At 51.5% G+C, this 68,654-nt stretch overlaps 3 protein-coding genes across 5 annotated transcripts; 2 read left to right on the top strand and 1 right to left on the bottom strand.

The window, feature by feature from the left end:
• Positions 1-18,025: 18,025 nt before the first annotated feature.
• On the top strand, positions 18,026-24,862 carry RND1 (Rho family GTPase 1). The gene is made up of 5 exons (XM_046010750.1): positions 18,026-18,244; positions 19,058-19,145; positions 21,772-21,881; positions 22,747-22,881; positions 23,761-24,862. The coding sequence occupies exons 1-5, from the start codon at positions 18,125-18,127 to the stop codon at positions 24,004-24,006; spliced, it is 699 nt and encodes a 232-aa protein (XP_045866706.1). The 5' UTR covers positions 18,026-18,124; the 3' UTR covers positions 24,007-24,862.
• Positions 24,863-28,022: 3,160 nt separating this feature from the next.
• Positions 28,023-42,620, top strand: DDX23 (DEAD-box helicase 23). Of its 2 annotated transcripts, none has more exons than XM_046013453.1 (17): positions 28,023-28,111; positions 31,744-31,952; positions 33,314-33,424; positions 34,356-34,449; positions 34,561-34,626; positions 35,168-35,306; positions 35,577-35,710; positions 35,838-35,950; positions 36,187-36,330; positions 36,426-36,651; positions 36,954-37,099; positions 38,466-38,643; positions 39,291-39,533; positions 39,958-40,109; positions 40,324-40,432; positions 41,181-41,355; positions 41,715-42,620. In XM_046013453.1, the coding sequence occupies exons 2-17, from the start codon at positions 31,744-31,746 to the stop codon at positions 41,936-41,938; spliced, it is 2,463 nt and encodes an 820-aa protein (XP_045869409.1). In that variant the 5' UTR covers positions 28,023-28,111; the 3' UTR covers positions 41,939-42,620. The 2 variants fall into 2 exon arrangements, with proteins under 2 accessions (XP_045869409.1, XP_045869410.1); XM_046013454.1 differs by lacking the exon at positions 28,023-28,111 and adding an exon at positions 30,651-30,669.
• A 785-nt stretch (positions 42,621-43,405) lies between these two features.
• On the bottom strand, positions 43,406-55,750 carry CACNB3 (calcium voltage-gated channel auxiliary subunit beta 3). Of its 2 annotated transcripts, none has more exons than XM_046012963.1 (13): positions 55,608-55,750; positions 48,423-48,545; positions 48,087-48,209; positions 47,525-47,640; positions 47,295-47,359; positions 47,061-47,080; positions 46,775-46,855; positions 46,512-46,570; positions 46,255-46,364; positions 45,804-45,955; positions 45,504-45,599; positions 45,227-45,376; positions 43,406-44,772 (listed from the first exon to the last, which is right to left on the bottom strand). In XM_046012963.1, the coding sequence occupies exons 1-13, from the start codon at positions 55,647-55,649 to the stop codon at positions 44,458-44,460; spliced, it is 1,452 nt and encodes a 483-aa protein (XP_045868919.1). In that variant the 5' UTR covers positions 55,650-55,750; the 3' UTR covers positions 43,406-44,457. The 2 variants fall into 2 exon arrangements, with proteins under 2 accessions (XP_045868919.1, XP_045868918.1); XM_046012962.1 differs by lacking the exon at positions 55,608-55,750 and adding an exon at positions 52,240-52,910.
• Between the last annotated feature and the right edge of the window lie 12,904 nt (positions 55,751-68,654).

Raw genomic sequence — 68,654 nt, 5'->3', positions numbered from 1 at the left:
CCTAGGATCGAGTCCCACGCCGGGCTCCCTGTTCAGTGAGGAGCCTGCCTCTCCCGCTGCCTTCCACGCCCCCTGCTGTGCACTCTCTCTGACAAATAAATAAATAAAGTCTTTAACGAAAATAAGAAAAATAAATGGCAAGCACTAGTGTTTATACTATAAATGATTAGAAGACTTTGCTTATTGGACTTTGCATCTGTGATCATGAATCTAATTTCCTTTTCTCATAATGTCTTTGTCAGTTTTGATATCAAGGTTATGCTTGCCTTATAAAATGAGTTGGAGAGAGTAGCCTTTTCCTCTATTATTTGGAAGAACTTGTGTTCGATTGGCATTTTCCCCTTAAATATTTGGTGGAGCTCACTGGTGCCACTTCAGGGCCTGGTATTTGATTTGTGGGAATTTTTATTTTTATTTTTTAAAAGATTTTATTTATTTATTTTTTTAAGATTTTATTTATTTATTTGACAGACAGAGATCACAAGTAGGCAGAGAGGCAGGCAGAGACAGAGGGGGAAGCAGGCTTCCTGCTGAGCAGAGAGCCCAATGCAGGGCTCAATCTCAGGACCCTGAGACCATGACCTGAACGGAAGGCAGAGGCTTAACCCACTGAACCACCCAGGTGCCCCTTGTGGAAATTTTTAAAATAAGAGCTTTATTGAGATGTAAGCCACATACTATACAGTTCACCCACTTAAAATATGCGATTCAGCGGTTTTTAGTACATTCATGAAGTGGCGCAGTCATCACCACAATCAATTCGGGAACATTCTCACCACTCCCAAAAGAACCCCAAACCATTGGCAGTCAGTCCCCTTTTGTGGGACTGTTTTATTTTATTTAAGGATTTTATTTATTTATTTGAGAGAGAGAATAAGAGGGAGCATGAGAGGAGAGAAGGTCAGAGTAAGAAGCAGACTCTCGGTGGAGCCGGCAGCCCAATGCAGGACTCGATCCCTGACTCCCGGATCATGACCTGAGCCGAAGGCCATGGCTTAACCAACTGAGCCACCCAGGTATCTTGTGGGACTGTTTTAAATTACAGATTCAGTTAAGAGATTTCTGCTTCCTTCAGGGTCAAACCCAATGCCTACATTCCAGGATTAGCTCTTCCCTGAGACTCCTGCTCGAAGGCTCAGTGTCAGCAATGACAGCCATGAGGTCCTTGTCTGTGGCCCTGCACTGGGCAGAGAGACACAGACAGGAGATGAGTGCATAAGGCAATGATCTCAGGCTTTCAAGAACCCTGAGTTACAGCCTCAGGTTAGAGCTGAGCTTTTAGACAAGCTTAAACTCTGAATCTGCATCTTTGTCGGCCAAGTGGGGAGAATAAGCTCTTCTCTTTTTCAGGATGGAGGTGGGACATGAGTGAGTGTGTGTGAAAGCGCTTCGGAAAATTGTAAAGTGCTAAGGTGTTATTAGCCAAGGGTTGCCGGTTGAGCTGGAGAGACACACATGATAGCTAGACACGGACAACAATAACCATATTTCTGAGTACTCACTGTGTGCTAATAACTGTTTGCAATGTTGTATATGCATCCCCTCATTGGATTCTTGCAATAACCCGGGGAAGTACTTACCAGAAGTACTTACCAGCACTTACCAGAAGTAAGTGCTGCTAGTATTTTTATTTTACATTTACAGATGAGAAGTGTGATGCTTAGGGGGTCAAGTAAGTCACCAGAGTTCACCCCTCTACAAGGACCAGCGGCCCACGGGGAGGGGTTGGTCAGTTTGGACTGACCAGTGGCCCAGGAGGGGACTGCACTTATGGCCTGTCCACGATGATGCCTCTCCTCACAGGGCACAAAGTATGCTAATATCCCTGATCAAGCAACCCCTCCCCCGCCCCAGGTCTCTCCTCCTCTCCCCGGTTTCGGTGAACGTTATCTCTTTGGCCTTCCTTTGCACTGTCCACCCCCCACCCCAATCCAGATTCTTCTCATAGCTTCACAAATAAGCTCCGGGATGGACGCAGAGGCTCCTGTTTCCATGGTGATGCGGGGAGGGAGGCTGGTGCACCCCCACGCCAAGTGTAGGCAGGCGATGCAGAGAATTGGCTCCGGATCCAAAGGTGTCGGCAGTAGCCAGGCTCCGGGAAAGAAGATGGATCTCGCAGAAAGCCGAGTGACTAGAGGAACTGGAGCTCCCTCGACTTCTAGAAGACCCTTCACCCCCCACCGCGCCCCCGGCCCTCCCCAAACTCCCAATTTGGGAGAAGTTGGGACCCTTGGGAAGGGAAGCGGTGAGAGCTCCAAAGCAGAAACCGCTGGCCCTGCCTCGATGGAAAATAAAGCCTCCCCTTGCCGGGAAAGACTGCCCGGTGGGGGGTCGCCCCCTACCCGGGGCCCCCCAAACCACCCACCACACACCCACAACCCCACCCTCTGTACCGCGGGCAATGTTTTGCCTGATTCTGGGCTTTCAGGCTCTGACCTCATTCTTTGCGCGGCGCTGAAGGGGAGAAAGGCAGCCGGCAGGGGGCAGAGTCTCCCTCGTTCAGAGCTCCTGCAGGACTCCTTCCTCGCCTCCGCCACCCCTGCCCCTCCGCTCTCGCCACGATTATTTTCAGCCAGCTGCAAAGGCGCAGTAGGTTATGTCGGGACTGGAGATGGGTTCCGGCCACTGGAGCGTTGGTCTGAAGCCGTGGGCCTCATGGTGGGAGAGATGTTTGAGGCCACGGAATTAGGGGCTGGACTGGCAAAGGTTTCTTCTGAGGTTGGACTGGATCCGTTGAACATATTTGAAACACCCCAACCCCGAGGTGGAGGCATAGTCATCCATTCAGTAACTGTTCATTGAGTATCAACAACTCTATTCATGGATGGATGAACGCAATCAAAGACAAGTGTTTACTGCTGTCTACTCTGTGGTTCTCAGCCTTGTTTTGGTGGGGGCTGGAGAAGGGTGTTCAATGTTCTTTGAGATTATGATAAGAAATACAGACTGTCTCCCAGGAAGGACACACTACGAATCCATAAACATTTTCATATGATTTGAGGAGCCTTGTGAACCCTTGGAAGCTCATCCATGGGCCCCAGGGCACAAGCTCCTGTCTGTTATGGGCCCTGTGTTGGGCTCTGAGGATCCAATAGCAGATGAGATAAATATGATTTCTGTCCGGCCTGAGTTTGGCAGGCTAGTGGGAGACATAGCTAAGTAAAGGGATGCTTAAAGTACAGCAGGGAAATCCAGGTGCTAGGAGACCCACTGGCCTAGACCAGGAGACTTACAGAAGCCTTCCTGGAGGAAGCGGCAGGTGGGCTGAGACCTGTAGAAGGAGTAGGAGTTGGCCAGGCAAAGACCTGAGGAAGAAGACTGGGCAGGGAAAAGAGCACATGGAAAGGCCCCAGGGAGGTTGAACAGTTATCCTGAGACGCTGAGAGCAGGCTTGTGTGGCTGGCCCAGAGATGCCAGATGGGGGACCGGAGAGAAATGAGATCGGAAGGGGATGTCTGGGTGGCTTAGTGGGTTAAGAGTCTGCTTTCAGCTCAGGTCATGATCCCAGGGTCCTGGAACTGAGTCCTGCATGGGCTGCTTGCTCAGGGGGGAGCCTGCTTCTCCCTATTCCTCTGCCTGCCCCTTCTCTGCTTGTGCTCTCTCTTTGTCTCACCAATATGTAAAATCTTAGAAAAGAAAGAAAGAATGAGAAAGAAATGAGGCTGGAGGGATAAGCGCCAGTTTAGGGGTACAACAGAGAAGAGGAGACAGTTGCCGCCCTCAAGGACATGCATAAGAGAGCCAGCAGTGACACACATGCATAAGAAAGCCAGCAGTGACAACAGTGAACACAGGGTCATAGGGGAGCAGTGGGAGCAGCTTTAAGTTCAATCTTGGGGATCAGGCCCAGGCCCAGGAAATGGGGCTCAGTGATATACTCCGTGTACCCAGAACACCCTCAGCTTCTGAAAACAGCTGGATGGAGAAAAGGCAGGGGGGAGTCCCAAGTGCACCGTGATTTGACTGCAGCCTACCATTCCGAACACCTTTTATTCTTCGGGTGACCAGGGCTGGGCGGGAGTGAACTCAGCTCTGCCTCCTTTTGAAAGTATCAGACCTGTGGCCAGAGGCAGCCATAGCTAGAAAAGCAGAGAAGGAGAGAGAGAAGTAGGCTCGGCCCCTGGCTGGAGGTCTGAGAGTGGGGCAGGGTGACTGGGAGAGCATGGAATGAGACGGAGAAGCAGATGTTGCCATGATTTATTGCCAATGATTTATTTGATTTAACAAACACTCATATTGTGCTTACTACATGCCAGGCACTGTCCTAAACACTTACTAAATGTTAACTCATGACCTAGGAGATAGGCATGATCATCATCCCCATTTCACACATGGAGAAACTGAGGCACAGAGCAGTTAAGTAACTTGGAAAGATCAAATAAATGGCAAAGAGCCACCGTCTGAACCCAGCCTGGCTGGGTCCAGAGTCTGGGCTCTTCACAACTAAACTATGCTACCTCTTAAGAGGAAAGGCAATTGCAAGGGTTAAAAATTGAACCCTGGCCTCCCACATAAGACCCATGAGAATTCTACCATTGCAGCTCCTAGGACACTGAGAAAGTACAAGGAGCACCCTCTATGTGGGAGGGCCCAGGGCAGTGGGAGGCACTATGGGAACTGGTGGGGCTTTGCAACTGGGGAGAGGGGCTGGAGACCAAGGCCTGGGGATCCAGAACTGGAGAGGGAGGGGCAAGTAGTTAGAAGGTCAAGGGGCTGGGCAAAATGGAAACTCCTACTGTGGCCTAGGAGGTCTAGTCTCTTTCTCTCTTGTCAACTTCATCTCTTCCCATTCTCTCCTCACTCACAAGCTTCTCATCACACTGTTCTTTCCTGCCCCAGGGCCTTCGTACTTGCTCTTGAATCTGCCCTGAACACTTTGCTGGTAAGCATACAAAAACACTGCCCCCTCTTTTCCCAGGCTGACCCCACTCATCCTTTAGATCTCAGCCTCACTGTGGGTTCTTCAGAGAGGCCCTCTGGGAGTCAACCTCTGAATTAGATTTCTTTTGTTATTGCTCATAGTAGTATCAGATTATTTTTCTTTATCACCCATGTCATCAGTTGAAATTATAGATCCAATTGTTTGTTTAATGCCTGACTCTCCCATTAGACTATGAGCTCGTTGAAGGCAAGGATCCCATCTTCTTCACTGGAAACCTTGCTCCTGACATCGCATCGGGCACACAGGAATACTCTGTAACATTTTGCTTAATGAGTTCATGAATTTAGAGGGATCTCAGAGGCCTACTTGTCTGATGCTTCTACCTTCTCCTTGAATACTACCAGCGACAGAAAACTCACTATGTCACCAAGAGACTCATTCTACTTTTGAAGAGATTCAATAGTTAGACAGTCTTCCTTGTCAAAGAAAAATTGGACTCTCTGTTACTTCTTGGTCCTAGTTTGGCCCTTTGCAGCTGGATACAATCAAGATAGTCTTTGTATTACAGAGCTGCAGGCAGCCATCATGTTCACTCCTTCCGCCCTCGATCCTTCTCTGTGTCACCTAAACAGTTCTTTCAGTTTTGGTGGGCCTGGTTTCTTAGCCCTTCTCTACCCTGTTCCCCTTTCTTTTTTTTTTTTTAAAGATTTTATTTATTTATGTGACAGAGAGAAGATCACAAGTAGGCAGAGAGGCAGGCAGAGAGAGAGAGGAGGAAGCAGGCTCCCTGCGGAGCAGAGAGCCCGATGCGGGGCTCGATTCCAGGATCCCGAGATCATGACCTGAGCCGAAGGCAGCGGCTTAATCCACTGAGCCACCCAGGCGCCCCCCTGTTCCCCTTTCTCAAGAAACAACCCCTTTGGTCAGCACACAGGATGTAGCCTGATTTATGAATTATTATCATCCTCCCCAGCCACCCCCACCTGGAATACAAGGCCAGCAGGATAAGGGGGAACAGGGAGGAGAAAGTGAGAAAAGAGAGCAGTTTCTTCCTCTCCAGTGTAACTGGGGATGTATTTCCCCAGGAAACAATGTTATTAGGGATGGTTGGGGCCCCGGGCTAGTCCTGAACTAGATGTATCATTGTCAGCTTCGTTCTGGGTCAAACGGTCTTTCTGGACCCATTTAATACTTTTTCCCTGGGAAAAATGTGTTTGGGTTCCAAACAGCCAAGTTATATATAAACCCTTTAGATAACCAGCTTACGGATTGGGAACTGCTTCTATAGAAGTATTTAGGTAACACCGAGTGGGAGAGTGAAGGGATGAGAACAGAGTGGGCTTGCTCAGAGAAGTTTCCAAGAGGTTTTTGGAGCAAAGATGGTGAAAGTGGTAAGGCACACAGGCGTTAGTCAGACGAACCTCAGACAAACCTCGGTTTAAATCTCAGCTCTGCACTTAATGGTTGTTGAGACCTGCTGGCTTGATCTAACTTCCCCTCAGGCTCCTTTCTCTGAGGAAGACGGTAGTTTTTACCTGACAGAGTTGGAGGGGGCATGAAAGAGAGATTGCTTGTTGCTTTCAGCACAGTGCCTGGCACAGGAACACTGATGGGGGATGTGCATCGTCATGTTTTCAGAATGGGGGTCTTCCCCCTCTGTGAGGTGGCAGGCTAAAGTCCCTGAAGCCAGCCCGCTCCACTCCCGTCTGTGGAAGGGAGTCCAAGCTGATAACGGTGAAGACAGTCCTCTGCTATCCTAAAGAGACATTCCAAAGGATGGCTTCGAAGAGGGGACTCCAGAGGGGAGTTAGGGGGACAAGGGCATAGGGGGTCCGAGTGTCACCAAAGCCCCAAGCTTTGGCAACACACTGCTTCTGCAGGGTGTGTGTCTCTGTGGGCCCCGCACAGCTCTGCTGACTCGATGCGTCAGAATGACACCGTGTGCGAACCTTCTACCGGTCTCAGTGGGACTCAAGATTCCCCTCCCTCTGTCAGGCTCCATTACTCAGCTTTTCACAGTTCCAGGCCTTATCACTTAGCTGTCTGCCCTCTGGCCTCTTCCCTTTGTTGACCAACTTGGCTGGCTTTCTCCTCTGGGAACAAAGGAGGTGTTCAGTTCTGGGCAGTGCCTGGCTCCCACTACCCCACCCCCACTCCCTTCCCTTTCCAGGAGCATCGCCCCTCCCTGTCTCAGGCAGACCCCTGGCTTCTGAGAGGCCCCTTCCCACAGTTCCAGGGAGAGGAGAGACTGAGCTCGTTGCTGGCACCCCCGTTTTCTCACCCTCTGGCCCCCAATCTTGTCCCCAGCAAGGCCCCTAAAGCTTCACTTGTCTGGGCGGGAGGCAGCTCCTCTCCCCATTGTCTGGCCAGGATTTGGAAGCTCTGGTTTCCATAGCAACCCCTGGGCATTTAATTAAGGGAGGAGGCCTTCATCTCTTCTAGTCCAGGCAGTTCCAAATCTCTACCCGAAAAGGATACCCTGAGGGGGTGAGGAGAAGCATTGTCCTCCAGCACAGCACAATTCTGGCTTCTCCGCAGAGCCCATTATAGCTTTCCCAGCCCGCCCCCTCCCACCTGCCACCCCTGTCCCCACCCCAACCAGAGCGGGCTGGGGAGACCTTGTGAACCAGCGAGGGCAAACCCCAGGTCCCAGGATAATGGGCGTTCTGAAGGGTGGTGGGCACCCTGCCCCGTGTACACTGTTGCTTTGTTTCCTGGTTGGGGCTGGGGTGGCTGATACTTCGACATTGACCCTACTATCCAATTGCTTTACCGTGGAATGAGTTCAGGGGCTCTTTGAAGGGAAGTGAATCTAAAATGTTGTATTGAAGTTCATTACAAGCCTTTTTTGGCTTCTATCAGATCCACGAAAGGGATCTGTGAGCTCCAAATGGTCCCTAACTCTGCCATTTGCCAGCGAGACCTTAGGCAAATTACTTAACCTCTCTGGGCCTCCTGGTCCTCATCTGTAAAAGGGGTTAGTATCTCAAGCTTGGTGGCATCCGCTGAGCACTGAGTAAGGGGCTATTGTTAAGAGAGTTTTTTACTGTGAGAGACGGTGAAATGGTAGACCCCCACAGCATTTCCGCTCCATACTGATAGCCCTCAAGGTGCCAGGTCCTTAACCTGGGAGGCATGAACCTCCCCCCCCACCCAACCACGGGGGGCCGAGTTCCCTCTCTGCCCCACCCCGGGCTGCTGGAAAGTGCTCTCAGGACTCTTATCGGAAGCTGGCAGCTCTCCTGAACTCGTCACGGGGTGGAATTTCCATGCTCTGGTCACTGAGATCCCAGTTCCTGAAATTCCTGCCTCTGGTTTCTCAGCCGTGGCTGTGACCACTTTTCCCCATTTCTGGTTAGTTTAGTTTGTGTGTGTGTGTGTTTCCTTTTCACTGTATTTTTAGACTTAGGAAAAAATAAACACAGTTCACACACTAGCACCTTCCTGATGGTTGGGTTCCTCGCAGGCCTGAGGGTGGGGGCCCTTGTTTCCCCTGACCGGTCTTCAACTCTGCCTCCCTCTGCCACCTCCTTACCTTCAGTTGAAAATTCCCAGACTTACCCCACCCATCTTTCATCACTCTGCCTCTCCCACCCCTTCAGCACTGATCAAAGCAGATTGTAACGCAATTCTGAACTGTACGTGCCTCTGGGTCTTTTATTCTGGTTATATTTTTATCTTGCTTCCCTCCTGGAAACTTCCCCCACTGTTGCATTTTTTTCTCCCTTCGGAAGAGGCAACTCTATCCAGGCAGCTCTTGGCTTGTCCCACTGATTCAAAGAAGGAGCTGGGGCATCAGAGGAGCTGGGGACCGGCACCCCTCTTCCCCCCCGGATGATTTTGAGGCTTCATCCTCAGGAAAACCGTGTTTACCTAGGACAGCTGCAGAGAGATCTCAGCGCAGTAATTCGAGGAGAGCCCCCAGCGCAGTGCCCTGCAGTGGCAGAGGCCTCCATGGTGAAGCTCTTACTCCCCCAACAGAGGGCCCCCCCAGGACGCAGGGCTGTTTCGCAGCCCTATTTCCCTCAATTCAGTTCACCCGGCAGCTAGAGTCACGGGGATGGACTCCAGGCCACGGCCAGTGTCAGAAGGCACGGGTGACACAGGGAAGGTGCCAAGGCGAGATGTGGGAAGGGCTGAGAACTCGCCCGGGGAGACAGAGAAAGATACTCACTCAGTCTGCACAAAACCGGAAGAGGGAAGGACAGGCTTCCTAAGAACAGCCTTTGGGGCTCTCTGGCAACTCTCCTGACTCCTTCGGGGAAGAGGAAGTGGAAGGGTTGGAGAGACTGAGGCTGGCCCACAAAGAATGTCCTAGCTGTGGATGAAACCGCTGGCTCAGGAAATCCAAAGTCCTCGCTGGGGAAGCTGAGGCTCCCAGAGGTCAAGGCTTAAGGAAGGTCATGAGTTAGACTGGGCTGTGCCCTGGATGCGGGACCTCAACCCACCCAGCACCGAAGCCAGGCTCCCGTAAGCTCCTGCCCCAGAGGCTGGCGGGGCTCTGCAGGCAGGTGGAAGGCGGGCTGCATGGAGACTCCCAGTTCACTTAAGACTTGCACCCCGTAGGGAGGCCTGGAAAGAACATGAGGTAAGGCCAGTAATGCCTTGCAATACGAAAGGAAGCTCGGGGAGAGGTCGGGTAACCTACCCGAGGTCCCATGACTAGTGACTCTGATGACTAGTGACTGTGAGGGTCTGGACTTGGATCCGGGCAGGCCAGGGTCTCCAGCCCGCACTCCTGCCTGTGCTGCCTCTGGAGGTGTGGGAGTCAGGCTGGGAATGTGGCCTGGCTGACTCCCGAGCCAGCATGCTGACGATGCCCTTCTCCCCTCGGAGCACTGAGAACTGAGTGAGACGGTGCAGGTAGAGCACAGGACACAGAGAGAAGCCAACAGGGCTGGTTTCATTGTGTCTGGCTGCCTCCAGTTCTGCCTTCTCATCATTTGCTCGGCACCTGGGCTTCTACCCTTGGCTTTCGCCAGCCTGGAAGTAAGTCCCTGTCTTCAGCGGGACATAGGATTGCGGGTAGACAGGTGACTGCCTGACCATCAGACCCTGCAGTCTTCCTCTCTCCCTGCTGGACCCTGCTGTCTGGAGTGCATTCTCTGGTGTGTCCTTGAAGAGTGACTGTAGGTACAACCAGAAGGGCTCTCAGAGAGCAAGTCCAAGTTCGAATTCTGTAGATGACAATACTAGGGTCCAAAGGGAGAAAGAGTCTTGATTCAGTCATTCCTTCAGGTCTGCAAATACTTCCTGAGCACTGGCTGTGGTCCCGGCACTGTTCAAGTCCCCAGGGAAAGGCAGGAACCACACGGAAAAGGCTCAGCGCACTCCCTGCCCCCCCAACCTTATCAGAACAGAGGAGAAAGGCAAGCAATTAAAAAAAAAGAAAATCAGTCGACAAAGGACATAAACCAGAAAATACTGTAGTGAAAAATGCCAGAGAACATGAAAGCGAATGATTGCATGGCAACTTTAGCCTAAGTGACCTCTCTGGGTAGGTGACGCTCAACATGAGATCTAGGGATGAAAAGGTACCAACTGGGACCTTCAAGAAGGGCATTCCTGGCACAGGGAGAGCAGTAAAAGGCCTGAACGTAATTTCCAAAGTAAATGCTTTGGCACATTTTAATTTCAACATAAATGTAGACGTATACGTGTGTCTGTGCACTATGTGTATATATACATAAACGGGTATGTATATAAGCGTGAGTGTGTATATGTTTTGGGTTGTGATTAACTTGTTATTACTGGCTGTGACTTGTTGACAGAAAGTTGGAAAGCCATTGTTGGAGGAATCAAACCAAATTCAGTATGGCTGAATACTGAATAGTGGGAGGGAGGAAGACTGCAGGGGAGGAGGCCAGCTGGGGGCAAGGGTAGGTCAAGGGCAGGTCATGCATGGCTCCAGACGCCAGGATAAGAACTTGGATTTTATTCAAGGTGAACCTGACCCCACGCAAAGGCTTAACCTGAGGATGGACATGATCTATGTAGTTTCTTGGTTTTGTTTTGAATCTAGCCATTTAGAGATAGAACAGTCTCCTTGGAGCTTCTGCCAGAACACATTTGCCTCACTTTTGCAGATAAGATATACGGGGAGAGGTAGAGGGGAGTTACACTCATGTCCATCTTTGCCAGATCAAGAGGGACCAGATCAAGGAACCCAGGTGAGGCTCCCCAGGGAGGTGGTAAGAAAGACGAGAGAAGCAGAGGAGGCAAGGGAATTGCCACGTGGGAGAATGGACTTGGGAGCAGGTGTGGCTTAGAGTCCACGCCCTTGTCCAGCTCACTCCCATGTTTCTGAGGTGTTTTCCTCCCTGAGGATTCTGGCCCCCAACCCCGGAATGAGGCCTCCCTACTACTCACCCAGCAAGTGGCCACCTCGGTCCTGCCCCAGCCCTGGCGATGGCGAGAGAAGGCAGGCAGGCCTGCAGCTATGGTCTCACCAGTCTCCTGCTCCAAGTGCCTGCTCTGGTTATAGCTGTGCTTCCTCCCGCTACCCTCTGCTCCTCTGTTCCTCCAGCCAGGTTGGAACCAGAGAGAACACAGACTTTTCCCCATTTCCCTGACTGCCCCACCCTCTGCCATTCCCATACCTTCCTCCTAAATCTCAGTCAAGCTCACAGAGCTTTGTGTGTGTGTCTTTTCTCCTCCCATGTACATCTTTACTCACACACACGTACATATGCGTTCCCAGGTCCTCTTTCCAGACTTCTGTCTCTTGCTTCTAAGTTATCCCATTCCCCTAGAATTTCCCTATACCCTGGCCCCATCTTTTTTTTTTTTTTAAATAAATTTTTATTTCCTTATTAGAGAGAGAGAGAATGTGCGGCAGAGGGAGAAGTGGGCTTCCTGCCAAGTAGGGAGCCGGATGGGGGCTTGATCCCAGGACGCTGGGATCATAACCTGAGCCAAAGGCAGACACTTAACCAATGGAGCCACCCAGGAACCCACCTGCCCCCTTCAGCATCTCGTTCTTGTTTTACCTTCTAGCTCAGTGCTACTTCCTTCAGAAAGTTTTCTTGGGAAATTCTCCTCTTTCCTTCTGTTTCTCCTTCTAGTCTCTCACCAGACTCCAGTAACAATACCCAGCTCCCAGGAAGAGGAGAGCAGAAGAGTGTGAGAAGGGGAACAGCCCCAGGAATGGGCCTGGCACTCACACCTTGGCTTTGGTTTTCTCCCGGGGAACATGAAGAATTTCCCAGAATATCACCATCAAGCCAGGCCACACTCTGACCATGCTAGGTCAAAAACAAGACTTCCCTGTAGTCACACCCAAACTCAGACAAAAACAAGAACATTGTCCAAGCCACAAATATGACCAAACACCCCCCATCCCGGCCCATGGCAGTGGCTGCTTTTTCTTCTGCCCATCCCACTTTCGGCCTATTAATACACTTTAATAAGATGTATTAAATTTCCCAATCACAGAATTCCCCAGCTTTCTGATAACAGAGCAAAGCCTCGCTTCTTTGACCTCTCCCTAAAACAGCAAATAAAAGTCCACATCCCAGGTCCTTTCTATCCCCTTTTCCCCGGATGCCCACAGCTCCACCACGGTGGGTGTTCCTGTTGTTGAAATGAATCCCTGCACCCAGCTTTGTTCCACTAACACTGTTGTTGGTCTTTGGCTGGAGGGCATTGAGAATCAGGAGCCACATGTAGGTATACACTTTATGTAATGTTTTTAAACTACAGACGCCTATATTTTGGTTTTAAGTGCATTCTGTGGTATTTATTTATTTATTTAATTTTTTAAAAGCTTAATTTATTTAAGTAATCTCTACACCCAGCGCAGGGCTTGAACTCATGACCCCAAGTTCAAGAGTCGCATGCTCCTCTGACTGAGCCAGCCCCCATTTTATATTTTAATACCAGATTTCCTTTCCTAATCCTGTTCTCAGGCAAAGCGCCCCACCCCCTGCCCTGACTCATCCTTCTGGTCAATTGGATGGATTCTTCAGTCCTTGGGCAGGCTTAGCATTTTCCTGCATCCTTACTCTTCGCTCACCAGTCTTACATCAGAATCAAGACCCTGGGGGCACCCAGGCCGCTCATTCAGTTAAATGTCTGACTCTGTTAAGACTTTTGTTTTCAGCTCATGTCATGATCTCGGTGTCGTGGGATAGATCTTCCCATGCTCAGCTCAGAGTCTGCTTGTCTCTCTCTCTCTCTCTCAAATAAATAAATAAATAAATAAATAAAATATTTTTAGAAAGAATTGAGACCCTCTTCTATCACCTTCCTGATAATGTAACCAGATATGAACCCTCCCTCCTCATCACTCCTACAGCACTTGGTGTTAATTACCCAAAGCGGTCTTGCTTTCTTATGCCTCACATCTGTAAACTCTCTGAAGGCAAGCACTGGGTCTTTAAAACTTGGTTAGCACTCCAGGGGCTGCTCCAGCTAAAATGCCCAAAGGTCAGGGGTTCCCCTGTGCTTGGAGCCAGAGATCCTTGAGATCATGAGAAATTTTGGCTTTAGACTAAAGGAACAGGGCACCAGAGTCCTATGAGGGGAACTCTGGTCCCCTGAAGAAAGAGAAAGGGCATCATCCCGCCACATTCATAGGGGATGTAGGTGGCAGGTTGCCTGGGAGCTCTTTGTAAGAGTCCCTTGGGCAGAGAAAGACTGGGCTTGTGTACCCTCTGGTAAGAGTCTGAGTGAGTTTGAATTTGCCATCACCCTGAACACCTTTGCGTATTATGCCACTGTCCCAGATAAGGAATTTATCAGAGTAATCAGAGCCAAAAAAAGATAGGGCAGTCCTGAGCTTTGAACCTGTGGTACACACATCCCCCACACCATGCTATCCTATCCAGGCTAGTGGTTTTTAAACCATGTCCCCTGTAGTTTGGGGAGGGGAGACTGACTAAGCCCCACTTCAAGTTCCTTTTTCTGATTCAACCAGAAATGTTTGGTTTTTCATCTTTTTTGTGTGTGTGTTTTGGGATTCTACATAAGACTTAATGTGTAAAGGAGCTTTACTACATGTAAACAACGCCATGAAGATGTAATCAGCAAAATCCCAAATCTGGGGGACACTGTAGAATAAACAACTTGCTTTTTTCAACAAATGAATCACAAGGGGGAAAAAGGGAGATAGAACCTATGACTTAGAAGACATTTAAGAGCCACATCAACCAGATTCAACATGTGTGCCTCGTTTTAGATTAAATCAATGTATGACCCAGTTGGGAAAATAGTAACACCGACTGGATATTTGATGATACTAAGGAGTGAGTTATTTATTTTTAGTTGTGATCATGGTATTACGGTTATGTTAACACATTGCTGTTGGAGATGAGTACTGACATATCTATGGGTTAAACGATATAATGTCTAATGTGTGTTTGGAAATCATTACAGGTGTAATGAGGGGAGGTGGGTGGGGGGAATAAATGGAGCAAGATTATGATGGTAATTATTGAAGTTGGGTAACAGGTGCATAGGGATTCACTGTGTTATTCTTTCTCTCCTTGTTTAATAAAAACTATTTTATTTATTTATTCGACAGAGAGACACAGTGAGAGAGGGAACACAAGCAGGGGGAGTGGGAGAGGAAGAAGCAGGCTTCCCACCGAGCAGGGAGCCTGATGTAGGACTCAATCCCAGGACCCTGGGATCATGACCTGAGCCGAAGGCAGACATTTAACGACTGAGCCAGCCAGGCGCCCCTTCTTTCTCCCTTTTTAAATGTTTGAATATTTCCACACACACACAAAGCCTTCTTAAAAAAAATAAGGTAAAGGAGACTATATGAATAAGATTTGGGATTATAACCTTATTTTTTAAAGTAACAGATTTATCAAGATATGATTTACATACCATATAATTGGCTAATTTGGACTGTACAATTCAGTGGTTTTTAGTATTTTCACAGAACTGTGCAACCATCACCTGATAAAATTTAGATTTTCATCACCCCCTCCAAAGATACCTCAAATCCAGTAGCAGTCACTCCCCATTCCCCTGATCCTGATTGCTCCAGGCAGCCACTCACCTATCTGCTGTTTCTTCAGTCCATCTACTCGGAATATTTCACACAAATGGAATCAGACAATATGTGGTCTTCTGTGCCCAGCTTCTTCCACTTGAGGATAAGGTTTTCAAGTATAACCTCTTTCTTGATAGTAAAGAGCCATCTTGTAAGTTTATTATTCTGACTATGGATTTTTAAATAAAGAGACTTGGAAAAGGTTTAAACAAACTTAGGGAAGGGAGTCTAACAAAGAAAGAAAGAGAGCGAGAGAGAGAGAAAGGAGGGAAGGAAGGAAGAGAAAGAAAAGCTAAGAACCCCATTCTCCAACCCAAACCCTTCACTTACATGCAAGGTACGGGCCCAGAGAAGGAAGTGACTTAGGCAAACATCCTAACAGCTTGTTAAGGGCAGAGCAGGGTCCAAAACCCACACCTGCTGAACTTTGACTCCGTTCTCTCTTCAAGTTGCCACGCTGCCTTCTGAACTCGCACACAGACATACACACACATCTCTTTTCCCACCACAACTCATAACCATGTGACTACCTAACTGTCTTGCAAATCAACCATGAGGGGGGCTGCTTTGTCTCATAGCTCAGGCTTCCTGCTGCCCTGCCCTGAGACACAGCCACCCAGGCAGGAATTAGTGTTAGCACAGGCTCCCAGAACTCCTGTCTCAGAGGAGCTCTAGAATAGCAATCTTGTTAGAAGCCAGAGGAAGCTGTTTGGGTGGCAGGAATAGTTTTCACTTCCATGGAATGTTTCTTCGGAGTGGCTGGTGGAGCGGGTACATGGGGGGAGGCTCGTAGAGAACATGGGGGAGAAAGAGGGCTAAAACCTTTGGGGTTTGGGGTCCAATGGGGGCTTAACCGAGTTAAGTGTTAAGAGGATGTGGGCTCCAGAACTGAGTCCAGATGAGACTGAGGGTGAGGAAGGGGAGGAAAAGGTCAGGCTGAGGGAAAGGACACCAGGTTGAGGCAGTCTGTAATCTTACAGCTGTTCCTGGAACTCTCCCAAAGCGTACTTATGGGCAGCTCAGAGCGGCTGTCAGCCTGCTGAAAAAGGGTAAGAAGAGGACAAACTCTACAGCCAGAATATCATCTGAGGGCTGAGAATGAGTCCTTGGGGATGAAGTGGGGGGAACACTTCCAGAGAGCCTGGGAGTGGAGGCAATGGTGGCCCCTGGATGAGTCTTACTACTCTGAGGTTCCCTTGGGAAGGGGCGTCTCAGGAGATGAGGAGAGGACCATGCGACACTTAGTCTCAGAACCCTCAACCAAGTAATTCGGACTGGATGCCACAGGATTTGACGAGACACACACAGGTTAGGCTGTATTCTCAAGATACCCTCTGTTCACCAGTCTATAGTGCACATTAGAAAACTCACTCTTAGAGGTCTCTCCCTTTGGGTCTGGGAAAAGTTTATAAACATCCTTTATTTATTCATTGATTTATTTTAAAAGATTTTGTTTATTCATCTGAGACAGAGAGAGAGAGAGAGAGAGAGCGAGAGTGCATGAACAGGGAGGAGAGGCAGAGGGAGACGGAGAAGCAGACTTCTTACTGAGCTGGGAGCCTGACTTGGGCCTCTATCCCAGGAACTGGAGATCATGACCTGAGCCAAAAGCAGATGCTTAACCATCTGAGCCACCCAGGTGCTCCTATTTATTTATTTTTATTCTTATTTTAATTTTTAAAGATTTTAAAAATTTACTCATTTGAGAGAGAGAGCATAAGCAGGGGGAGAGAGAGAGGGAGAAGCAAACTCCCTGCTGAGCTGGGTGCCTGAGGTAGAGTTTGATCCCAGGACCTGGAGAGCATGACCTATGCTGGAGGCTGATGCTTAACCACCTGGCCACCCAGGAGTCCCTAAACATCCTTTACATCAGGGGAAGTATGCCTGGGTAGGACAGCAATGAAAGTAGAGCTCAGATGGGACAAGACCCAGAGCAGGCTCCAGAGGTGCTAAGCTAGAAAAGGAGAAGGGACCTAATGATAAACTCCGGGGTCCTCTCAGTTTTGCCCAAGATCAGCTTTACTCCAATCCCTGATTCTTAGAGGCCTTTAGACTAGTTTTGTTCCTGAATAATCAGTGGGCTATTCAAGCTGTGTATATTTGGCACTTCTGACAAGGGGAGAGGTTCCTTAACATGCCAGGGCTCTGAGGGGCAGGGCTGGTAGGCAGTTACGTAGCTCCTCTCAACCTTAGGTTGCCCTCCAGCCTACTGATCCCAGAGTCCCAGGCCCAGTCTTCCAGTCTGGACTTTTACCAGATGACACACAGAGTGTGTCGGCATGAGTAGGTATCAACCTGGAACTGGACCTGTGCCTGATTCATCCAGGAAGCGGACCCTGGGTGGCAGAACAAACACCCTTAAGCAGCTCCTGCTTGACACGGGGTGAGAAGTGATCTGGCCCGAGAGGGACTTTGTTTGCTTTGTTCTCCTCTTCTATGTCATCCCCAGTTGCCAGACACCCTCATTCCTTTCTCTCTGCCCATCTCTGGGTCAGGAACTGTATGGGTTTTTTTCTAGATGATGCAAGAAGATCTATCTATCTATCCATCTATCCATCCATCTACCTATCTATCTGTTACCTATCTGTTGGTCTATTTAGGTGAAGGCGATTCCAGACTTGGGCGTTGAAAGGGGTACAGCGGGAGCTGATAGAGGGCTACGGCTGGAGTCTCTGGGAGAGGAAGCCAGAAGTAGTTTGGATGGGTATTAGACAGAACAAAGAGGTCAGAGATCTGTGGGGTCACCCCCCAGCCCGGCTGCCACCTGTCTGTAGTTGAGGCAGATCCTGCTTTTCTCTTGGGACAGAGCCAGCTTGACCTCATTTTCTGCCTTCATGGCCAGTTTGCTTTTGACACTAATTGATGGACACTCAGGACCATTAATTTTGTTCACGGCCCCCTCCCCCATTCCTAATACAAATGCAAACAGCGTGGGAATCCCCTTGCAGAGGAAGCAAAGATACAGCTTTAAGAGAAAGGGAAGGGAGGAAAAGGGCACTGACTCAGATTCTCCTACCATTGGCTGCTGGAGGGGATCCCACCTCAGGGATTGGCCCTGACAGAGTCCTCCTCCTCTTGTGATTGGCTCGGCCGGGGCGATATAAGGCGGCCGTGCCTGCCTCCTTTTCATTTGGAGGGAGGCGAGGATCCCGGCTGAGTTTTTGTGCCGAGACGCACCTGGCGCAACCCTCTCCTCTCTGACTCTGACTCTGAGTCCACGTCCCGCGGAGGCTACAGCCATGAAGGAGAGACGGGCCCCCCAGCCAGTCGTGGCCAGATGTAAGCTCGTTCTGGTGGGGGACGTGCAGTGCGGGAAGACGGCGATGTTACAGGTGTTAGCGAAGGACTGCTATCCCGAGGTGAGCGGCCCGCCCGCTGGCCAGCTTTTCTCCTTGCCTGCCTGTCTTCCCTGGGGCTGGATTCCCACCTGCCGGGGGTGAGGGGACCTAGCTCCCCCTCAGCTTACCGCACGCCGCCCTGCCCCATCCTCGGCCGCCTGGCTGGAGGACCGCCCTGCCTCAGCCTCCCCTGAGACCTGTTCCACTTCTGTCGCCCCGCTGGCTCCTCCTCACCTCTTCACCTGTAGGCCCCGATCAGATGCCCTCCTCCCTCCTTTTATCCCGGGGTCTGCTCTCGGGAGAGGGAACTGGAGGCATCTGAGAATCTGGGGTTTCTTCTTGACGTAATACCTGCCCGTCTCCTCATCCCCTCCTCAGAGGTTCTTCGAGCCCTCTCCAGGCGGGCTTCTGCTGCCCTGCTGGTCCGAGAGGCTTGTGGGAGAAGATAAAGAGCTAGCATTTGCTTGGGGCTCTAAAATCCGGAGACGCACAAGTCTGGAGAGGAGAGAAATCTGTGTGTTCCCCTCCCTGACCATCTAGGAATGGGGTGGGGGAGCAAGAAGGGAGGGGGCTTGTCTCCCATTGGAAGTCATTCAGATTTCTTTTTTCCATGGAGCAAAGTGCCTGTGCCTCTACACTGCCCTCCCTCCTGTCCCATGTGTCCCTCCTGCCCCAAGTATCCCCCTTCCCTCCCCTCCCCTCCCTTCCCCTGCCCCTCATCTCCTGCCACTTTAGTATCTCATAGGATGAGTGGCTTCCTGTGTAGCCAGCACCAAACAGAGGGTTATGAAAGTAGGGGAGCCCAGGGTGTGACGAGCTCCTTTCTTTTCACAGACGTATGTGCCCACTGTGTTTGAGAATTACACGGCCTGCTTGGAGACAGAGGAACAAAGGGTAGAGCTCAGTCTCTGGGACACCTCAGGTAAGACTGCTGGCCCCAGATGCCCCCTTCCCACCCCCACTGGTCTGTTACAGTTGCTGTCTTTAAGAAATTGTTTCCCTCTTTGCTGGGGAGGACTGTGTATGATGGCTGGGAAACTGACAAGGGGACCTGAAGATTCCCTTGGTTGGTGTGTCCAGGGTTGCAGAGTGAATGAGCCCCAGAAGCCACTTCTCTGGGTCTAGCTCCTTCTTTTCAGAGGGCTGGGATGGTGAGGTGAATGGACCCATGAATATAACTGGGGCGCAGTCAGGCGGGGCTTCTCCATTTCCAGCCCCTGCCCTCTGTGTCCTCCCACCCCCGCCTTTACTGCCCCATAGCCAAGCCAGATAAGAGGCAGGAGTCCATGCTGCTGGAGGCAGTGGTGGTTGAGGCTGGGAGACAAGCCTGCTTTGGGGAAATACTGCTCCTGACTCAGTTTTCTCTCGTGCATTCCATCTTGGGCCACTGCTGTCCGCCTGCCGCAGCTCGGTTCCACTTGTCATACCGCTGCGGCTCAGGGATGAAGCGATGCATCATCGATGTTTTGGAGGGTGGGGGTGATGGCTTTAATGTGGGGCACAGTCTCGTTGTAGATAGTGCAGGGAGGGGGGTGGCTGTGACAGTCACCCCCTCCACCCCCACCCTGCCATACCGGGCTGAGGTAGAAGATGCTGGGTCTTTCTGGAATGTAGAAAGCAATATTTTTCCTCTCAACCCTAAACCCTCAGTGCTAGGCTGTCCTTTGCTTTGATTTTGTTCCCTTCCCATTATTTCTTTTATCCCAGTTCTTTTTTAATAGACTGGGCTCCGAGTCATAATTAAGGACTAAAAGCCCAGAGTAACAGAAAGAAAATAAAATCCACTCTCCAAAAATGCACATTCAGCCTGAGTTCAAAGAGGATCCTTGTAAATCACTAGGGGTTTCCTGTTACATATAATAAATATGCCATCCTATTCCTCTAAGAGCTGTTGTTCCCATGCTCTGATTTTTGAGGTCTGAAAAGATTGGGGGTAGGGGGGCAGATAAACAGAAAATGAGCCTTCCCCTTGCTTCCCCCCTCCCCCAAACAAAGCAAAACAGAAATTCCTCCACCTGGTATGCCTTCCTCTAATGCAGTTCCAGGGGTTGAGAGGCAGGGTTCTGGTTATCCTGGACTATGCTATGCTGGCTGGATCCTACCGGAATGCAGCTCGGCTGCAGAATGTATGGGGTTTCGGCTGCCCTACCCTGCCCACCTCCTGAGTCTTCCCAGAATCTTACTGCAGCTCATCTCTTTTTACTACCACTGCCCCAGAGTGCCCCCGCCCCGCCCCCATGTCAGAATGCAGCCCTTGAATCCCAGTCCAGATAATGGAAAGTCAGCAAAGTGGTGTCTGTTCCAGGTGTTGCATCCCCACCCCCCAATTTCGGAAGGGATGCAGCCTATCAGTCATCCTCCAACTCCTTCTTTCAAATTAGGTGCCCACAAGGAAGGAAGAAGTGATGGCGGTGTGTGGGATGGGGCTTCCCAAAATCGGGGCCAGGGTCGAGCCTGTTCCCGTTATTCACTTGCCGGTCTTCAGGGAGGGGGATTGCCTGGAGCCAGAATGGAGGCCTCCTCCCCTCCTCTCCCCTCCCCCTTCCCCAGTGCTGCAGTGCTCCCTTTGCTCAGTGCTGGCGAGCTAAGACCCCACCTCAGACAGGGGATGGGGGTAGATTGTTGAAGGAGCAGATAGTTATTGCAACTCCTCTTTACTCTTTCTTTCTTTCTTTCTTTCTTTCTTTCTTTTTTTTTTACAACCAAACCCCCACCCCAGCTTGGATTCCCCCCAGTTTCCATGGCGATTGCGGTGCAGGGAGAGGGGCTGCTTGCTATTCTGAGCACGGATTGTCTGGGTTCCAAATCTGCTACTGTTCCTTCCCCAGGGTGGAGGGCGGGGGGCAGGCTGAGCCCCTAGCTTTCTCCCATGCTGGGCCACCTGGGTCTGCAGCGCCTGCTGCCCTCCAGGTGAAGGACCCTTCCTCGAGCCTCCAGATCCCTAGCTATCGGTGCTGCTGTCTTTGAAACTGCCTCCCTGAGATCTTGGGGGATAGGGGCTGCAGCATTTCACAGGCAGAAAGTAAGGCACTGAATCCATGCTGTTCCTCCTCCCCTTTCAGCCTCCTAGAGTTCTGACCCCATGGCAAAGAAGCCAGGCAGCCAGTTATGTAACAGGCAGGTTTGTTTCTTCATTGGAGAGAGACCCTGGAGCAGAAGCAGGGAGCAGAGGTTGGGCAGCAGGCAGACTCTAGAAAAGACACCTGACCCAAGCCCTGGTCTCTCTGCAGGGGTGGGAGCGTCCTCCTCTGGGACTCATAAAACTGGCAGACCTGAAATTAAGCCCACTGTAGGAGACAGGGCCAGAATATAGTCTATGCCCCCGTTTTTGTTTCCCCTTTTCCCTTTTTCAGGACTAAGGAAGATGATATTTCTGTACTGCTTTCTGGCAGGTGGCCGGGTCCCAACATTTTAAGCTGCAGCCTATTCCCCAGGGAGGTGGGTGGAGCCAGCTAATCTAGGGGTCAAGAACAGGATTCCCAGGGCTCGTTGGGCTTAGGAAGGGCAAATGCCACGGCTCACCACCAGCTCTTTCTCCCGCATACCAGGATCTCCCTACTATGACAACGTCCGTCCACTCTGCTACAGCGACTCGGACGCGGTATTACTATGCTTTGATATCAGCCGCCCGGAGACAGTGGATAGTGCACTCAAGAAGGTGAGTCTGGGCAACTGGGCAGCCTCCAGCTCAGCTGGAGAACAGAAAGGAATCTCGGGGACTTTGCTGTCCAGTCTCCTCTTCTGTAGCAGGAAGAAACTGAGGCCAGGGAAGGAAGTGATTTGCCTGAGACCGTACCATTAGCTCCAGCTCTGGGGCTAGAACACAGACTCCCTCCCTCTCTGCCCCCTGCCCTTGCCATAGCCCATACTGCTCTGCCAGAGGCCCAGCAAGGGAGGGTGGTGTTGAAGACACTGAAAATGAAGGATCGAGAGTCAGAACCTTTCTGTGATGGAATTTGAGGCTTAGATGGGGGTATTTGCAGGGAGCTTCTGTTGCCTTTTATCCCAAGCCCACCAGGACTGGGCAAGCCATGCAGGTAGGAAACGCCTGGTCTGGGGGGCAAAGTCTGCCCATCCCGGAAGAGTCTCCCACCTTGTGGAAGTAGTTTTCCAGAAGACTTTGGGATTATCTCCTTTCCTTGGGAAGAGACTGGTTGGCTTCCTCCCTGTTCCTCCTGGCTTTCTGGACCTGTGAAGCCCTTTCACTGGGTGGAGGGGGCAGAGCTACGCTACACATGCTTGGCAGAGAGTGGGAGGAGATTTTGCCCCCGTGCTTCCTTTGGTGAACTGGGCTGTTGAATGAGGGGCAGGCTCTCTGGGTCAGCACTCCTGTGGCCCCAGAGTCCTCACCGGCGGGAAGATGATGTAATTAGTGCTTTGGTGATGCTGTGTGACTCAGGGAGGGCTGGATGATATGCTGGATGGCGTGTGTGATGTTGCCCGCTGGGCTTCTCCAGGTAGCTGTCAGCCACTGACTCTTCTTCCTTCTTCCTCCCCGACTCCCCTCTCACATGGCTCTTCAGTGGAGGACGGAAATCCTAGATTATTGTCCTAGCACCCGTGTTTTGCTTATTGGCTGCAAGACCGACCTGCGAACAGACCTGAGCACACTGATGGAGCTGTCCCACCAGAAACAGGCACCTATCTCCTATGAGCAGGTGTGTGTGTGTGTGTGTGTGTGTGTGCGTGCGCACACGCGCGCGCGTACGTGTACAAACGCACGTGTTGGGGTGGGATGGGGTGTGGAAGGCTACAGACAAAGGACTTGAAATGTGGCCCTTGCTCAAGCTCTCACTTTGGCAAGGGAGAACTGGTGTTCTGGGGCGCCATCTCTAATCAGCAGACCATAGGTTGGCAGTTCCATAGGTTGGCAGGTGAGCCATTCCTGTGTGCGCTAGTCTTTTTCAGATTGTTTTTTTGCTGACTGCCTGCCTTAGAATCACCAGAGGTACTTGTTAGAATTCCTGACTCCATACCTATCGAGTCACTCTAGGAGAAAGATACAGAAATTGCATTTCTCATGAAATTCCTGGGTAATTTCTTTTTTTTTTTTAAGATTTTATTTATTTATTTGACAGAGAGAGATCATAAGTAGGCAGAGAGGCAGGCAGAGAGAGTGAGAGGGAAGCAGGCTCCCTGCCGAGCAGAGAGCCTGATGTGGGACTTGATCCCAGGACCCCGAGATCATGACCTGAGCCGAAGGCAGCGGCTTAAACCACTGAGTCACCCAGGCGCCCCACCTGGGTAATTTCTTTCACAAGTTGAGAGCACAAGGCTCATTTCTTTTAAACCAGTGGTTTCTGTTAGAATCATCTGGGGAGCTCTTAAAAATATGAATGCCTACCCACAGAAATTCTGATTTACTTGGTCTGGCATCAGGATTAGGCTTCCCCTTCAGAAAATCATCAGCAGAGAGTGATAGTGGGAGACTGGCCCTTGTCTCATTGGGAGGAGCCTGGGGGAGTACCATTAAGACGGAAGGCAGTGTCTCGAAGCCATGTGGGACAACAGCCTTGATGACCTCACCCCCTCCACAGGGCTGTGCAATAGCCAAGCAGCTGGGTGCAGAAATCTACCTGGAAGGCTCAGCTTTCACTTCAGAAAAGAGTATCCACAGCATCTTCCGGACGGCGTCCATGGTGTGTCTGAACAAGCCCAGCCCGGTGCCCCCAAAGAGCCCTGTCCGAAGCCTCTCCAAGCGACTGCTTCACCTCCCCAGTCGTTCTGAACTCATCTCGTCTACCTTCAAGAAGGAAAAGGCCAAAAGCTGTTCCATTATGTGAAGTGGGGGTCGGAGAAGGGAGGCAACCTCCCACTTCCTCCCTTGGGTTGCAGAGGCACGGGGGAGAGGGAGGATGGGACAATTTAGGACACTGGACATGCGTTTTTCAGATGGCCATGGTGAGGGCTTGGAAGGAGACAGGAACGGGACAAGGAAAGAGCCAGGCCCGGCTTGAGGACCTGACACTGAGAAAGAACCATCACACCCCAAGCCAGGCACTAGGTTGTGGTGGGGGTGGCTGCGCCAGTGTCCCCCCCGCTCCAGAGGAAGGAAAGGTGTGGGGGTGTGGGGGGCATGCTGGCCTCATGGGCTTGGGGGCCTCTAGGAGCCTCACCTTCAGCATCATGCCTCTTCCACACAGCGCTTCCATGTGGGCCAGGGGATGGGAGGGGTCCCCGAGCCCTTCCCTTCCCCTCTAAGGAGGCCGCACAGGAGTGGAGTGGGGAAGCCAAGAGGCGGCTCCCTTGGGAGCTGAGCCCTGGTGCTTCATAACTGAAAACCAGAAGGGCAGGAGCTGGTCAGAGCCAATGAGAAGGAAACCTCATCTTTGCATAGCCCATGCCTCATGGAGAGGTGACATCATACATTCATATGCTTCTCACCTAAGTCCCCAGGGTCCAAGGGAGAAGCCCCAGACCCCCTTCTCTTGCAGTGTGGGGGTGGTGGTGCTGCAGGGGGCAGGGCTGGGTGGGGGTCACCAGACTTCTTCTGCCCTTAGGGCAGTACAGCTGGCATTTGTTTTATAGACTCTTGTCTTTGGAATCGGGGGGAGGGGGGAGTGTTTCAATCTGTTCTATGTTCTGTGTTTAAAGAAGAAAAACCTATTTATTAATGAAAAATATAACACATACAAAGCAGTTGGCTCCGTTTTCTTCATTTCTTTCTCTGTTCTCCTTGTTTGGTCTTTGCTCACAAGGAAGAAGCTATCCTGGGGCCCTTTCTGTGGGTTGCAGAGTGGCCGCCTCTACTGTTCCCTGGCGTCTCCAATAAGGGTTTCCCTTTCCCTCTCCTCACTGTCTCACCCAAACCCTGCCCAAGTCCAATAAGCCAGTGAAGAGCTCTTTAGCCCCAGGCTGGGGTTTCTCAACCTTGGAACGAATGACATTTTAGCCTAGGTCATGCCTTTGATGCTGTCTTGTGCATTGGAGGATGTTTAGTATCATCCCTGGTCTCCACCTGCTAGATGTCGGTAGCAACCCTCTGCCCCCTCCCCCACAATCACAATTTCTCTAGATAACTGTTAAATATCCTCTGGGGGCAATATCACTCCTGGCTGAGAAACACTGCCTTAGAGAATCTAGAGGAGAGAGACAAGGTTTGGTGAAATCCTCAGTAGAGGATCCAATCCGCTGAAATTCCAACCCCTGCAGAACGTGGGACGGACTGAAGTCGCGGTTCAGGGACAGTTCCTAGGGATCCGGTTTCCTATGAGTTGAAGGACAGGTAACATCTTTTGCTTTCTTGACCTCCCGGTTCCATTGCCTGTTGATGGCAGCTCAGGAGCCTTAACATCCCTCCCTTTCAGTTGCTTACAGCTCTTTTTTCCAAATTTCACAGTGCGCTGGAAATAAAAAGTTACTATGTACTGAGCTCCTACTGGAAATAAAAAGTTACTATGTATTGAGCTCCTACTACGTGCCCAGCACTGCTGAGAGCTTTACCTGGATTATCACACTTAAGTTTATAAATGATAATAGCTAACATTTGTTAAATGTGTATTATGGGTCAAGGGAACTTACAAGTTCTTTCTATGTTACTTAATTCTGTGCTAACCCTAAGGTGTACTATCTACCTCCTTTTACGGATAAGGAAACTGAAGTTCAGAGAAGTTAGCTAATATGTCCAAGGTCACATGGTTAGAAAGTGATAGAACCCAGATACAAATCCAGCAGCTGGACTCCAGAATATGCACTTTTTTTTTTTTTACTGTTATATTATTCTGTGAGGCAAGAAATACTCCTATTTTATAAAAGAGGAAAGAGAAAAGTCAGAGATTCTGTATAACTTGCACAAGATCGTGCTGCTAGTAAGTAATGGAGTCAGGATTCCGACTGGGTCTCAATGTTAACTATACTCCCATGGGCTCCTTATTGTTAGCCATGTACCTAAACAGGAGATTCTACTTATGGGCCAAAGTAGAATGTAGTTCCTCTGTCTCTATCTCCAAAGATGCGTCTATGAAAGAACTACCAGGGGCACCTGGGTGGCTCAGTGGGTTAAAGCCTCTGCCTTCAGCTCAGGTCATGATTTCAGAATCCTGGGATTGAGCCCCGCATTGGGCTCTCTGCTCAGGGGGGAGCCTGCTTCTAACTCTCTCTCTGCCTGCCTCTCTGCCTACTTGAGATCTCTGTCAAATAAATAAATAAAATCTTAAAAAAAAAAAAAAAAGAACTACCAGGGTAGGACAAAGCATTGTGAGTATCCTTGAAGCACAATGCTTACATGTGTCATGAGAAAGCTGTGCACAAACACTAGGGGAACTCTGCCACTATGAACTTGAACAAACCTCACCACCTTTCTAGTTTCTCAGTTTACTTATCTGTAAAGAGTAGTAGTAGCCTGGAAATGGGAAGAGCGTGGATTCCAAAGCGAAATGAACTTGGGAGTTGAATCCTGGCTTCATTGAAGGCATAATTCAATAGTAAAATGATGATAATACCCACATCATAATGTTACGAGAAATAAGTACGATAAATAATAAAAGTGTCCAGCATAGAGTTGGGCACTTCGAAGATTCTTAGTAAATACTACAGCTGCTGCTCTTAAGGTCTACACCTTCGGTCTGATCGTTCAAGTTCTATTCTATGAGTGAAGAGCCCTCCAGTGTTCACTGCATGAGTTACATCGAGTAGATCTCAGATAGCCTTTCCCTTCAGATCTTCCTCTGGGGTAAAAGTGGGCAAATCAATGGCCGTAGAGTTCTAAGAGCCGAAGCCTGTCCCTCCCAGGGTTACTTTGGGCCATTGTGTGTGGTGTTTCAGGGGCTTACGATTATTTAGCATTATTTGAGGCTCTATTTGAAGAGAACTGAGCATACATTTAGAGAGAAAAGCCTGACCTACAGCCCCATGGTATTGAAACCAAAATGCTGATGATGGGAAAATGGGAAGGGAGAGGACATTAGACACTTCCCCGTATCTATCTAAACCATCCCAGAAGCTGCAAGGTTTGGCTTCTTTGGGGGCAGTGGGGCTGGTGAACTATGAACCATAAGACCAAAGAGAAACTACAATTTGGAATAGAGAAAGCTCCGTGGATGACTGAAGAGGGGGGACTAGGAAGAAAAAAGAAGCAAAACTAGGAAGGTAGCCCAACAACTGGGCAGATTCCAAAGGGCAAGAAAATGAAGAAGCCAGGATCCTACTTGGAAAGTCAAGAAAACAGGTGCCACAGCCCAGGTGATACCATCCTTCCCTAGAAGGGCTCTGCAGTCCACGTATGGGTTCATCTGGAGTTGGCACAGTAACTGCGGGCTGTTCCTGCCGGGAACGTTGCTAAAACGTCCTCTTGAATCGGGGATAGTCCCACACAATGAATTGTCCCATCCTCATTGTGAAACACTAGGTTACTCCTGTAACCTAACCTTTAGTTTGTCTACCCGTAAAATGGGGCTAATTTGCCTCACCTTTTTTTTTGTTTTGTTTTGTAAAAACGCTTTTCCACACACGGTACACTATTTGTAGTTACTGTGGTTGTTAGTGAAGATTAAGCGCTATTGATAGCTCAGGAAGTCCTTAAATTCCTTCGTCATAAGCCACAGCTCATGACTGTCTGGGAAGACCAGTATATTCCAAGGAAGACTGCGTGGCGAGAGAATCTTCGGCTGGAAGCAAACCCACAGGTAACTCTTTAACTCCCGCAGATTCAGATGTTTGGAGAACCACATTGCCCAGCAGACCCCTCGGCCCGGGGCCGGCCCTCGCGCGGTGCATTGTGGTATTAGTAGTTCTCAGGCCCCCGATGTTGGCCCACGCTGCCTTGCACCGGGAACTCGCCTTCCCAGCTTGCCTCGCGGCCGGGGAACGCATCTCGGCGACCAGGAAACGGGAAAGATGGCGACTGCTCGGAGACGTTGAGGCCGCGTTGGGCGGTTCAGACTCAGAGTGGTGAGTCCCGAGCGATGGAGGCGGTCACCACGAGCTTGCAGAGAGGGCGAGAGTGGGGGCACGGCGGTGGCCCCTGCCTCCGGGACGAGGCGGGGAAGAACGCTTCAGGGTAGAGGCACGAGCCCGGAGAGCTCTGGCGGGCTGGAGCGAAGGGGCGCGGGCCCCAGGGCGGAGTGTTGGCTCCTGGGGACACAGGCCAGGTCCCTGGACGAAGTTACGGGCCAGACTTTTGCCCGTGAGCACACAGCACCTGTGATACCCTCCATTCGAGCTTATTCCTTCATGTTTCGAGTAGCCCTTGCGCCAGCCAAACTGGGACTTTGGCTTTTCTCCCAGAATCAGTCATGCTTTCCCGCCTCTGCGCTTCCTGTATTATTCTTTTGCTGGGAATGACTTTTCCGCACCCTCAATTACACATCTTCAAATTCTACCTATACTTAAATGCTCAAGAGCCACTTCCTCCACAGATCTTTCCAAATCCTCTTTTGCAAATGAAAAAAAAAAATTCTTTGAATTCCTATAATACTTCATCTGAGCCTTCATCTTGGTAAGTGCCTCATACCCTCTATTGTTCTGTAACCTACCTTTGGACAGGATCTTCCTGATTTCCTTTTGTAACTCAACACAATATCTAGCACGGTGTCTTGCAAATAGTAGATGCTCGATAAATATTTAATTGGATGAGAAAGAGGATCTGCCCCTACCCTACAAGAACTGAGGAACTCAGAGACCTGGAGGTTTGCAAGGAAGGTTGCTGGGAAGCGATGATCAGGGTAAGCCTGGTTATCAGGCCCCTGTGATAAGTATAATCCATAATAAAAGTTGCCCATATTTACTGTTTCCTTATTCTCACTTCTCATTCTCTTCTAAACCCACTCCACTCAGGTGTCTATTTTTCTCCAGGCTGTCAAAACAGCTCTTGTCCAGGTCACCAACCATCTCCATTTTTCCAGCTGCAGTGGTCACTCCTCTATCTCCTAGTCTTTTTCCACTTGGAAAAGTTGCTACTCCTTGAAACACACTTTTGGCATCTGTGGTGTCATACTTACTTTTTTCCCCCCTTTCTAACTGGCTGTTGCTTCTTCCCAGTCTTTTTCTCTGGCTCCTCCTTTGCCTGACCTCTAAATGTTACAGTGTTGTGCAGAGTTTAATCCTGGTTCTCTTCTATTTCATTCTTAACTATACTGCCTACCTAGGTAATATTATTTAGTGTCCCATGGCTTTAAAAGCCATTTATATATTGATAACTCAAATTTTTGTCTCTAGGTTCTCCTGAGTTCTAGAATTGCATTTTCAAAATGAAACTTTTGGTTTCTTCCTAAGTCTTTTCCTTCTCCTGTCATTTCTGGTCACTAATGGCACCATGAACCATTGGTCAAATCTTAAATTTGGAGTTATCTTTGTGTCTCCTTTTTCCCTTTCTCCCTTCATCAGTTAAGGCCCGTGAGCTTGGCCAACAAGTTTATCCTGAAGCTCTCTACTTCTTTCCATCTCCATTGCCACTTTCTTAGAAGAAGCTACTGTCATCTCTTGCCTAGACTACTAAATGGCATTCTCAGTGGTCCTGTTTCTACTCTTGCCTCCCTATTCTATATTTTCTTGCAAGTCACCAAATTCTTTAAAAATGTAAAATTAGATCACATCACTTCCTGTTTAACACCCTTTAAAGTTCCTGTTGCTGTTAGGTTGAAATCCACTTTCCTTTCTCCTGGTCTAAAACACATTTCCATGAGCTGACTCCTGACAGTCTCCCTGAACTCAGCTTGAATCAGTCTTCAGGACCCCCCAACCCCCCCAATCACTGTCACTCAGCCACACAAGTCTTTTTTTAATTGGCAAACATGCTGAGCTAGTTCTTGCCCCAGTGTCTTAGTTCTTGCTGTCCCTTCTACCCAACAAGATCTTTTCCCTGATCTTCGCAGTCTCTTTCCCATCATTCAAGTCTCAGCTTACATGTCATCTAAAAAATTCTTTCTTGAGCCCTCTCTCATTCTTGCCCTTCCTTGTCATATCCACCCTGTTTTATCCTGTTTATTCTCATTACTGTTTGAAATTCTCTTCTGCTTGTTATCTGCTTCATTGGAATTTAAGCATTATGAGATCAGAGACTTTTTACTGCCATATCTCCAGAGGTAGAACAATTTCTGGTACCTACTGGGTGCTCAGTGAATATTTGTTGAAAGAGTGAGTGATGTCGAGGATGCTTTATAGCGAAGATACCTTTCTTCTGGATTGTTCTCTAGGGTTCTAAATAGAAGAGATATAAGTATAACTGCATGATGTACTAATATAGAATATTGAGTCATTTCTCAGACAGTTGTGAAGCAAGATGGGTTGTCTTCACCTTTGAAAGTGATACTTGTTCATTTATCTTTTCTTTACACATTACCCTTTCTTTTTTTTTTTTTTTTAAGATTTTATTTATTTATTTGACAGACAGAGATCACAAGCAGGCAGAGAAGCAGGCAGAGAGAGAGGAGGAAGCAGGCTCCCTGCTGAGCGGAGAGCCCGATGCGGTGCTCAATCCCAGGACCCTGGGATCATGACCTGAGCCGAAGGTAGAGGCTTTAACCCACTGAGCCACCCAGGCACCCCTACACATTACCCTTTCTTAAACATATATGGCAGAATATTATATGAGGAAAGGAGATCAGAAGCGAATGCCTGGGGAGCTGCTATTCCAACCAAATTATTTGGGGATAAAATAATTTCCGAGAAATGTATTCTGAGTCTTAAGGTGATGGTGATGGTGATGGAGTAGAGGTAGATTCAGACTTAGTGTCATTTTAGCTTCTGGCTGAAGCAGATTTTGTAGTCTGAAGGACAGTTGACAGTGCAACATGGTGTTCAGTGTCCTGTAGGCAGGAGGGGCACAGAACAAATTCCTGCACAGAACAAATTCATGGGACAGGGTAGTAGTCCAGGCTGTGAGAATCTGAGTAGGGAGTGCCAGTCAGGCTGTCTGTGACCTTTACTTTTTGGTACCTTTCTTTTTTTCTTTCTATTCTGAAATAATTACAGATTCACAGTGAGTTGCCCTCCCCCCCCCCAAAAAAAAAGTGCATAGAGGTTCTGTGTGCCCACCACAAAGTTTTTCCCATTACATAATGAAAAGTACATTTCTTTTGATCTGGGTGAAAGTGAGTTTGTTTCTCCACTTAAATTTAAGTTTTCTTTGAGGTCCTGGTTATAATCTCAAATCTTAAAGTTAAACTTTTTTTCCCTCTTTTGAACTTTCTTTGTGAACTCAAGAGAACTTACCTACCTGAGCTTCCATTTCCTCATCTATTAAGTAGGCATTCTTAAAATGCTTGGGTGGCTCAGCTGTTAAGCATCTGCCTTGGGCCCAGGTCATGATGTCAGCATCCTGGGATCCAGTCCTGCATTGGGCTCCTTGCTCAGTGGGGAATCTGCTTCTCCCTTTCCCTCTGCCTGCCACTCCTCCTGCTTGTGTTCTCGCTCACTCTCTCTCTCTCTCTCTCTGTCAAATAAATAATAAATAAAATATTTTTTAAAAAGTAGGCTTTCCAGTATATCTACCTCATAGGGTCATTTTGAGATTAAGTAGATTATATATAAACAGTTTAGAGCGGTACCTAGTACATAATAAGTATTCCTCTTATCCATGACAGATGGCAGGAGAGCTAGCTGACAAAAAGGACCGGGATGCATCACCTTCCAAGGAAGAAAGGAAGCGATCTCGGACTCCTGACAGAGAGCGAGATAGAGACCGGGATAGGAAATCTTCCCCATCTAAAGACAGGAAGCGGCATCGTTCAAGGGATCGGCGTCGGGGAGGCAGCCGTTCTCGCTCGCGTTCCCGATCCAAGTCTACAGAAAGGTAAAGTAACTTTGCATGTCTTATATGGGAAGGGAGAGTACATTTCAAACTTCCTCATTCTTGGTTCCTCTCATGCCTCCAGTATTAGGACTTTCATATATTTCTCTACAGTCTTTCATATATTTCTTATATTTCTCTACAGTCTTTCATATATTTCTCTATACCTAGTAACCCAGTAGCTCTTTCTTTTAAAGATTTTATTTATTTATTAGACAGATCACAAGTAGGCAGAGAGGCAGGCAGAGAGAGGGGCGGGGAAGCAGGCTCCCCGCTGAGCAGAGAGCCTGATGTGGGGCTCATTCCCAGGACCCCAGGATCATGACCCAAGCTGAAGGCAGAGGCTCTAACCCACTGAGCCACCCTGGCGCCCCAACTCAGTAGCTTTTACAAAAATTAAGAGGGATTTATAAATAAACTTCTTTGGAAAATAGCCACGCTCTTTTGTTTACATATTATCTATAGCTGTTTTCATGCTAAGCAAAACTGAATACTTGTGGTAGAGACTTTATGGTCTATAAAGTCTAAAATATTTATTGTATGGTCCCTTACAGAAAAAGTTTGCTGGGGCGCCTGGGTGGCTCAGTGGGTTAAGCCTCTGCCTTCAGCTCAGGTCATGATCTCAGGGTCCTGGGATTGAGCTCTGCATCAGGCTCTCTGCTCAGCAGGGAGCCTGCTTCCCCACCCTCTTTCTCTACCTGCCTCTCTGCCTACTTGTAGTCTGTCAAATAAGTAAATAAAAATCCAAAAAAAAAAAAGAAAAAGTTTGCTGATCCCCACTTCAGATTGGTTTAAATTACTTTGGTAAATAGGACTGTATTGTATCAAGTAAAAACATCCCCAAATAAAATAGTGTGGGTTAAAAAAAAAAATTAAGAGGGAACTTGTAAGATGAAGGTCCAGATGATCAAGGATAGTCCCTCTCTTTGCATAGGCTGTGGCCCATTGTTGCCATTAATGCTCAGTAGTACAGCTCTGATCTAGAAAACTTTTCTTTTCTTTCTTTTTTTTTTTTTTTAAGATTTTATTTATTTGACAGAGAGAGACAGTGAGAGAGGGAACACAAGCAAGGGGAGTGGGAGAGGGAGAAACAGGCTTCCCGTTGAGCAGGGAGCCCGATGCAGGGCTCAGCCGCAGGACCCTGAGATCATGACCTGAGCCAAAGGCAGATGCCTAATGACTGAGCCACCCAGGCTCCCTTACAAGACTTTCATAGAATTTCCTTATAGCTTCCCCTGGACACATATACCCCAATTTGTAAAATATTACTTCGTGGAGAAAAGAGCATGAGAACCTCTTTAGTGCTGCAGTGAAGCTGGATACTGTGCTAATACTACATGATTTCTTAAATTTGTTGTCTTTAGAGAGCGAAGGCATAAAGAACGAGAACGGGATAAAGAGCGTGATCGGAATAAGAAGGACCGAGACCGGGACAAGGATGGGCACAGACGGGACAAGGACCGTAAGCGATCCAGGTACCTGAGAGAATGGGAGTGGGCTTTAGGAAAATGGTCCCATCTGTTAACGTCTGCCTCTAAGCTGGCTCAGTGGCATAGGAAAGTAAATAGTTCTTAGCGACTTCTACTGGCAGTGATTGCAGAGCTGTCTTTTTTAGAAGGTGTGTATCCTTAGATGCTATAAGCAGTTTCTTGGGTCACAATCATTTAGGGTCAGCTTGTTCTTAAAGGTTAGAAATTAGTTTGGGAGGGTTACCAGCCTATAAAACGTTCTCTTAGCTCAATTGGACCATTTGGGTTTCTATCCAAGATAGACAGCCTGTATCTGTTGGGATGGCTTAATGCTCCAGCATCTTGATCTCTTTCCCTTGGAAACTTTGTATACAAAGTTTTTATACAAAGTTTTATGAGTGTGTAGGTTAGAATTCAGGGCAAAGGATGTAATTCCATAACAAATAAGAGGGTTGTTTAAGATCTCTTGTAGATTGGGCTTGTAGCAGTTGTGGGGGAATCAGGGGATCAGGGGACTGCTAGGAAGGGAGAATGGGGACACAGAGCAGATACAGAGCAATATCTGGGAAAGGTACATGGGTTGGGGGGACCTTGTAGACTAAACTCATTCTGTATTATAAAGTTAAGTAGGATGTCAATGTGCACCTGCTATTTGGAAGAGATGTTTTTGCCCTTGGTACTGAAGACCCACTTGTGAGAAGAGATGAGTTTGGGAAAAGGAGAATCAGATAGAATGGGGCCAAGACAGGGCCATCATGAGGTTTCAGAACAGACAGTGACCATGCCTGTGAAGGAAGCTTCAGGGTATGATAGATGGCCATGGGCCAGTCTTGTGGAATCATGGAAAAACTTCCATCCTTTCTGGGGCTCAGCCTGGCCCTCATTGAGGGGCGGGGTTAAGAGAGTGATATGGACCTTTCCTGCCTTTTCCTTAAAGCTTATCTCCTGGTCGAGGAAAAGATTTTAAATCTCGGAAAGATAGAGACTCTAAGAAGGATGAAGAGGATGAACACGGTGATAAGAAGCCTAAGGTAAAGGAGAGGAAAGATTTCTCTCATCTTCCTCTTCAGTTCAAGTTCTCCGTTACTGATCTCCAAAGGGAGAGAGCCTTTATTGACTGAAGTCTTGTGTTTTATCTTCAGGCACAGCCATTATCCCTGGAGGAACTTTTGGCCAAGAAAAAGGCTGAGGAAGAAGCTGAGGCTAAGGTGAGAATGTGGGGGTCTCTGTGAGTTGGCAGGGCTGCGCTAACAGAACATTGTAGACTGAGGGACAGAAACAACAGGAATAAATTTTCTCACCGTTCTGGAGGCTAGAAGCCGAGATGGATGTCTGTAGGGTTGTTTCTTCTGCGACCTCTCTCCTTGGCTTGTAGGTGGATGTCTTCTCTGTTCTCACATGATCTTCCCTCTGTGTGGGCGTGTCCCCACTGTCTCTGTGTGTCTAAAAGGACACCTCTCAGTTGGTTTAGGGTCCACCAGAAGAGCCTCATTTTACCTTAAATACGTCTTTAAAGGCTCTGTCTCTAAATACAGTCATACGCTGAGGTCCTGAGCATTAGGGCTTTGACATACAAATTTTGAGGGGGACATAGTTCAGGCCATAGCGGGGTCCTTGACCTATCCGTGTTTTCCTTACCAGGTGTAATGCCTGAGCAAATACTGTTGGGCTCCCTGCCACCTCCTCATCAGTGGTGCGATTATATCCTGCTCCTGTGTCTTTTATATACAGTTCCAATCTGTTTTGCAGCCCAAGTTCCTCTCGAAAGCAGAACGAGAGGCTGAAGCCCTAAAGCGACGGCAGCAGGAGGTGGAAGAGCGGCAGAGGATGCTCGAGGAAGAGCGGAAAAAAAGAAAACAGTTCCAAGACTTGGGCAGGAAAATGTTGGGTTCGTTTCCCTCCCCTGTGTAGCCCCCAGGCAGGGTAGGATTGGGATGGGATTGTCCTGTCACTCAGTCACTCAGGAGGGTGGGAAACCGGTTTGGTCTGGGGTTTGGAAGGGGGAGGGATGGGGGAGTTGATGAGAAGACTTTGTGTTAGGTCTCCATTTCCCTTGTGTCGTAGAGCTGCCCCTTCTCATTTGCTGTCCGCATCCTCTCTGCGCCCTCTCTTTTCTTGCACTGAGCTCTTCTGCGGCTTTGCTTTCCTTGGTCTGCAGAAGACCCTCAGGAACGGGAGCGTCGGGAACGCAGGGAGAGGATGGAGCGGGAGACCAATGGAAATGAGGATGAAGAAGGGCGGCAGAAGATCCGGGAGGAGAAGGATAAGAGCAAGGAGCTGCATGCCATTAAGGTGCAGGCCTTGGTTCCGTGTTCAGTTCCCCCACCCACCACGGAAATTTGGCTCGGCTCTCGAGCCCTCCTGATCTCTGTATGTGAGCCTGGCTGGGCCTCGAGTTTCCCTTTTTGTCCCTGGGCAGGAACGTTACCTGGGTGGCATCAAGAAGCGGCGCCGCACGCGGCATCTCAATGACCGCAAGTTTGTCTTTGAGTGGGATGCCTCTGAGGACACGTCCATTGACTACAACCCCCTGTGAGTGGCTCCGGGCCTGAGTGCTAAGTCTTGTAAACTAGTCTCTTCAGCTGGTCCTAGAGAGAGCTGGCAGCTACGGATAGAGAAGTAAGATATTGGCCGTCGTGTAGGCAGCCAGCTCTTTGGGTGAGGAAAGGCCCCGGCTGGGAAGGTTGGATGGATCAGGACGTACTGCTAGTCTGCTCTTCCCTGCCGCTGTCACCGCCTCTGCTTTTCTCCCTCCACCTCCACCTCAGGTACAAGGAGCGGCACCAGGTGCAGTTGCTGGGGCGCGGCTTCATCGCAGGCATCGACCTGAAGCAGCAGAAGCGAGAGCAGTCGCGTTTCTATGGAGACCTCATGGAGAAGAGGCGGACGCTGGAAGAAAAGGAGCAGGAGGAGTGAGCAGCGGGGCTGGGGGTGGTTGGCCAGAGCCCAGCGCCTGCAAAAAGGAGCTGCAGGGTACTGATCGCACTTGCCCCTCATGTCGCTCCAGGGCCAGACTCCGCAAGCTCCGTAAGAAGGAAGCCAAGCAGCGCTGGGATGATCGGCACTGGTCCCAGAAGAAGTTGGATGAGATGACAGACAGGGACTGGCGGATCTTCAGAGAGGACTATAGTATCACCACCAAAGGTGGCAAGATCCCCAATCCCATCCGGTCCTGGAAGGACTCTTCTCTGCCCCCACATATCTTGGAGGTCATCGATAAGTGTGGCTACAAGGTAAGGAGGGGCAGATTGGCTCAGAAGACCTGACATGTTCCTACGTTTCAGGGGAAATAGGCTTCATTTGGGAACAGAGAGCTTTGTTCCTTTGCTCCTCTGTGTGGTGCCTTCTGTGCCAGGGAGCACTCAGGTAACCCTCTCTGTCCCTTTCTGGTGGAAGTATTGGCCTCTGGTGACTATGTTTCCTCCCTGTGTGCTGGTTTCTTCATCCTGTGCCGGCACACGGGCCCACTTCTGTCAGCAGTAGTCCAGGGCTCAGAGCTCCATCTGTACCCATCCCTCTCTCTGGGTCCCTGCAGGAACCGACACCTATCCAGCGTCAGGCAATCCCCATTGGGCTGCAGAATCGTGACATCATTGGTGTAGCTGAGACCGGTAGTGGCAAGACAGCAGCCTTTCTCATCCCGTTGCTGGTCTGGATCACCACTCTGCCCAAAATTGACAGGTGGGGTCAGTGGGCACCTGTTGGTGTGGGTTTGGCTGGGTGGGAAAGGTCACAGTGGCAAATGAGCCTTTGGTTTTCTTTTTCTTTTTTTAAAATAAGTTTTATGTATGTATGTATGTATGTATTTGTTTAAAAGATTTTATTTATTTGTGTGTGAGAGAGCACGTACAAGTGGGGAGTGGCAGGCAGAGGGAGAAGTAGGCTCCCTGTTGAGAAAAAAGCCCGATGTGGGACTCGATCCCAGGACCCTGGGATCATGACCTGAGCCAAAGGCAGACTTCTTAACCAACAGACCTACCCAGGTGTCCCTGTATTTATTTTTATTTTTATTTTATTTTATTTACTTATTTTTTAAAGATTTTATTTGTTTATTTGACAGCGAGAGAGGGAACACAAGCAGGGGGAGTGGGAGAGGGAGAAGCAGATTCCCCGCTGAGCAGGGAGCCCGATGTGGGGCTCCATCCCAGGACCCTAGATCACGACCCGAGCCGAAGGCAGACACTTCATGACTGAGCCACCCATGCGCCCCTTATTCATTTTTTAACCAATGTTTGTTTAACACGGGGCTTGAACTCACATGGGGCATAAACTCATAACCTTGAGATCAAGACCTGAGCTGAGATCAAGAGTTGGATGCCTAACTGACCAAGCCACCCAGGTGCCCCTATTTTTTATTTTTTATTTTTTTTTAATATTTTTTATTTATTTGGCAGAGAGAGATCACAAGTAGGCAGAGAGAGATGGGGAAGCAGGCTCCCTGCTGAGCAGAGAGCCCGATGCGGGGCTTGATCCCAGGACCCCGGGATCATGACCCGAGCCGAAGGCAGAGGCCAGGTGCCCCTATTTTTAAGAAATCTCTGCACCTAATGTGGGGCTCGAACTCATGACCTCGCAGTCAGTAGTCACATGCTCTTCCAACTGAGTCAGCCTGGTGCCCCTGTTTGGTTTCTTTCTTTTAAGTCTATAATCAGAAGCCACCTTCTTTGGTCTGGGTCAGATATTAAGGAATGATTGGATCACAGTATCAAAGGAATACATGATTTGGTTGGCCAGGACCACTCCCTGAAGAACTTGGCTGTCCTGGAGTCTCTGATTTTTTTCTTTTTTCTTTTTTCTTTTTTTTTGGAGGGCAGCAAAGTAAAGTTTATTGAGCGATAGTAAAGTGATAGTTCAAAGCTCCCAAAGAGGGAGGGGACCCAAGAGGGTTGCCCTGGAGTCTCTGATTTTTAAGTGAGATCTTTGCATCCTTTTCCCACCACCCTCCCCATCTCCATAGCTACCCTTAAGAGTGACTTTGTCTTGCTCCTGTTTGTGGTTGGATGAGAACCAAAGCTCATGGAACTGTGGGATGCCCCATTTACCACAGGATCGAAGAGTCAGACCAGGGCCCTTACGCCATCATTCTGGCCCCCACTCGTGAGTTGGCTCAGCAGATTGAGGAAGAGACCATCAAGTTTGGAAAGCCACTGGGCATCCGCACTGTGGCCGTCATTGGCGGCATCTCCAGAGAAGACCAGGGCTTCAGGCTGCGCATGGGCTGTGAGGTTCGTTCACCCAGCTGGCAGCCAGCCTGCTGTTTGGGGGCTCTTCGTTTGGGGGCTATGTTTCTAGTTTCTGCCACGGATGTACAGTAAACTGAAGAAAAGGATTGGCTTGTATGTATGGTAGGTAGAGTACCTCCATTGTGAGGGGGAAGCTGGGGCTCAGGTCAGTAACTTGCCCAGAGTCACAGCTGGCAGTGAGCAGAGCTGAGGTTTGTATCTGAAGCCTGTGCTCTTACTCTGCCATAGACCATGTCTTCTCAGGGTGGGGGAAGAGAGTTTTTTACAAGAACTCTGATGCAGGAATTGAGTCTTTCACAGACTTTTTGCCATAATCCTTTTATGTAATCCTCTCCATAGTTGCCTTTAGTCCTTCTTCTGTCTAAGAAAGTTCCTTCTGATTTTGCCTCTTCTGTCTAACTCTGGGACCTTTTTCAGGGACCCTATTCATTCCTTTAAAAAAAAAAAAAAAAATCCAAGGTGACAACAGTGATTTTGTGCTAGTTCTTAGGAACCTTTGCTACCGATCCTAACTGGAGGTCAGGGTCCAAGTTCCTTAGCATGGGATGCCCAAGCAGGTGGATGGTTCACAGGAGGGAGAAGAAAGAGGTGCATGCTGTGGCTGCATGTATCTCCACTGTGCCCTCCAGATTGTGATCGCTACCCCAGGACGTCTGATTGACGTGCTGGAGAACCGTTACCTTGTGCTGAGCCGCTGTACCTATGTGGTTCTGGACGAGGCCGACCGAATGATCGACATGGGCTTTGAGCCAGACGTCCAGAAGATCCTGGAGCACATGCCTGTCAGCAACCAGAAGCCAGACACAGATGAGGCTGAGGACCCGGAGAAGATGTTGGCCAACTTCGAGTCAGGAAAACACAAGTACCGCCAAGTAAGGCTGCTTCCCTAGCCGGGAAATGGGGGCATGGTTCCATACCTGCTCTGAGGCCCTTCGTGCCCCGGGTGGGCCCAGAGTACAGTTGCCAGCATGTCTGCCCTCTGGAAGTCCTAGCAGTGGAGCCATTGGCTGTGCCCTAGAAAATGATTCCAAGGCCTCATGCTGGTCCCCACCAGGGGTGCCAGCAAATGCTCTCAGGCCTTCCTGCCATTGTAGGATGTAAAGGACCTTGGTGAACAGGTACTGAGGGAAGAAGGGGGAAGGCAAAGGACACGATCTCTTCTGGCGGTACTTGTACTTCTTGGTGGTACTCTGTGGCTCGCTGTAGGTTCTTTAGCCCAGGCTCTGCTACCTGTGGCAGTGGGGGAGACATGGCAGTGTATGCCCAGGCCCAGGGCTGAGCTTCCTGTTTTCGTAGACAGTCATGTTCACGGCCACCATGCCCCCGGCGGTGGAGCGTCTGGCCCGGAGCTATCTTCGGCGACCGGCTGTGGTATACATTGGCTCTGCGGGCAAGCCCCACGAACGTGTGGAACAGAAGGTCTTCCTCATGTCAGAGTCAGAAAAGAGGTACGGGGGCAGCTGAACCAGCAAGAACATGATGAAGAAGGGGCTTTTTTCAGTATGAGGGTTGGAGGATGAATGTTCTGCTGTGTTTAAGATCTGCCGTTTTCTTGTTGGGGGTGCCATGGGCTTGAAGGTTATGGGATTGGTCGTGGTAGACCACGGTGACCATCTCACGGAAGTATGCTTCTCATTTTTCTCCTTTTCCTCTTTTCCCCAGGAAAAAGCTGCTGGCAATCTTGGAACAGGGCTTTGATCCACCCATTATCATTTTTGTCAACCAGAAGAAGGGCTGTGATGTTTTGGCGAAATCCCTGGAGAAGATGGGGGTGTGTCTGGCAGGGGAGAACCGAGTGGGCTTTCTCAAAATAGGGGGCCCCTTCAGTTCTATTCCATCATTAACCTCTTTAATATACAAGTCAGGGCCTGAGGGAAGAGGCGGCTTGATGGGGATGAAGGACTGGGTCTCTTGCTGTGATTCCCTGTCCAGATCAGCAGTGCCAGCCAGAGCTGCCTTGGGTCTTCCTCCAAGGGGGCTGAGCCCGGGATAGGTTTCGAGATGCACATCCTGGCCAGATCTGAGGCTGTGGAATGGTGGATCAGAGTTCTTTGTGTTGATACATGTTTGAGAAAGGGGGTGGTGTGATCAGGAGGGAGATGGGGGTGACCATTGCCTTTAGTCCTGCTTTTGGGGTTCGAAGGGGAGGGTGTGTCCTCTCCACTCAACACTTGGGCTTCCTTAGGTGTCTTGGTCCCTGCTTGCCACCCTCATCTCAGCCTCATGCTCTCTTTGATGACTTCCCTTCTCTCTGGCTCCACCTGTCCTGCCCCCCAGCTGCTTTACCTTTGACCTTTGTCTGCCCCGGCCATACCACACCCTGTTCTCTCCCTTCCCTTTCTCCAGCTTGCGGGTCCTCTTGCTTTCAGTTGCACTCATCCTCTCTCCTTTTTCCTTCCCCTTCCACCCTGCTGCTCTGCAGCCCCCCCTCGATGTCTACAAAGAAGTCTTTACCCCTGTAACTTCTTTGTCTTTCCATGACCCCGCTGTTCTTCCTCACCTCACCATTCTCCCAACAGTACAATGCTTGCACGCTACACGGTGGGAAAGGCCAGGAGCAGCGAGAGTTTGCACTGTCCAACCTCAAGGCTGGGGCCAAGGACATTTTGGTGGCTACAGATGTGGCAGGTCGTGGTATTGACATCCAAGATGTGTCTATGGTTGTCAACTATGATATGGCCAAAAACATTGAAGGTACGTGCAGGGGAAGGCAGCTTCCACTCAGGTAAAGGGCGGCTACTTGTTGGGTGCTGGTTCCTCACAGCTCCGAGTCTGGGATTGCTTGTCCCACTGAAATGAGCTCTGCTCCTGTCTCCCGTGGGTGTGTCGTCTCCGTACCAGGGACAGAGTCCTAGGCTGTGGGGAAGCATGGCGCAGGGCTGCTCTTGGGCTGGCTGTGGTAGATGACTACCATCGGTAGTGGGAAGAGCATGGTGGCTGCTACAGGGTCAGGTGGCTCGAGCGGTATCGACTGCCCTCAAAGGTGGGCTGGGGTGGGTGATGGCTGTCGAAGTGAACCTGGTATCCTCAGTGGCATTCCTCCCCCTCCCCAGATTACATCCACCGCATTGGCCGCACGGGACGAGCTGGCAAGAGTGGTGTGGCCATCACCTTCCTCACCAAAGAGGACTCCGCTGTGTTCTATGAGCTGAAGCAAGCCATCTTGGAGAGCCCAGTGTCCTCCTGCCCCCCAGAGCTAGCCAACCACCCAGACGCCCAGCACAAGCCCGGCACCATCCTCACCAAGAAGCGCCGGGAAGAGACTATCTTTGCCTGACACAGCACACTTCCCGTCAGTTTCAGGGCATGTTCTGGAGCCTGTTCCTCAGGACCCTCGAATCTTTCTTTCCAGGTCCTCACTCTCACGGGGCCTTAGGGAACAATCAGACTCCTTGGCCGCTACCTCAGGTCTGTGGGCCTGAGTGTGGGGCTGCAGTGGGAGAGGAGCCTGCTACAGGGGCAGGGAGAACAAAGTACCCTGGATTCTGGCCCAGCTCTGCCCCTCCAGAGGCCGTCGGGATTGCACTGGGCCTTCAGCTCTTGCCGTCGTGGGGGCAGCCAGTTGGTGTTGCCTCACAAACTGAACGAAAGCCTGGCTGCCTGGCGTCACCTCTTTGGCACGGACCTGACTGCGGAAGCGGCAGCTGGGTCGCTGCCCAAGCTGACCCCAGGGGGCCTGGCATGGTGAGGGTGAAGGACCTTGGACTCTGTCACTTTGGCAGCCGTTTGTCCTTTTGGATTATAAAACCAGTTGAGAGCCTTGTTTTGAGCTGTGCACGGCCCCTGTGCCAAGGGGTGCTGGGTGCTTTAGACACCCCTCTCCCAGGGAATTTTTTTAGTAGACGTGGGGACAGGGTGAGCCGGCTGTGCCCATCTTGAAGTCACTGAGTGAAATTTCTGTTTTTTATTCTCTGAGAAGATGAGTTTGTATGTTCTGAGAATAAATACGTGAAGATGAAGGCTGTGTCACATTCTGGCCACACTCCGTCTCCTGGGTTCTCCCTGCTGCCACAGAAGATGGCAGGATGGCCTTGGGCTCACTGGGTTGTCTTGGGAGATGAGAGAAAATTGCATCCGGAACAGAGCCCAGGGCCTCAGCTCATAGTTTGAATTGCCAGGAGGCCACTTGAGGGGAGACAGAAGAAACACAGCAGGATCAGAACGCGGCCCCCCTGCCGGCTCTGGCCTCACTTCACACGTTGCTCTGATGACCTGGGCACCCCCTGGGGAGCGTTGCGCAAGGGTGGGCATGGGAAGCAGCCATGAAACTTGGGCACGTGAGGGACAGTTGTCACGTGTCATAGTGCCCCTGACACCCAGTCTTCGCAGTACCTTTGCTCGTGGCTCCCTCATGGCCGAGCCTGCTGCTTATGGGAGGGGTGGAGATGGGGGACCAGGGACATTACGGAGTTCGGGGGAGAGGGCTGCAGAGCTGGGCAAGTACATGGAGTTCAAGTTACGACTCTTGGGCCTTTCGGACCTGTGGCAGGGACATTGTAAGGCTATGACTAAGCCTCTTCTTCCCCACCTCCCCAGACAAGTCCCTTCTGTGCTGCCGAGTGCTTTCCTTCCGGCACCTGGGTGTTGGGGGGGTGCCTGGGAGCATCGGGTTCCCTGCCAGCTCTGGCCTTGTTCCCTTCCCACTCAGTGGCTCCTTTGTGAGAGAAAAGGCCCAAGAGACTTGTTTATCTCCTCCGACGAACCTGGCCGTATGAGCCGGCAGACACAGAACAGGAGCCCACCAGACTGTGCATGGTGTTTATTAGTGATGACAGTGAGGTGGGGGTCTTGTGGAACATGCTCTGTAGGTCACACACTAGAGCCATAAGGCAAGGGTAGTCGGGTAGACAGGGCCTCTGGGGGCTGTCCACTGTGTCCCTCTCTCCCCACCTAACCCTAACTTAACAAGCAGCAGCTATGAATCAGCAAATAAAGTTGGGCCCATATTCCCCAGGAGGCATGAGGGCCAAGAACAGAAAGGACAGGATGCAAGAGCAAAAGAATGAGGGGGACATGGAGGCCCCCGAAGCTGTTCCATACGTTCTCCGCTATACACGCCCTCCCTTCCCAAAGCCCCAACCCAGCTTGGCTCCTGCCCGCCACCCGTTGGGCTTGACCATGCTCCGGTCTCTGGTGCTGGCAGATGCCAAGAAGCTTTCCTGGCAGGTGAAGAGATCTGCTGGGGAGCCACTGGCCCCAGCCGCGCCTGCCTGCTGCTCCGGCCTCGTGTGTGGGTGCCCCGCTCCAGCTGACGGACAGGAGTGTCACCTTGTTGGGCTCTGATTGTCTCGTTTCTAATGTGTGGTAGTGAGGTGAGTGGAGGACCTCGAACCCCAAAGCACAACCCCTGAGTCCCATGACCATTAGGACTTGTGCCCGCTCAGGGACCTTGTTTCTGCCGCATGTCATGCTGTCCACACCCCCACCCTCTTGTCACTTGGAGGGGGCATCCCTTCCCTGAGTCTGGTGGGAAGGCCCCCGTGAAGGGGATCCTGGCCTGAGGGCACTGCCCAGTGGGGCAGCTTCTTGTGCAGGAGAGGAAGGTGCCAGGGGTGCAGCACACACAGCTAGTACCTGGAATGGGAGCCTGGGGGGTCACTGTGCCCAGGAGGTAAGGGGGCTCCCTGCTTCTCCCAGAACCTTGGGACCACAGGCAGCCCTGGAGCTGGGGCTGGGCAGGGGGTTGTGGGGGCTGAACCTAGTGCCAGCCTACTGCCAGTCTACCTCCAACCTGCCTGGAGTGGGCCCCCCAGCCAGCTGTGCCTGCGCCTGCCAGGGGAGGGCAGTGGGAGGCGGTCAGTAGCTATCCTTGGGCCAGGGCCGGTTGCGCTGCCAGTTCCGGTCATTGTGGTTGTGCTCCGAGTCCTGGGCGAGGAGCCGGTCTTGGGGGTCATGCCCGTTAGCACTAGGCAGCCCCGAGGTGTGTTGGCGGTGCGGCTGGTACAGGTCCTGGTAGGCGTCGGCATAGTCCTCCTCCAGGTGGCGGGAGCTGCGCTGTGAAGAGCCTGTCCAGGCTTGGCGGGAGCTCTCGCTGGCCTCGTCTGAAGGCATCAAGCTGTCCCTCTCCAGGGGTGAGTGCTCCTCGCCGCGCTCCCCCAGCAGCTGCTGGTTCTGGGGGCAACACAACAGCTCTAAGTAGATGGGGTCGACCTCACCTGGGCCCCCCTCCTACTCTAGCGGGGTTGGGGTGGGGAGTCTCCCCTGCCTCAACCCTCAGTTCCTGGATATAGGAAATGGTCCAAGGAAGGAGAAGCAGCTTCCACTTGAGACATGGAAAACCAGCTTTGGACTCCTGCAGAATTCAGGCTCTGCCTTCAAGACAGACTAAGAGAAGGAGTATGTTTCTTCCGAGCTCAGAACAGTAACCTCAGATTACCCATCTCCTTGATTTCTTCCCTCTCATCAGGAAGTTCCTTTGCCCATCTGCCCCAGCTCTGTACAGCAGAGCTGAGTTCTCCGATCCTTTGGCCCTCGAGCTGGAGGCCAAGGACAGTTCTCTGGGCCAGAAGGGGGCAGTGCTTTGGCTGGCTTAGCCTGAACACCCGTGCCCAGTGGAAATGGGTACCTGAAGTCCAGGGATGGCACTAGGAGGGCCCAGAAGCCCAGGGCCAGGAGCTGGGTGGTGGGTGGCCCTCCAGTAGACCTCTAGGTACTCCGCCAGGTGCTCACAGGCGTCCTCCAGCTGGTTCTCATCCAGAATCACATCAAATGACTCCTGGGAAGGAGAGGGAAAGCAGTGAGCTTGGCTTCCTCTCAGCAGCAGCCCCCCACCCATCTCCAGCACTCTCCCTGGCCCTGCAGAAGCAGGAGTGGGTGCAGCAGTCGCTGGCACAGGCACTCACCGGTGGGCACTGGACCAGCTTATCGTAAGCCATCATCTGTACGGTCAGGTGCTTCATCTGTGACTTGCCCCGGGAGCGGATGAGGCGCTGGAGGACCTAATGTTGGAATGGGCAGAGCTGGGCCCAGTCCTGGGGCCTGTCTCCCCACTTGGGATACGGTATCGGAAGCAAGTGAGGGCCATCAGGAGGGGGCAGCAGGGGAAGGGAATGCAGGAGCCCTCGGGCAGGGACCAGGTAGAACTGCACCGCATGGCGGCTGGGCAGCCCCGTGGGCCTCCGCCGCGGCCACCACTGACGTACCTTTGGGGAGGACACTTTGACAAAGACGATGATAGGGGCCAGTGAGGTCTTGGCCAGCTGCGCCGGGTGGTTGATGGTGTCAGCGTCCAGCACTACCAGCTGCAGGGATTTGGCCAGCTCGAATATGCGCTCGATCTCACTCTGCACTTCCGCTGTGGAGGGGGCAAGCAAGCTGCGACGCTCGCCTTGGGGCCGCGCCTACGTTTTCCTCCAGCGGGGCCGCGGGCTCTCCGGGATGGCAGATGGAAAGGAACCGGAGGGACAGGGTATTCCTCAAGGCCCCGGGCAGGCAGAGAAACAGGGAACGGGGCTGACTGGGGTGGTTCTCGCCAGTCCTGGGGCAGGCAGAGAGGCTGGGCAGGACTGCGAGGTGCCAGGGAACAGAAAGGTGGGAGGAAGAGTCTCAGGAATGCTTGAGCGGGCCGAGAAGCAGGAGACCGGGGCTTCTCACCAATGCTGGAGCGGGCGGAGGAGCGCTCGATGATGGTCCTCTTGCCCGGATTGTTGAGCACGGACCGCTTTGCCAGTGAGAGGTCCGCTGTGACACGGGTGATGGAGATCCTGGGGTGAGGGGTGGAGAATCACAGCCCACCTCTAAATTTCAAGCCTCAGGCCTCTCGTTACCTAGGTCCCACTAACTTTCTCTTTAGAGGAGACCTTGCTACAGGCACCCGGAAGGAGATGCCACCTGAGGCCAGAGCAGCTCACCTGCCATCAAACCTATGTTTGAGGAAGTCGAAGAGAGCCTTCTGCATCATGTCTGTGACCTGGGAGGGAGGGGTGAGGGGAAAGGCATGCGACTGACTGGGAGCCCTCTTGGAGAGAGGCAGCATCCCTAGGCATGGCCCTAGAGCCTGCCCCCCTCCACACACAGAACTGATAAAGGGAGAACACCCCCTCCCTCTATCCCTCGGGCTTCCCGTGGCAGGCTGGGTAGAGGCAACTCTTTGGTGACAGGGACCTTCTCTCACCTCATAACCTTTCAGAGAGGGTCCCACCAACACCACAGGCCGCATGGAGGGCACTACATCATACGGGGGAACGTGTTCTGCCTGCAGAATTGACCTGAGGTCAAGAAGAGCCATGGCCCTCTCACCTGTCCTATGCCTCCCTGGTGCAGGGCAGATTCAGAAGTTCTGGGCTCCCTCCCTTCTCTGCTCTCCTGCCCTTCCAACAACGACTGCCCAGAAACCTGTCCCCACAGCCATAAGCCATGAGCTCCCCACCACCCCAGCCCAGATCCCTTCCTTGACTCACCTGCTTTTGCTTCTGCTTGGCTTTTTGGAAAAGGAAATAAAAGATTAAAGTTGGTGAAGGGGGAATGGCCCTGGGGGCATGGTATTCCCTTCCCCAGGGGAGACACTGGGTTTCTCTGAGCTCTTTTGGTCCCTCCACCAACCCCTTCCCACACAGCTCACCTAGGAACTGCTCCCTCTCCCCCCTGTCTTAGTCACCCACCTACCCAAGATGAGTGGGTCGGGGGGAGGCTACCTAGAGATGGAGGAGGGGAGCGTCGGTTGCCAATGTCACTCAGGCTGGAGGGGTTCCCAGATCTCCTGAGAGCAGAGAGGCCAATTAGTATGCACGTTCTACATGTTACTTAATAGTTGTATACATTTCCTTACATCTTAGTGAGGAAGCGACGTGCGCCATGCATATCTGCACGTGTCAGCTCCAGGATACAAGGGGTTTATGTTCAGAGTCACAAACCCTGCTCTCACCTGGCCTTCTGCTCCTGCTTGAGCCGGATGCTCTCCAGGCGCTGGGGGCTGGGGATGAAGGCGATGTCCCCACCCTCTTTCACTAGCCTCCCGATCCACCAGTCATTGCTGTACTTCTGGGGGAAGGGGCGGTGAGAGGAGGCACCCAGGCCTCAGTCCTGGCTCTTCAGTGTGAAGGAGCCAGGGAGGCGTTCAGAGAGCTGGTCTGAGGAAGGCAGCATGAAGGGAGGGGGGCAGGAGAAGGTGCCAGAGGGAAGGGCAACCAGGTTTGAGCCACCCAAGATTTCAGTGGGAGGCATCACTGATGTCACAGGGGACCTAAGAGGCAACTCATCTAACTGCTTGCTTTACACATTCGGAGATGGACGCCCAAGCCAGGTCTCAGAAGGATGGAGGCCCCGGAGACTGGGTTTTAGATATGAAGGGCATACAGGTGTGTGTTCTAGGTAAGAACTGAAGAGTTCGGGGACTTGTTTATGGACTGAGACTGAAGTAAGAGGCATGGGAGCTAGGGAAGAGTGGGGGAATTAGGTGGCTGCTCTCTGGGATTGGAGTTGGTCACCTCTTTAATGTGCAGAAAATCTTTGGCCTCAAAGTTGACTCCAGAGCCCTGGACTGGGCACTCCTCGTCCAGCACGCCACAGTAGCTGACATTGGTCCTCACAGCAAATGCCACAGGTTTGTGCTAGGGAATTGGGCCAGCAGTGCAAGTGAGGGGGGCTTCACAGCACCCCTTCTAACATCAGTGCCCCACCAGTACAGGGTGGAGGCCCCAACAGAATGCCCATGACACTCACACATGCACACTCATGAGTATCCTGCTCACTGACCCCTGCGGACTGAGGGCCGAGCCCAAGTTTCCACCCAGCCTGGCCTGGCCGCCCACCCAAGCTGATACCTTGGCCCTTTCAAGCTGCTGCTGAGCCTGGCTCTCCACTTCCCGCCGGGCACTCTCCCGGTCCTCCTCCAGGGAGACGTCTGAGTCCAGAGATGGGCGGCTGGTATAGGAGTCGGCTGAACCCTGGCATGGGGGGAGAGGCTGTGACCCCTGGGCTCAGGTGTGACGGGCACTATGGGCACCCTCTAAGCCCTACAGCAGGGCCTCCACTAACCCTAGCCCGTCCAAGTCCACACGGGCGGCTGGGCCGCAGTGGTCCCTTCCATCTCCCTGAGAAGGGCCCAGTGCCTCTGGGCTGCAGGAAAGCCAGTCCTATCCATGTGTGCTAAGATCTGGGCCCCTCCCCCCAAAGCCCATTAATACTGCAGCCTTGAATAGAGCTTTCACTTTCCTCTTTCCTCCCTTGCCTCCCCTCTACCCTGGCCCTGGGGCAGAGTGAAGGGAGATGTGCTGAAGATGATATATTGGAGATGATTTCGAATCTAAAAGACCCAGCCTTCTTGCTCACATCAGCCTGCAAAGCAGCCTGGATCTTATCCCTTTAAAATGCGTGGCATGGGTACAGTCAGCCGGGAACAGTCAGAGACTCTGGTTGGCATGGCACTGGTCCTGAGTGTCAGGATAGAGCCATCCACCCCCTCAGAGCTCATCTCCCCCAGTGCCCCTCTTCCAGGGTGAAGAGGAGGACACAGAGCTGCAAACTCCTGGAAGTCACTTCCTCTCCACTCTCCCTGCCCCCACTGTCTTTCCTCTCACACCTGCTGGGGCAACTGGCCAGGTGTGGGCAGCAAACAAGACACAGACTGAGAAGGCAACACAAAGCTGTCTCCCTGGGCCCCAGTGAGGCTCAGCCACGCCTACCATCTGGCCTACATCTCCCCAGCCCTTCCCCAAGGGGATATCAGCCCTAGAGGAAGGACCTGTAAGTGCTAGGCAACCCAGCCAAGGACCCTGGGGATGTCAGGACAGGGTCTCTGGTAACCTGAGCCAGGAGAGTCTCTGAGTCCTGCCCGCAGGAAGGGTCTTTGGGCAAGGGGTACATCTGGAGGGTTGCAGAGCTCAATATGAGGGAGGCCCCCAAGGGAGATGCACAAATGAGCAAGGGAAGCCGGACCTCAGGACAGGAGGATAGAAGTCAGGATGTCTGGGATTCCCCCCCAGTCTAGGGCAAAGGGAATCTTTTGGTTTCTACCTCTTGTTTTCTATCTCTTTCTACCCGTTTTTTTCTACCTCTTTATGATCAGAAGCCTGACGTGGTACTTCCATCAGTTCTGAGGTGCAGGTGGCAGAGAGAAGATAGGACCCTAGATAAGAGGTCCATGTGGGAATGTGGGGGGTGGGGTGGGGAGGGGTTTTAGAATGTACTCAGACTGGGGAACATTCCTTCATACCACCGTGCATGACCACTTCCAGAAGGCCGCGGAAGCCCGACTCTCAGTGGGGGAGACAAACACACATATCGCCATGCCCTCCGCCCCAGCCCCACCATTGGCAAGAAGGCTGGTCAGCTTGCTATGGGCCCAGGGCCTTGAGCCTCAGCTAAAGACAACGTCTGTGGTAGATGGAAGGCATGAAGACAGCACAATGGGGAAAAAAGCTTTCATTTTACGGAGGACTAGAGTCGGCCTGCTCTTCCCCATCTCTCGAGAACAAAATAAGGACGGCTTGACAGCAGGATAAAGAGCAGCTGAGCCCTGGGGAAGAAGCTTCGCACTGTCACTGGAGTGGGGGGACCTCTTTGCGGGGGTCTTAGCCCTAGGAGACAGCTGACTAAGGTGAACAGGGGCCAGTGGGAAGGGAGGCAAGGGACAAGGCAGGATGACCACTCACGTGGATGAGTATACATCAGATGCAGGCTTACGCCGGAAGAGGAGTCTGACCTTTACCCTCTGTCCCACAGTCTCTTGGCCTAATTTCATCATCTTAATGTCCCTGCCTGGGCCGTCTGGTTCACCTGGCCTCTCACCTCAGGATGGGAAGGACAGGATCTCCCCCTCAATGTTTAACGAGTTGTGCTCAGCCTGGAACCCGTCTCCATGATTCCCGAGTCCTCAGAGCTCCCTCATCTCTCGTGTGCGGGTACCACCAGGGAGGCCAGGGCCGCCCTGCCAAGTGTGCTCAGGGGTCTTGTTTGCCCTCACCCCCTGTTAGGCCCAAACAGCCAGAGGCTCAGTACTTCTGGAGCTGCCAGGAGTTGGCACAGTGCCCTGGTGTTGCCCCCCTTGCCTGGTGAGTGTGTGGGCAGGCTGCCGCTCCACTCTTGCCTGGCACGGGGGAAGGAGAGGAGGGAGATGAGCCGGTGGATTTATTTAGAGCCTGATCTCCCTCCTACTGCTTCAAAGGGGGCCTCAGGGAGAGCAAGGAGCCAGGCAAGAGAAAGGGAAGTGGGGGGAGGGTGATCCGGGAACCTGCAAGGGGTGCCAAGCCAGCGAGGGGCAAGAGGCCTGCCCCAACACCAGCTGCATGTCAGTCTTTACCTCGCAACAGCCCTTGCCATCTCACTAGGGCTGGGAAAGAACCTTCTAGAGCCCTCCTGCCCCTTGGAGAGGTTCATCTGCAAGCTCACCTAGGCACCCTGGGCCATGCCAGCTGTCCCTTCAACTGTCAGAAAGAGGTGTCCACCAGAGCCTTGCAAGTCATCTGCTCTAGCTGCAATGTAATTAGCCCCAGAGGCCCAGTGGGGAAATTGGGCCCAGCAGGAGCCCAGTCCCAGAAAAGGACTGAGAGCTCTCTACTCTGAACCCTAGAACTCCTGTATCCTGGACTTGGCAGCAAGAGATGGAAGAAAACGCAAACACTGCTCTTTTGACCCTCCAACCCTCTCAGGGACCTCTTCCAAGCCATCCAGGGGTCTCCAAAGGAGGCCCTCATGCAGAAGCTTTGAGGGAAGGGACCAAGAAGCTGTTCCCCATCCTTGCCCCATCTTTCCAGGCACTCTCCCTGCTCCCTGAGCTCCGGGAATCACTGCCTAATGAGCTGATTTGTCTCAGTGGGTCAGGAGATAAAAGCAAAGAGGAGAATTAAATATTTATCAGTTGCCTAGTTCTCTGAGCAAAGAGCTTCCTCTCCATTCCCAGGCCATCAGCCCCTCTGGCCTCACCCCCAGGCCCTCCATGCTGAGCAGGAGCTCAGGAAGGCCACTGCTCTGAGGAGGCCTCAGCAGGAGGCGTGGAATGGATGGGGCTCAGTCAGCTGGCCCACCCATGTGCTGGTGCCTAGTTTCCAGCCTGGGAGAGAAGCTGGGCTCCACGCAGGGTGAGGAAACAAGGCAATGCTCAGGGATGGGAGCAGAAGGGACTAAGGGAGGTCCTCAAGTTTATGACCCTTCTGAGGCTGGGACCTGACTCTCAGATGTTCTCCTAGGCTCTCTAAATTTGTCCTTCCCTTGAAGCATAGGAGGTCTGAATGGTCCTCCCCCAGAAAGCCCCTCCTGTAGCTGCTGTGTTCAGACCTCTGTCAATCCTCCTTTGGGAACTCGAGACGCTGCGTGCGCCCTCTCTACAGCTTCTGTGCCCTCAGCCTCCAGCCCTTCCTCCCTCTACCCTGCAGTCCTGGGCTCTGGACACCTGCTTGAGCCTTTCCCCCACACTACCCCCACATCGCACACATCCTATACCCCTTGGTCTAGGATTGGGGTCCTGAGAAGCCCTGGGCACGAAAACCCATGTCCCCACTTTCCAGGAGCGCCCCCCCCCAACCCCTGCACGCCCTGCCCCTCCACTGAGGCGTTTGTCAAAGTCCTGAACTGGGGAAGGGTCCAAGGGAGAAGACGAGTCACCCCAACTTCCCCACCCCCACCCTCACCGTGGGCACTCACCGCCTCCGAGTCCTCAAACCCGGGCACGTAGGAGTCGTCATACATGGGGGAGTCCGGGTGGGGGGGGAAGCGCGCGGCGCCGGGGGCGGGGGCAGCCCGGAGGCAGGGGCGAGGACAGCGGGCCGCGCCCGAGAGATGCCGCCGAGCCCCGCAGCCCTGCGGGCGGCGGCGGAGAGCGAGAGAGCGCGAAGGAGAGAGCGAGCCGCGAAGACCAGCTGCTCGGAGATCAAATCAACGCTCCCCCCACCCCACCCCCCCAAACCCTGCCGGTCCCACCCCGAGCGCGGCTGAGGAATCTGGCGCCGGCTCCTACAACAATAGTGCCCGCCCACCTGACCCCCTCCCCGGCAGCTGGCGAGGGCGGCGGCGGGGGGCGCCGGCCACCCGGGGAGCCCGAGACCGGGCCGGGAGAGGGTGGCCGGCCGCAGCCGGGGAGAAGGTGGGTCCCCAAGCACCTATGGGGCACGGGGCGGCGGGGAGGAAGGGGAGGAGAGACTGCGGGCGGGGCGGATCCGGGCTCAGAGGAGGCGGGGCGAGGAGAGATGCGGAGACAGAGACGCTCAGCAACCCAGGAAATACTCCGCCGGGAAACAAAGGGCTGGAGCGGGGGAGGGGAGGGGGCGCGGAGATGGTACCCGAGCCGAGAAAGCGGAGGGCGCAGGTTGCGGGGAGGCAGGAGGCAGAGAAAGGAGGGGGCGAGGCAGAGGGAGAAAGGCGGGGGGAGACAGGAAATTGGGGAGACTGGGGGAGGTCGGAGAGGCGGGGCGGGGGCGGGGGACGGGCGGCCAATGGGGGAGGGGCCCCAGGTGAGAAGGCTGCGGGTCTGGGCCCTGGCGGCCCAGAGACTCGGAAAGCAAATCCCCGCAGTGATCCCGGGGAGGAGTGGGTTTGGCGACCCCCGGCCAACGCCGTGAAAGTAGCCCCTACCCCAACAGGTGCTTGCCCCCCTCAGGGCTGGGACCCTGCAGCAAAGGGCCTTGTCGCCCAACCGGTGCAAAGGGATTGGTTTTGGGTCCGGCCGCCCCACACCTGTTGCGCGAGCGGATTCCATCCTAGTCTGGCCAGGATGGGGGTTCCCTTCCTCACTTCCTTGCCAAGGACTGAACCAGGCGGTGCCAAGGCATCGGTGGGAACTGGGGGAGGGAGGGGCTGTTTTAGGTGAGCCTAAGGGGAGGAGGAAAGAAACCGGAGAATGGAGGTAGGGGGACTATCAGGGCTGGGACAGAAGGTGTGATCCTGGCCAAATGGGGCCGGGACGCGGGGGGAGGGCAAGACGACGGAATCACTAGTGTAAGGCCTCCTTAGAGAAAGGATGGAGCTGGGGTCGCTGGTATCCGGGTTGGAGCCACAGTGCCACTCTGTACTAGTCAGTCTCCTTCCCAGGAGCACCAGCTATGAGGTTAGAGACAGAGCAGCTTGGCCCTTGTCTTGAGTAAACTTCCCCAAAGATCCACCCACTTGAGCTTCCTCCTTTCTTCCACCTCCTGAGCAACACTGTTCCTTCGAGTTTGGGTTACCTACCTGCTGCCCTTCTGGACCACGACCAGTCCCCTCTGGGGATGTCAGACAGAGAGGGGGTTACACTTGGAGCCCTTTGGGCTCAGTCCTTCTCCAGTCCCAGTTTCTCACACCCAGGAGGGTGAATTGGGAATCTGCTCCTCGCTTTCCCTTCCTGAGCTACAGGGGAGTCAGAAGACGGAAACTGACAGGGGCTGATGAGGTCTAGGGGGGAAGCACTGTGCTCAGGGGAGGGGAAGGCCACCCAGTCCAATTGGCTGCCCCATTTATGTCCCTTGTTCATGTTCCATTGCCAAGAAAGGAGAGAAGGGGCCTCATCTTAAGACTATCTTTACTCTGTCTTTAGTCCGTCTACCCCTCTGAGTGGTGCAGCCCAGCTCTGCTTAGCTTCTTCCTCCCGCTGGATTTGGCAGACAACTTTGTTAGAGCCCTACAGCCTAGCAAGAACTGGTGGGGGGCGGCGGGGGGGGGGGGGAGAACCCGGCTGTCTCAGTTCCCTCAGAGTCCAGCACCCTTTGGGGGTTGTTATACATTGGATTCTTTGGCAGTGCCAGTTCTCAGACACTGTTCTTTTCACTTTCATGCCCTCTTCCAGTTCCTCGGAATTCCTCAGATCCTCCTCTTTTATTCTCTGCCTCTTCAGTTCCTTCTGTTTTTCCAGAAGGGCAGAAAGGAGGCATGAAAGAATAGGGCCTTCCAGGCTCTCTCTCTATTGGAAGATGATTCCAATGAAGACAGCTGCTGAGACATCTGCTTCCCTTCCTGTCCCCTGAATCTACTCTCTCCTGGTCTCTCCCTTGGGGACTCTTTCCGCCACCAGGGAGTCCTGGAGGTTATGGTAACACAGCAGATCTGCCATCAGCCTTGCTCCTTCCTCACACACCTTGTCTTCATCCCCATCTGGGACAGTGGTGTCTAAGTCGGTTTCTGAGGCACGAGTTGCCATGCCAACCACCCGGGGGGATATGGTTTCAAGTTTTTCATACCTGGGCTCATCCCTTGGGTCTTGCAGGAGCTTCAGAGCTGCTCTCTTTCCTGATCCCTAAGTTGCTACTCAATGGCCCCTTCCATTTCTCACCTCACCCACACCTGCCTGCTCCTGTTCTCATGCCATGCCAGCTTCCTATCCTGAAACAAGACATGCGCCTGTCAGCGTCCATGGGGCCCTAACCCCTTTTCTTTTCTGTGGCTGAGCATAAGGGCGAGAGAGATGGCACAAAAAGGATTCGAGGAGAGGATTCCTGCTCTCTTCATTCTAGGAGGGAGCTGTTAGATTGGCAGCTGGCTGGTAGCCAAGGCATGGACGCAGGACATTGGGGGGTGGGGGGCAGGCAGGCAGGGAAGCCTGGATAGCCAGCCAGGTTTGGGAGCTGGAGTTCTTGAGAGCCTGCAGAAGACATTCTAGCTTCTCCTATAAGTGCACCAGGAAGCTGGACAGATCCTAATCCCTCTGCATTGAGTGGGGAAACTGAGTCGGGAGCTAGTACCTCTGGGAAGTCCTTCTCCCCAGCAGTCTTTAAGATCCAGACCAAGCCAAACCCCTAGTAGCATTCTAGCTGCTAGGCTGCCCTCAAGGAGCCTGGAGTGGGGCACCAGGGGAGCTTGGTGGATCCCTCTTATCTCCATCCTCTCATCTAGCCCCTTTCTGGCTCCCCAGGCAGACTGCCCCTCCGGTCCCAATCCCAGCTCTGGTTGCTCCCTCCTTTCTTGCCCGCCTCTTCCAACCTTAGCCTCACCTCCTCGACCTTCCTCCCTCACCATCACTGCAGTCTCCCCCAAATGAAGGCCCTCTTCTTAGCGTGGAGTGGGGTTCTCCTCCCACCCACTGGGGAGGGGGGCCCCGCGTTTACCTCATTCAGCAGGAAGGTAGCACTGGAGTCAGAAAAAGACATAGACCGGGCTAGCGGCCTTTCCCCCTCCCCCGGGCCAGGGGCTCCGAGGCGGGACCAGGACCCGACCGCCGCTCTGCACACTGGCTCCCGCCTGCACGCCTGGCCTCGCCCCACGCCCGCCTGGCTCGCCGCCGGCTCGCGTCCCTCTCTCCGGGTTCCCTCCCCCTTCCCCCACTCCTTCCCTCCCTCTCCCTCCCCTTCTCGCCGCCTCTGTCACTCTCCATCTCCCGTCGCCTTTCAGTCTTGCTCTCTCTATGTCCATCTCTTCTTCCTCTCCGCGGCCCGCGTTCTCCGTTTATCTGCGTGCCTCTCACTGTCCTTCCACCCCCCATCTCTCCTCCCTACTCCGCCTCCCCCTTCCTCCTCAAGCCGCCCCTCCCCCAGAAAAGGTAGGGGCTCTGGAGCTCCCGCCGCCGCAGGCATAAGGGCAGGAGTCGCTCCGGCTTCGCTCGGATTCCGGAGGTCTGGGCGGAAGGTTCTGGTCCCTCCCGACCCTGGCTCCGTGCGCTCCAGGAAGCCAAGCGCCCGCGCTCCACCCCGACCTCAGCAGGGGAAAGGAGCGCAGGGAGGAATGCCCGAGTGCGGCTCGCTGGCTCCCGCAGCAAGGCGCCCCCTCCGGGTTCCGGGGAAGCCACGTGCTGCCACCCGTCCCCGACCCTGTGTCTCCAGCGCGCCCGGGACTCTCTCCATCTCCCTTCTCTGCCGGGTTGTGGCGCCCCGGGACTCAGCCCGCGAAAGAGCGGGGCGAGGCGAGGCGGCTCCTCCCGGGCTGGCTGCAGCGCCCCCTAGGCTCACTCGCCTGGTGGCCGCACACGCCCTCCAGGTGGCGGCACCCGCCGGGGGGTCCAGTCTGTTGCGCTGCTGGGGGCACACGCTGCCAGCAGGAGGCGCTGCGCTAGCCGGAGCGGAGGGGGCGCAGCCCGCCGCCAGACCCCCCACCGAAGTCTAGGACGAACCCCTCTCCTTCTCTTTCCAAGAACTGCGGTCCCAACTGGTTAGACCCCCAGGATGGAACTCCAGGCTGCACCCTATCTCCGCCCCCGTAGGATTCCTTTGAGACACTTGGCTTCTCTGGGGCCTGAAACAGCTCCTACCTCCATGTTGGTCTCCAGGGGCGCCCACGCTGAGCCCAGCAGCTTCCCGGCCAGGCCTGGGATGCTGGGAGTCCAGAGCCGCGGGACCGCTGCTCCGGTCAGTACCCCCCTCCGCCCCCTTGGGCGGGCACGTCAAACAGGACAAGCCCAAGTTCTGGCGGGGGAAGGGGGGAGCGGGGGTGTAGCCCCAGCCGGCTCTCTTCCAGCACACTTCTAAGCGGATCAGCCTCCCATTGGTCCCTCCACACCCCCAGCACCCCCAGGTTGGACTCTTGTGTATATCAAAGACGGTGACTAAAGGGGAGGGGGCTGCCGAATACCTCGCGGAGACAGACACGCCCTGAAACTGAGTGACAGGAGTCCCTAACTTCCCCTCACACCACCTAAAACTCTGCCCCTTAAGATCAAGGGCTCTCCACCAGCCCTCATCAGCCCTTCTTTTGTATTCCTTTGGGGGTGGGGTGGGGAGTGGATCCTGGAACCCCTCCCCCAATCCTTCCATCCCCTGGGGATCTTGGAAGACTTCTCTTCCTCTCTGCTCAGCTGACCCTCCACTTGCCCCCATTCCAGAAGGAGCTAAAATCGGGGAAAAGCAATTCTCCTCTCTCCACCTCAGCTCCTCCTCGGGCTGGACTTAACCTGGAAAGTGCTTTTCGAGGGTACCTCCTCCCCTCCCTCCGTGGTCTAGTCCACGGGGTCCAAGGATCTCCTACCCACCACCTACCCTCAAGTTACTCAGCTTCAACTATTCAGAGGAGATAAAGAGGTCGTGTGTGTTATTAAAATGTGCATGGAGTTTTTTTTTTAAAAATAGGTTTTGTTTTTTTGGCTTTAATAGAGCAGAGCTTTGCTTTTCACTTGGCAATAAGACCTGGAGGGAGAGAGAGCCCCCCCCCCCCCCACACACACACCCCTGCTGACCACAGCTAATGGACTAGCTCCTCTGAGCCTCGGGGCAGCTTAAGTTTCCATATGGGAAAGGGGGATGGTGGGAGTGCCAGCCAAGGCAAGCATTGTCCCTGGCTTTCCCGGTCCCCTGCCTCCACTCTCCCAGAACCTACTGCCTAGAACACCATCTCTCTCTCCACCCCTTATTTTAAAATAGAAATATCAATGACTTCTCTCTGAGCCTATCAGAGGGACTCTGAGGTGACTCAGGACAACTCTGCACTCTTCACTCTTTCTTATTTTCACTCCAGCTGCTGGACCACACCCCTCTCCCTTCTGCCACAGAGAGAAGGTAGGAACCTCAGAACTAGAGCTGGGAGCTCAGCCTGCAGGCCCCCGGAACTGTCCCACCCCATCTGTGTGAGATGACTTGCAGGGTTGTCCCTCTCAGGCCCAGTGCAGGCCCCACACCCTCTTGCTCCCCGCTCTGCCTGCTTTGGGTCCCCCCATCTCTGGCTCTGACCTAGCAGTATCTGGCACCTTGCTAAAGGGAGACTTCAGACTGGACACACTTCTGGGAGCCACGCCATAGCTGGGCCCTTCAGGTCCTCAGCTCCCGGGTACAGGTCCCCAGGGCTTCACACACAGCCTTTATCCATCTCTCTGGGGTTAGCTCACCATATTCTGTGACCTCCCAGACTCCCAGGGCCTTGGGACCTCGGCATATCTGGCTGGGCCTCTGCTCACATTTCTGGCTAGCTTTTGTGCAGACACATTCTCTTTATATCTATTCTATTGAGACCAAAAAGGGTCTTCCCAACTCTTCTGAGAAAGCTCCATGGGGGTAGCTGCCACAGGGAATCCCCACTTGCCAATTCTGCCTACTACTCTGGGGAAGTTCCTCCAACATCCCACCTCGATCCCTTCTGCTGCAACCTCTTTCTTCTCTCCCTGGCCTCCACCTCTAGGCCCATGGTGATATTTGATGCATCTAGGCACTTCTAGTCTCCATCCTCTGACGCAGCATTTGCTATAAATATGTCTGAAGGGTTTCTTGCTGACAGTGCCCAGCAAGACTGCACCTTCCTTCCCACACCAGGCCTCTCTGGAGGGACTGGGCTCTCAGCTATGGCTTGGAGACCCAACTCTTGCCAGCTCTGGCACAGGCAGTGTGACTGCTCTGTGGATTTGGGGTTTCCTTCTCGTACCCAGGAAGGAGGGGAAGTGAGAGGGCTGAGCAGCGTGGCTCTTGGTCTCTTGTTCCCCAGAATCTGGCTCAGCCTGGCACCTGGTATGCGCTTGGTACATGTTGGCTTTAGTTTTAGATCTCAGTTACCCTCCAAATCCACTGCATGTGATTGGTGATTCCCATTTCCTAGGGTGAGCCAGAGCGGGGAAGGAGGCTAGGACAGGAGAAGAGCTGCAGGGCTGTGGCAGGTGGAGGAAGGGGCATTGGCAGCAGATCCCTATGGCAGCCTGGGGAAGGGGGCCTGGCCTAGACCTCCCTCGCTTTCTCTCCTCTTGCCAAAACCCTCAGTACTTTAGGACTCTGAATCACAGCGCACCCCAAGTCCTTCCTTCACTTCCTTCCTTCACTCCCACATGTTTACGAGCTTTGTAAACATCAGAGGTTAGCCCGGGAAGCTGGGGTTGAGAAGAGATGGGTGGGGGTGGGAATCCCTGGGAGGCAGTTCTGAAATGTTTGACTCAGATTACTGGCCCAAATGGTCAGAGCTCTTTGCCAGAAGAGTTCCCCAAGCAGGGGCAGCTGAAACATCCCTGGGCTTTCAAAAGTCTGGGACAAAAGGGACATGGGCATCCCTTAGGAGGAGGGTCTGCCGGCAAGAGGCTGAAGGCGGCCTTGAGAAGGCTCAGGAGGTACCCTTCTACTTATTCTCACTAGCCCTCTACCCCGGGCGACTGCCACCCCTCTCAATCTCAATTTACAGATCCCAGTGGGGTACCCATTGTAAGCTCAGAATGAGGACATGGAATGAATTATTGAAGAGAGCATAATGTTAACCGCTCATAGCTGCTGCCCCTTGGGTCCCCCATCTCTTCTCTCTGCTGCTCACTGCTTCTTCACCAGCTCCAAGGGGCATGAGGGATGGAGGTATGAGGGAGAGGGGGGAACTGGGTAGAGAAGAGGAGGTACAGCCTCAAGCTCTGGGGAGAAGCCTCCTGGGGAGGAGGGAAGATGGCTGGCAAAGAATTGTGGCCCTTCCTCGGGAATCTGGAGGGCAGAGGGAGCCGACTGCTGCCCTGGAGCCAGACTGGGCAGTGAGATTGGAAGACAGTTGACCCCAGCGACTGCCGACGATGCACATCTGGCTAACACAGAGCCAGCGGGAGTCTGGATCCTTCTTTGACCTGGAGTCAGCACCAGGAAGGGTATTAGGTCATTCGGGGATACTCTCTGCAGAGCCTTCCCTCCCTCCCTGGGAAATGACATCCTGCTGAGAATGGAGAGTGCAGAGCTGCTGGGAGCGGTGCTGTGCCAGTGCAGGGAACACAGGGACTGTGCCCCTAGGCTCGGGAGTCCCGGGTAGGCTGCCTGGCCGCGGTGCAAAGAACACAGAGCTTGGAGACTGAAAACCAGAGGGCACGTTCTAATTCTGTCATTTAGTAGTTGTGGGCAAGGCGCTTAGTATCTCAGAAAAGGAGTTGTGGTGGTGTTGTTTTCTACCTTTACAAAGGGGGAAAGGACAATGCTTGCTTAAGGAGAGGTTCTGTGAGAATTCGACAGGAACGATTGTATTTCATAAAATGGAAATCGCTACGGAAATGTTAGTTGTTATTCTTGGGTGAGCCTGTCATGTGCAAGGAAGTAGCAGGCGGTGGACAGAACTCGCACTGTGACCAGCTCTTAGTCTTTCCATGTCTGGGGCCAAATGACTTTCCAAAGGCTACAGTCAGTCCATGGTTGATGGAGCGTCAGATTCTTTCAGATTCTACCTCCTGGGTTCTTTCCATTACCCTGTGTGGGCTGGATCCTTGGCTCCACGCTGACCTTCCATGTGCTCAGCCCTGGAGATTTCTCCTCAAAAGTCCCCCACACCCGGATGCCACAGTGATTAGTACTTCATTCCTCTGTAATTTGTGTGGCCACACCCCTCTCTCCTTTAGGAATAATTCAACAAGTACATCTCTTGGCTGCCCTCGTCCCCCTCTCCCTCTGCAGCCCCCCACCCCCCTGCCCTCCCCACCTCCTCTGCCTCCCACTCCCCCCCAACCCCCACCCCTGCCAGACAGCATGAATAATATTATGGGGTATTTGGAATGCCCTTTAAAAAATAGCCTTTTATTATTACAGAAGAAGTACTTATGTATTGTAGAAAATAAAAAGTACAGATAAAGAACATGACAAAATAAGTCCAAACAGCATTTCCAGCACCCGGAAAATAACACTATTAATACTTTTTGTGTAATCCTTTCAGATTTTTCCCTTAACTTTTTAAAAAAAAAATTGACAGCTAACAATTGTATAAAAAGCAAAAGTATTAAATGTATAGCTTAATGATTTTTTTTTTTTTTTTTGGCATCTGTATCTCTATATCTGTGTCAAGGTTTATGACATTCCCTAGCCCAGGGGCTTTCCTCCCGCCCTATCAGCCCCCAGCAGCAAAGGCTGTTCAGTCTCTTATCAGGATTTGCCTGTTCTTGAATTTCAAAAAAAAAGGATCCTACAGTGTGTACTCTTTTGTATCTGGAGGCTTTCCCACGACATTATATTCTTGAGATTGTTGCATTTCTCAGCAGTTCACTCTCTCAATGCTGCATAGTAGTCCAGTGTTAGATTCTATCATTATTTATTTATCCATTCTCCTGTTGGAGATTTAGGATGACTCCGATTTTGTCTGCAATGAATAAAATTGCTATGGATGTTCTTGAACATGTGTTTTTTGCTTGATATACGAGTTCATTGCTTTGGACATATATACTTAGAGATGGAATTGCTGGGTTGTAGGGGGAGCTGTATCTTGCCGATGTTTAACTACTGAACCACCCAGCGCCACTCGTTAATTAAAATCTTAAAAAAATCCTCCCCCAAGGTAGTACATTTATTAAAATTGGCAGAGTCTGATTTTGATGCATTACTAGCATCCCAAGTATATATCTCCACTAGGGTTCACTCTTGGTGTTGGATGTTCTGTGGGTTTTGACAAATGTGTAATGATATCTATCTATCATTATAATATCATACAGACTAGTCTCACTGTCCTAAAAGCCCTCTGTGTTCAGCCTGCCCTAACCTTTGGTGACCACTGAGCTGTTTTATAGTTTCCATAGTTCTCCTTCTTCAAGAATGTCATGGTTAATGCATGTAAGACATAACTAGATTCTGCAACACACTTTTCCGTGATATATAATTGTCTTATTCATTTGTCTTACTATCTGCTTCCCAGAAGGAGAATGCAGATGGCCTGAGGGAAGGACGCTTGTCTGTCCTCTGACTTACCCTGATTCCTGGTCCCTATAATCATGCCTGCTACCTAGTAGACATTAATGAATATTTGTTGAAAGGAAGAATATGTCTTAAGATTTGTCCATGGCACATTCTAGTTGATTGGAATGCAGGTCTCCTTGACTTCACAGCCCCAACTGATGAGTTCATTCTACCACACTGGGATGGAGAAAGGTAGTTGTGTGGTGAGACAGAGAAGGGAAAGGCAGGAGGAGTGAAGGGAAGAGAGAAGGAGGGTAGGGAAAAATAATTTTTCGACAAAACACATTGGCCAAGGGGGCAGCTCAGAAAGGCTCTCTTTTCCCCCAAAGGGAGCATAATTCTTTTGTCCTGGTTCTTCTCAACATAGTTGAGAGGCTTACATTTGCTTGAAGCAAACAAACTTTACCTAATATTAAGGAAGAACAAAAAGAAAATAAACAATGACAATGCATGAACTGTAGAACAGTCCAGGATAGACTTGAGTATAAACTTTCCATTCCCACTGCAGCTAGCTTCATCCCTGGACTCCCAGATCTGGACTCTCTGTATATCTTGCTACCCAGTTCCAAAGGGCTTTCTACAATTTTTCAGTCCCCTTGAATGCCTACCTTCCTGGTTTCCCTGCCTCCCAGCTCCCAGTCTGTTTGCCTTGGTGGGTGTGTGGGCACATTAAGATGCCCTAAGCATGAAAAAGATTATGACAATCCTTGTGCAGTGAAAAACAATTCAACAAACAATTCAACTGTAAAAAAATTTAAGTCTAACAAAATTCTGGAAATTTCCATGACAAATCTCATGTTTAGAGGAAAATGACGAGTATCAGATTCTTTCTTTTTTTTTTTTTAAGATTTTATTTATTTGAGAGAGAGAGAGAGCACAAGCAGGAAGAGGGGCAGAGGGAGAGGGACAAGCAGAATCCTTGATGAGCACGGAACTTGACATGGAGGCTCCATCCCATGACCCTGAGATCGTGACCTGAGCTGAAGTCAAGAACTGGCTGCTTAATCAACTGAGCCAAGCACGTGCCCCTCAAATTATTTCTCAATAAGTATTTTTCAGTGCGCCTGCTAGGCGGGTACCTAGTGTTCAATGTGTGTATTGAGTAAATATTCACTGTTGCACATCCCCTAACACCCACCTGAAATTTAGAGGAACTACAGTACATTGTCACTTTCCTCAGGAGTATTTTCCTGCTGGCATTAAAACTCTGAATTGGCATCTGGCATTTCCCCCAAATTTTTATTTTTTTTTAAGATTTTATTTATTTATTTGACAGAGAGGGAGACATCGAGAGAATGAACAAAAGCAGGGGGTGTGGGAGAGGGAGAAGCAGGCTTCCCGCTGAGCAGGGACCCCCCGATGCTGGGCTGGATCCCAGGACCCTGGGATCATGACCTGAGCTAAAGGCAGATCCTTAATGACTGAGCCATCCAGGTGCCTCCCCCCACCCCACCACATTGTTATCTTGAAAAAATTTTAACCTTTCTGTAGGTTTAAAGTTGCAAGAGTCATCCAGTTTCGCCTAGACTCACAGATTGTTAGCACTTCCCCATATTTGTGAGGTGTTTTTCCTGAACCGTTTGAGAGCTGATCGTAGACATCAACTTCATTCCTAAATACTACATCATGGGCTTACCAGGAACAGACATTTCTACATAACCACAAAATGTTATCATGCTCAGGAAATTGAACATTGTTACAATGTTATCTAATATATAGTCCTTTTCAAATTTTCCCATTTGTCCCAACAATGTCCTGACGACTTAAAAAAAAAAAATCTGGGATCCGGATTAGTTATGTCTCTCTAGTTTCCCTAAAACTGTAGGGGTGCCTGGGTGGCTCAGTGGCTCAGTGGGTTAAGCCTCTGCCTTCAGCTCAGGTTGTGATCTCAGGGTCCTGGGATAGAGCCCCACATCAGGCTCCCTGCTCAGCGGGGAGCCTGCTTCCCCCTCCCCCTTTGCCTGCCTCTCTGCCTGCTTGTGATCTATCTCTGTCAAATAAGTAAATAAAGTCTTTAAAAACAAAACCAAAAAAAAAAAAAAAAAAGACTGTAACAGTTTCCCAGCTGGGTTTTTCTTCTCTAATATTGATATTTTTGAATACAACAGGCCAACTGTTTTAGAAATATACCTTAATTTGATTCCTTGTGGTCAGATTCAGTTTAAACATTTTTGGTAAGAATACTACATTAGGTGACATCGTGTCCTTCCCAGTGCATCCCACTGGGGGAGTATGATGTCGGTTTGTCCCAATTTTGATGGTGTTAAATTTGATCACATGGTTAAAGTGGTGTTCATGGCATTTTTCTTAATCACGGAGGATGGCACCTTAGAGAGAAGGAGAGAAAGGAGGCGAACTGAAAGGAGGAAGAGGAGGAGACGGGAGAAGAGACCTAAAAGGGAAAGGCCACTGTTGTCCATCATTTTCCCAGGGCCGAGGCTACATGACGTGACTAGGGGCTCCCATTCCCTGCTGCAGAGGCTGAGCCACAGATCCAGCCTGAGGCATGCTGAACATCTTCCTTCCCTCCGTTCCCTTCCCCTGAGGCCATGTCCTGAGCTAAGGGCTGAGATCCACGGGGTCAAAACCAAATCAAAAGAGGAATACTTGTCCCGAGTGTCTGCCTTCCACGTCTGGGTGACGGTCCTGGCAACAAGCAGGGTGATAACTGATTTCTGCAAGCTGGTTCTACACTGCATAATCCTGGGTTTTCTCCAGGATCCTTTTTCTTCCTGATCTGAAGGATCAGGCACAATGCAGAAGGGGATGTTCCATAGGCTAAATATCACTTTTTATTGACGACGATATCTATTGACAATATCAGTGACAGCTGTCTCCACTCCACATTCTTTCATTCAGGACTGATGGAAGAATTTTAGTGAGTTTGTATCTATCTGTGAGTGTACATTCACAGCCCTAACACAGGAGCCCTCTGGGGCTTGTGAGATGAGAACGTTTGATACTGGTTCAATAGTATTCCTTTAAAAAACTGTATTATTGGGCGCCTGGGTGGCTCAGTGGTTTGAGCCGCTGCCTTCGGCTCAGGTCATGATCTCAGGGTCCTGGGATCGAGTCCCGCATTGGGCTCTCTGCTCAGCAGGGAGCCTGCTTCCCTCTCACTCTCTCTGCCTGCCTCTCTGCTTACTTGTGATCTCTCTCTGTCAAATAAATAAATTTAAAAAAACTGTATTATTAAATATCTTCTCACCTCTTACACACGTATATAAAGCTGGCTTCCTGGACCATTTCTGGCACGTGCCAAAGCAACTTATTCCATGGTAACTGCTTAGTCAGGGAGATGGGAAACAAAGGGAGAATGACCTTCTGACTCTCTCCGTACTACTCTAAAACTTTTTAAGGAAAAGAGTGGGCATTATGATATTCTATCTCCAAATACTTCAGGAGTCTTTCTCAAAAAGAACATTTTCTTACAGCACCAAAATAACATTATCTCCCCAACACAGTTAGAAATAATTTCGTCAAATATCTAGTACCCCTCTAAGTTTCTCTGTTTGTAAAGGGGGAATTTGAATTAAAATTTTTTAAGATTTTATTTATTTGTTTGGCAGACAGAGGTCACAAGTAGGCAGAGAGGCAGGCAGAGAGAGAGAGAGGAGGAAGCAGGCTCCCTGATGAGCAGAGAGCCCAATGCAGGACTCGATCCCAGGACTCTGGGATCATGACCTGAGCTGAAGGCAGAGGCTTAACCCACTGAGCCACCCAGGCACCCTTGAATTAATTTTTGATGGGTTTGAAAAGCTCTCGAGAAGGAAGTAGGATTTTGAACAAGGTCTTGAATGATGACAGCTCCCTCACTGTGGTGGGACAACTCCAAGATGGCCCCCGAATGAATCCCAGGGTATTCATGCCCTGGGTTAATCCCCCATTTTGTGTGTGGGTTGCCCTAGTGATTTGCTTCTAGTCTGTAGAACACAGCAAACGTGTTGGGATGACACTTTTGTGATTAGGTTATCAGAAATTATGGCTTCCATCTTGTTAGCAGACTCTCTCCTTTGCTGGCTTTGGTGAAGCAAGCTGTTATGTCGGAGCGGCCCATGCCCCCCATCTAACGACCTGAAGGAACTGAGTCCTGTCAGCAACCACGTGAACGGGAGTTGGATTCTTTCTCATTTGAGCCTCAGATGAGACTGTGGTCCCAGCTGACGCTTTGTGTCTTTGTGAGATCCTGAAATCAAATCTCCCAGCTAAGACATGTCCCTACTCCTGATCTACAGAAACTATGAGTTAGTAAGTGTGTGTTGTGTTTTAAGATGCCAAATGTATGGTAATGTGTTATGTAGCAATAAGTTAACTAATACATACATTTAATAAAACAGCCTTGCATGTGGAAGTCATTTTATCATCCCGTTTTACTGAAGAGGAAACCAAGGCTCTGAGAAGATTGTCCAATGTACCAGTCATCTCCTTGGTTGCAAAAACAGAAACAGACTCCAACTAATGTTTGCAGAAATGACATTTATTAGAAGGGCAGGGAATCACTTGCTCACAGAACTGATGGAAAGGCCAGAGTACTAGCCAGGCTTTAAAAGCAGGCAGGAACAGAGGGAAATTAGGCAGCAGGAACTGTGGAAGGGTCTGGTTTTGGATGCTCTTGCCACTGTCATTGGAGGCACAGCTGCCGAGAGCGGAATAAATTGTAAACTGTTCTAGCTTCTTCAGGTGGCCAGCTCCAGACTCAAAGTCCTTAGTGGGAATGCCTGATCGCCTGAGCTTGGGTCAGCTTTGCATGTGTTGGTACTTGGGATCAGCTCCCAGTCAGTGCTCAAAAATAGTTCATTCAGGGGGCCGCCTGGGTGGCTCAGTGGGTTAAGCCTCTGCCTTCGGCTCAGGTCATGGTCCCAGGGTCCTGGGATGGAGCTCTCTGCTCAGCGGGGAACATGCTTCCCCGCCCCCCGCTCCCCCCTTCTTGCCTCTCTGCCTACTTGTGATCCCTCTCTTTCCCTCTGTCAAACATAAATAAATAAAATCTTTTTAAAAAAGGTTTTATTTATTTATTTGATAAAGATCACAAGTAGGTAGAGAGGCAGGCAGAGAGAGATGAGGAAGCAGGCTCCCCGCTGAGCAGAGAGCCCGATGCGGGGCTCGATCCCAGGACCCTGAGATCATGACCTGAGCTGAAGGCAGAGGCTTAACCCACTGAGCCACCCAGGTGCCCCAATAAATAAAATCTTAAAAAAAATAGTTCTGGGGTGCTTGGGTGGCTCAGTGGGTTGAGCCTCTGCCTTCGGCTCGGGTCATGATCTCCGGGTCCAGGGATTGAGTCCTGCGTAGGCTCTCTGCTCAGTGGGGAGTCGGCTTCCCTCTCTCTCTCTCTGCCTGCCTCTCTACCTGCTTGTGATCTCTGTCTGTCAAATAAATAAATAAAATCTTTAAAAAAAATAGTTCATTCGGTTTATAAACAAAAGACAAATCTGGCCCTAGGTGGAACACTGGTTCATGCCCCTAAGGCTCAGAAACTGATATGACCCTTTGCTTTAATGCAATGACATTAGCAGGATTTCCAAATTTCCTATAGGGCACCCCCCCGCCCCGCCCCCCATAGGAAGCCAAAGAAGATCAAGCAGTGAAAAACTGGGAAGAGTTAACTATGGGTTGCAATGCCAGAAATCTGCCACCAGAGGGCACACGAGACTCAGAAATCTACTAAGGGAGCATGAGGTTTTGGGGGCTGCAGAATTGTGTGGAAAGGTGGAGAAGGCTGAGGAAGTCAGCCTTGACTAGGGCTCTTTGCAGGCTGGGCTCTGAGGTCCCAGAGAAGAAGGAGCAGTTGTGTGGGCGCCAACAGGTTTCTCTTGTCCTCGTAGCCCTGGCTGCACCCTCTCCTTACTTTGGGCTCCCCTGGTCTTTGCTCTGAGATCTTGGGAGAACCTTTGGACTCATTTTTATGGCATCAATTCTCCAACCGTAAACACTCCCCCCACCCCACAAGCCCCAGCTCAACAATGGAGTAGAGTGCAGGGGTGGGGTGAGGGGTGTGCCTCTGGCCCTGAGAATGGGGCAGGGTTGGGATGGGCAGTGAGTTTCCCAACCTAGAGCTTTCTATGGCAATAGGACAGGAGGAGGTAATTTGTCTTCTCTGGACTGTAACTTCCATTTCCTAGCACCATGCCTGGAATATGGTAGCTGCTCAATGAATATTTGTTGGTTGTTGATGATTATTTGGTATGAATAAACAGTGCAGAGGAAACCAAGGCAGGCTCAGAGGGTACTCCAACTCCAAAACATTTCCTGAGTCCTTCTCAACAGCCCACTGTTGCCATCCTTATCCAAGCCACTGCTCTTTCTCCCTGTACCACTGTGATTGCTTCTTAAGTAGGTTCTTTTGCATCTCTTGATCCCTTGATTTATTCTGTACCCATCAGCCAATGATCTTTTAAAACTGTTAAATCGGATCATGCCACTTCCCAGCTTAACATCTTCCAAAGACTTCTCATTACACTTTGAATGAAATCCAAACTCCTTACCCTGGCCTGTGAACTTCTATACTAGCTAGGGCATGCCTCCCCCTTTGACCTCATCTTGTACTCTCTTCTTCCAACACACTGGCCTTCAGCC

The sequence above is a fragment of the Meles meles genome, chromosome 7 (genome assembly GCF_922984935.1).
Source record: "Meles meles chromosome 7, mMelMel3.1 paternal haplotype, whole genome shotgun sequence".
In the NCBI taxonomy this organism is placed as follows: Eukaryota; Metazoa; Chordata; class Mammalia; order Carnivora; family Mustelidae; genus Meles; species Meles meles.
This window is presented reverse-complemented; position numbering and strand designations above follow the sequence as displayed.

What these genes read in the sequence shown, in the direction of transcription:
- RND1 (XM_046010750.1), top strand. Translation starts at nt 18,125, where the DNA reads ATGAAGGAGAGACGGGCCCCCCAGCCAGTCGTGGCCAGATGTAAGCTC. An exon ending in CGAAGGACTGCTATCCCGAG is followed by an intron (nt 18,245 to 19,057) that starts GTGAGCGGCCCG and finishes TTCTTTTCACAG; the next exon opens with ACGTATGTGCCCACTGTGTT. An exon ending in TGGATAGTGCACTCAAGAAG is followed by an intron (nt 21,882 to 22,746) that starts GTGAGTCTGGGC and finishes ATGGCTCTTCAG; the next exon opens with TGGAGGACGGAAATCCTAGA.
- DDX23 (XM_046013453.1), top strand. Translation starts at nt 31,744, where the DNA reads ATGGCAGGAGAGCTAGCTGACAAAAAGGACCGGGATGCATCACCTTCC. An exon ending in AAGGACCGTAAGCGATCCAG is followed by an intron (nt 33,425 to 34,355) that starts GTACCTGAGAGA and finishes TTTTCCTTAAAG; the next exon opens with CTTATCTCCTGGTCGAGGAA. An exon ending in ACTCTGCCCAAAATTGACAG is followed by an intron (nt 37,100 to 38,465) that starts GTGGGGTCAGTG and finishes CATTTACCACAG; the next exon opens with GATCGAAGAGTCAGACCAGG.
- CACNB3 (XM_046012962.1), bottom strand. Translation starts at nt 52,284, where the DNA reads ATGTATGACGACTCCTACGTGCCCGGGTTTGAGGACTCGGAGGCG. An exon ending in CCTCTCTGAAAGGTTATGAG is followed by an intron (nt 46,571 to 46,774) that starts GTGAGAGAAGGT and finishes CCTCCCTCCCAG; the next exon opens with GTCACAGACATGATGCAGAA. An exon ending in AAACATAGGTTTGATGGCAG is followed by an intron (nt 46,365 to 46,511) that starts GTGAGCTGCTCT and finishes CCCTCACCCCAG; the next exon opens with GATCTCCATCACCCGTGTCA.